Below are 72,089 nucleotides of genomic sequence, written 5' to 3' on the forward strand. Positions count from 1 at the left end.
ACTAGGATGCTCTCTGTGTTGTAAATAGGTCTCTAGGATGGTCTTAGTACTTTATATCAGTTGCTAGACAACTATATCTATTGTATATTATTCATTAGAATGCTCTCTGTTGTATATTAGTTAATTGTATGTCCACATTGTATATCTATCACTAGTACTGAGTAAATTAATATGCATAAATGTATAATACCTGCTTCGCATTTCTTGCAATACAACCGTATTATTTTTCAGGATAAAAGTGAAGCCTAAATATCTATATTGATATACTTCACTTCTCACTAATTTGATTGAGACCATTTATATGCAGTTTGTTTTGTTATCACGCATGGTCAGTAAGATAACATAAATTTTTTAGCTCTCAACTTTCCTGATTCCATCAGAATAGTACCAATTTTGGGTAACTTTATTGCTCAGCCATGAACTCGAGGAATAGTTGGGAGGTATTTGCCATTCTTCACTTTAATTAAATGGAAACCAGTTAGTGGGGAGTGAATCATGTTAGGGAAGAGGAAAAGGAGATGGAAGTGATTTAAGGGAGGCGCTACCCATTTTCTCCTTGATGCTGGCCACACCCCCTCCAGTGGCATGGTGTGGCTCACAATAGGCCCTTCATAATTTTCAGCTCCATGTCCTTGTGGCCCATAACCTGTCCATATTTATCAGGTATTTCTTTCAAATTTCTTGCTTACAAGTCCTAACAAAGTTTTAGGGGTGCATTCATGCGTGAAAATGAAACGCTTCACTGCAACATTATGTTATGATTAGGAGCTGTAGTGCTTGAAATATGTGAGCAGCTTGAGGCATGTGACACTAAGCTCATGAAAGTGTCTGGTGACTGTGGGTGTCTTCATTTTTGTATTTGCTATTTGTAATTTAATTTAACCCCTTGGCACATTTAAAATAACACCCTTGTATATTAGTCTTAATACTAAAACAAAATTATATTTATTTCTGTTAAACTTTTGAATCTATTACATATATATGCTATGTTTTTATTTTTTTTTATTTATATGTAATTTAATGCATTGTTCTGAATTAGCTTCTTTTTAAAGATTTGTAAGCCTTATACTTTTATTATACATTTGAATTATAAACAATAAAAATGTTTTATAAAAAGGTATTCTGATGTTTTTACATATGGTAAACATAAAAAAAAATAACAAATGGCATTCCAGAAACTGCTACACATCAAAAAAATGGCCATGGTAATCACTGGTAACATTGGTTAATAGCAGGCGTCGGCAACCCTTGGCACACTTGCCACTAGGTGACACTTGAGGCCATTTGCTGTAGCACCCATGCCCAGTACTTCTCCCCCTCCTCTATTGCTCCACATCCTTCCTTGGATCCTACATGTTGTAGTTAGCTAGCTCAGATGACACTGTAAACACATACTGCAAACTTGGCATACTTTTTAATATACTTAATAATATCATCATATTTAATTCCAACTATCACAATAAATGCTCTACTCAGCACCACACTCCACTATTGCAATGAATGCTCTACTCACCCCTCCTCTCCACTACCACAATGAATGCACTGCTCTTCCCCATCCCAATATATGCCCAATTAACTTACCTGCTGGTTACCCAATACATCAGCTCCCGGTCACTGATAGGGAAAGCGCAACGTGCAGTGATGATGTCACCGTACAACCGCTCCCCACCTACCAGTGACTGGGAGCCGACACATTGCGGAAGATCACAAGGGGAGGGTGGTATCAGCTGTGGGGGGCCCGGACAGATGAATGAACTGTCCAGTTCCCCCTATTCTGTACAGTCCCATCACAGTCGTTCCGCCCCTGATGGCGACCCTGATTGTACTTGGTGCTTTGGCACCCCCAAATTGTCAAATATTGTGACCATTTTGCATATCACAGCAAAATAAACTGTCTCCCTGCTAAACTTTCACCAAGTAAGCTTACTACCCATATAACAATTGCCAGCACAACAACTACTTTGTGCCTATTTGAGAATTATTTTAATTAAAACATCATGGCTTTCAAAAGAGACTTCCCCAAGTTCCCGAACATTTGTCACCTGATCTTTGGCATAAGCAATCATTGTTGCTTATGCAAAAGATCAGACATAATTGTGCTGTGCCTGTTCATTCAGTCAAAAATTAGAGTATCTGAACAACCATATGGCAATCACAGCAAGTGAAGAAGTGTTAAGGGCAATATGACATGTGGTCCACAACTACTAGAACTGCTTTGTGAGATGTTCAAATCTATCAGCCCCCTTTCCAATGAACTAAATGTGTTCCACAGTACTCATTTTCCCCAGAACTTAAGATAAGATAGCAGTAGTTGTTGATCTCAATATTGTCCAGTGGAGTGGGCACAACACGGTAGGAGGTAGTGAGCAACCTAGATGGTAACAGCACAGTAAACTGAGAATCAGACTGGAAAAGGTTAATGCAGAGTTGCAGACAAGCCAAGGTCAGGGGCAGAAGAAGACAGAACAATCCAGGTTAAACACTGAGAACAGAATAGATCAGGAAACAAGGCACACTAGGTCAAGCATAAACTATCACCAGCACTAGTATGGTAACAGGAATGGGCTTATGAAGCCAGCAGAACCAATGAGAAATTGAATGATGATTAGCTGCATGAGTGCAGCAAGTAATTGCACAGCTGACATTGCTAGACTGAGAGATGAAGAGGCATTGGTTGTTATTTTCATATCAACCAGCCAAGTGAATGTGGTGTCGCCTGCGTGGGAGGAGAGGACGCTACTCTTGCTGTTAGGCAACTAGTCCACAGTGTAGCGGCGGGCATCCTGCTCATATACGAGACTTAGTACAATACACTTCCATTTAATAAGTAGAAATACTGGTAACAGATCAGACATGTCGCAGAGACCATCGCATAACTAAACACATCAGGACACAATCTACCATTGAACGACAGGGAAAGGATGCCGGTTATAGATCTGAAATGTAGTAGTGATCATCAAATTCTTAAACACATGATTTTCTCTTCTTCAGACTCGACTTGTCCATCTACTAATACTGGCGGTGTCTGAACTTTGGTTCTGAGTTTTCAGTTTTAAACACAGATTTAAAAATAGTGCAAAATGGAAGGTTCTAGGGATCCTTAAAGAAGGAAGAAGATCCAATGGAAAACTTACTTTATTAATTCTTCTGGTAACTTTAAATGGACCAATGAATTTTGGCCCAAATTTATTAGAAGGCTGTTGCAGACGAATACTTTTTTGGAGAGTTATACTCTCCCACATTGAAATTACATTTCCTGTAATGTTATTGAAAAATAGTTTTGACTGATTTGCCACCTAACAAAAAAATGTTAACTTTTTTTCAGATATCTTTGAGTCTTTTCATGGTTATCTTTCAATTAACAATAAGCGTGGGATCAATGAGGGTGCATGCTTTGAGGTGATGACCATAGATACAGAAAAATGGATATGTGTCAGCTGATGAGTGGGGAGTATTATTATATATAAAATCTGCAAATGGTAATGCCTTGGCCCAGTTGTTGTGAAGGTGTAAAACATAACACCTAATATATTGTATAAGGACTTGATTGACCCTCTCGGTTTGTCCATTAGTCTGTGGGTGATAACTTAAAATCACACCTAAAGTTGAGCAAAATGATTTCTATAACTTTGCTATAAACTGTGAACCGAGAGATAATATTAATAGGAATATAATGTTTAATGTTGTTTTGGATAAAGAGAAGCCAACTCTTTGGGTGAGGGTAGACCAAGTAGTGGCACAAAATGGTAAATTTTGTTGAAGAGGTCGACTACCACCCATACAGTGGTGATCCCATTAGAGGGAATTAACTCAACAATGAAGTCCTTTGAAATGGATGACCATGCTTTATTCAGGAGGTGGCGTTAGACTCTTGCTTTGTGGAAAAAACTTGTCAGGCTTAAATAAATTCTTTAGTATCCTTTCTCATGGACGGTCACCATACAGAATGAGATGGAATTTGGCTATTTTTATTGAGATGTCCTACCAATTTTTTTTAATGCAATTCCCTGACAACCACTTCCCTCAAATATTTGGGAACAAACAAGACATTGGACAGAGTTTCAGATGAGGCTTGACCTTGAGATGCTTTTAATTACTTGGAGTGATCCCATGGACAATCTTCTTAGATAGGATGATTGAAGCAGGAGGTTCAATTTCAGGGTGTTGCTGAAGAAATCATCTAGAGAGGGCATTTGCTTTTAAGTTTTTAGACCCAGGTCTAAATGTGATGGTGATCTTCAACCTTGAAAAGAACATGGCTCATCAGGATTGCCTTGGGATCAGTCTCTTTGCAGATTCTATGTATTTCAGATTCTTAAGGTCAGTATACACTGTAATGACGTACTTTGCCCCTTCTAGCCAATGCTTATATTCTTCAAAAGCCCACTTGATGGCCAATAGCTATCTGTTTCCTATGTCATAATTCATCTCCACGGAGGACAAATTCCAAGAGAAAAATACACATGGATGTAGTTTGTTATCAAAAGAGTTGACTTAAGAAAGAATAGCCCCAGCTCCAAGAGGCATCCACCTCAATAATGAAAGATTGCTCCAGATTAGGGTGCTTATGCACAGGTGCTTTACAAAATGGCTCTTTTAGAGTATAAAAGGTTACTGAAGCTTCTTGTGACAAAATGGAAGGGTTTGCTCCTTTACGGGTCATGGCAGTGAGTGGAGCAACAATAATGGAGAAAGACTTTATACATTTCTGGTAATAATTTGCAAAGCCTAGAAACATCAGTAAGGTGTTCAGATTAGGGAGTTTGATGCAATCCTGTATTGCCTGTACTACTTGGGTCCATGGTAAACCCTTGTTGGGAAATCATATAAGCCAGTAAGTTTACTTGAGACTCCTCGAGTTCACATTCTTCCAATTTTGCGAATAATTTAAATTCTCATGGTCATGATGCTTTAACAATGAATGGAAATATATTAGGATGTTGTCAGATAGACCACGACGTACCTCCTGTGTCACTGGCACCCTTCTGGTGATGCACACACAAACAACTTCTTGCTTTTTACACTGTACTTTTATTGTTCCATCACAATAAAGCAGCATACACCTTCTTCAGGATAACACCAGGCAGCCTGACACTGACTTAATATAGTCCTTCTGCTTAGACATTGCCAATTGTCTGTCATCGGTCGCACTGTACAGGTTTATATACACGAATCCCCTTCTTTTGATATAATTACCTCATTAGACCACCTGTGTGTTTTCAGCCTAGGAGTTTTACTGTTCAAGGAGTTAACCCTGTATGCATCCTTCTCCTGCACACTGTCAGCTGAAAAGCCAATTTATCCCTTAGAGGCCTGTGGAAAACCACTCCCTTTGTCACACTGCCAAGAAACTTTCTCAGGGCATCATTGATCATTTCTTGAAATACAGCAGGGGCATTACTTAGCACAAAGGGCACAACCAGGTATTTGTAGTGCCTTGCATGAATACTGAATGCTGTCTTCCTCTAATTATTATGACGAGATCTAACTTGGTAAGATTGAAGCTCCCTTTAATTGATTAAATAACTCAGGAATGAGTGGCAGAGGATATCTGTTTTTATCCAATTCAGTCCCCTGTAAACAACACAGAATCTCAAACCCCATCTTTATTGTCCAGGAAGAATAATCCAGCAATTTGGATGGCCTAATAAAGTCTTTGGCTAAGTTTTAAGAAGCATAATCTTCTACAGCTTTGAGTTCTGGTGAAGCCAGGTTGAACAGTCCTTCTTTAGGCAGTTTAATCCCTTGCATGAGGTCAGTGACAAAGTCATGTGGCATATAGGGTGGAAGTGAGTCTGCTGCTTACTTACAAAAGATATCTGCAAATTACAGATATACAGCAGGAACAGAGACAGACTAAGATGAGGCCAGCCTCACTGTGAGTGAGAGACAGGATTACGAGCAAGATTCACCCGAACAGGTGATTTGTCTATGTAACTAGCCTGTGGATTATATTGAAACAGCCACAGGAACCCCAATATTATGGGATAATTATGAAACCTAACAATGTAAAAGGAGTTCACCTCAGAATGAAGGCATCCCACGTGTTAAGTGAGAGGGGTGGTTTTCAGTCCATCCACGCCTGAGATAAAGATTGGGATTTACAAAGGTATAGTGGATACCTTAAATTTCTGTGCAAATTCCTGGTCAAAGATTCCTGCTGACCCGTTGTCCACTGGAGAATCGCAGGAATGTGATCAATGTCAAAAGAAAATTTCCATAACCTTCTGAAGGGAGTTTGAAGCCAGAGAGTTGCTGTTGCCTAGGAAAAGCTCCACATCCTTCACTAGGCCCTGAAATGTCCCGACTTCTTCGGGCATTCTCGTACTGAATATTGGTCACTGCCACAATAAAGACATGGGGCCTGATTCATTAAGGATCTTAACTTGAGAAACTTCTTATTTCAGTCTCCTGGACAAAACCATGTTATAATGCAAGGGGTGCAAATTGGTATTCTGTTTTGCACATAAGTTAAATACTGCCTGTTTTTCATGCAGCACACAAATACTTGATAGCTTATTTGTACACTAAAATTTGAAGTTGATATTTGTGTGCTACATGAAAAAATAGGCAGTATTTAACATATGTGCAAAACAGAATACTAATTTGCACCCCTTGCATTGTAATGTGGTTTTGTCCAGGAGACTGAAATAAGACGCTTCTCAAGTTAAGATCCTTAATGAATCAGGCCCATAAATCTTGGGACCAACTCTTAAAACTCTCTTTTGATGAGATGTGGTAGGTATCAACTTGCATGGGTTCAGGGCTGTCCCTATTAGAGGATGGATAGAAAGAGCAAGTGATAAAAGCACATGACTCTTTGCCTTGGCAGTATTCCTTGTGTCTTCTGTCAATTTGAATAGACAAACTCATAAGAGATTCCAGAGTTTCTGGAACAGGAAATTGAACTAGGGAATCTTTAATGGTGTCAGAAAGTCTTACTCTGAGTTGGCTATGGTGAGCTGGGACTTTTTATCCAGAGTCCGCGGACCTCCGCCAAAATTCAGTGCAGTATTCCTCTGCCGATTTATGCCCTCAGCTAAGAGCACAAAAATGAGATCCTGTGCATCCACCCTATCAGGGTCATCATATAAAAGCCACAGGGCACGGAAGAAAGCATCACCAGATAATAATGAAGGGCTATCAGCATCAAGGCCAAAAGCCAAAGTCTGCCGGTCTTTTTGTAACAAAGATATCACGGTTCCAACACGCTGCTCCTATGAACCCAAGGAGGTTGGCCTGAGTCTTAAGTGCAGCTTGCTGTTATCTCTGAAATTCCGAAATAATTTCTGGTCACCAGCAAACCTGACTGGTAAATTCAACTTAGGCTCCTTCACCGAGGGAACACATAGATAGGTCCTAGACCACCTGTGATAAGGATTTTTGTTGATGGGCCAGAAACTGAGCAGGAGATGGTTTATGAACCTCCTTGTGTTGCATTAAAATATTTTTGGGCTGGTGAAAATGTTAAGGTCAATATGGCATAGGATCCTCAACTAATAGAACAGCTTTGCAAGATGTTAACCATTAGAAGCCCCCTTTCCGAGGAACTATATATGTTTCACAATATTCAGTCATCCCCAGGACTTAAGCTTGGGTAGTAGTATTTGCTGATCTCACTATTGCCCAGTGGAGTGGACAGAACATGGCAGGAGGTAGTGAGCAACCTATATTGCAACAGCAAAGTAACAGAATCAGACTGGAAAGGGTTAATGCAGAGTAATAGACAAGCCAAGGTCAGGAGCAGAAGAAGACACATGCAGCTTTTTCCAGACCTCTGATCATCAAAGCGCTGCCCATAACGTTTGATGATCAGAAGTCTGGAAAAAGCTGCGGTGACCGGACGTTTAACACCTCATCTGTACATATTCGTCAGTTCTTATACATGCCCTTGTTTCATCTATATCTGGTAAGCGTGCATTACTACTAATACTGGATTTCACACAGAGGAATTTGTTTGTTATGTTTTTATCTTAATAGGAACATGTTCCAGCATATGTCTGGTAATAAAAAATTATATTTTATTCAGGCAAATGAGCAGTAGATATTTATAAAACTATTTTTTCATTGGGGATTAATTCAGAGTGAAAAACGATTATCTATAATATAAATGTAAAACAATTATTTTTTGTGTTTGTTTATACATTGTTTTATATCATTCATGCAGTCAGATGTAATTTCACCTTAAGGATGTCCAGATATCATATTTAGTACTAACAGATCTTGTGGCTTAACATGTAGGTCTAAAGTTAGCATATATAAAGGGCTGAGTTTGAATCCTGGGAGATCTAGAAAACATTTACTTGTTTTTAATGATTTTTATTTTTCTCTAATGTTTTTTATACTACTATGATATCCACATAGATTTTCTCTTCAACCATAATAGCCTCTGAGATACATGCTTATAGTTATGACTGTGTATGTATAAATCTCTCCACATATTCTATTCAAGGACTATACTTTTGGACTCTGTTTGTTTTATTTGTACTGCTTCTGTGCACACTTTGCATTTTTTGTATATACTTTCCATGCTTTGTATTTTTACAAAAGTGTAGATATTTACCATTGTTTGTTTTTTGTATAAGTTAATGGCATACATTTGTCATTGGCAAGAGGATTTTTCACAAAGACTTCAAGATTTCAAAATTCATGGCCCAATGTTTTTATACATATTGAACCCTAAGAATGCAGCATAAAATACCCTGGAACTAATTTACTTAAAGATTCTTCAAATCGAATCTCTGGATATGGAATTATTAGATTTTCAGAGCTGTGATGTATGGTTTGAGAAATTTGCAGCTTTGAGGCATAACATTTCGAAAGAAGAAAATCGATTCCTGGACATAAATACTATGGGCCTAATTTTGAGTCAGGAGCTTTATTTTTACACTGAAATTAAAGTTGATCAATGACAAGCCGTATTCCCCACTATAAATCTGTCCCTACATTTTAAATTTACTTACCCCTCTAATGCAACATGGTTTTGCCAAGCTGCAAAGTTACTCTTTTTCTTTGCTCCTAACTCAAAATCAGGTCGTGTGTGTGTTCGCTTTCATTATCTGGTCTCCCTTCATACTAATTAGAAAGACCTCAAAACTATCTATGAGCTTATGATCTACTCCTCCAATTGTTGCTGAACTGCCGGTGGATTGTCTGCATCAGGTGAAAAGTAAGTGGTTTGAAAATCTTTGAGAAGCAGTTGTTTCTCTGTACTAATTTCATTTTCACATTCTGCTGAGATGCTTAGAAACCAAGTGTAGCATTTATTTTTCTATTTACCATATTTTTAGCAATAAACAACTGGCAGTCTGATAAATTTCAATTGTGATGTGCATAGCGATAATTATAATGATAAGGAGCATGCACAGGATTTTGGAGAAGAGAGGGAGTGATCCAAATGTATAACTTATACTAAAATGGTTAAAACATATTGGAAAATACAGGATTTAATGAATGTCATTCCATTTTAATTTTTCATCAAAAGTCTCATCACATTTATACATGCACAGTATACAAACAATATGCAAGGAAGTACAGATGTAGATAATGATAATTTGTCACCATGTGCATCACATTAATATTGCATTCCGCCATTCCTGAGTTAAACCTAACTGTCCATATCAACATTACTGTTTTACATGTAGTTCCAGTAGTGGCCAATTGGTGAACTTTTGCCACACATCGCAATAGAGATTAATTAAAAAATCCAATTTTAATTAGCATGATTCAGCAAAGTCTATTAATGCTGGTTCTAGTTTTAATTTTGGGGGATGTCTTTTTTTAATTATACATTTATTTTACATAGTTTTATAATCAAGTTGAGTATCAAGCATATCTCTATGTAGCCATATTCTTACACAGTACTTTGAGCTGCATGTATATGAAGTAGGGGTGTGCACCGGGCACTTTTAATGTTTTGGGTTTTGGGTTCTGATAAGCTTGATTTTGGGTTCTGATTTGTTGTGCCAAAACACCTGACGAAAGGTTTTGGTTCTGATTTAGGGTTTTGGGTTCCGATTTATTTTTAAAAAAGTATAAAAAGCACTAAAATCCGGTTTTTTGGTTTTTTTACACTCCTACTCTATTATTAACCTCAATAACATTCAAAAACAATCATTTCCACTAATTTCCAGTCTATTCTGAACACCTCACAATATTGTTTTTAGTCCAAAATGTTGCACCGAGGTAGCTTTCTGGACTGCGTAGTGGAGTGGCCCCGGTATCCAATTTGGTACCGGGGCCACAATACCTCCTCCAACTGGTCTCAATTCCACTGCACATATGGCTGCTCCTCCATCCTCTGCAGCATATAGAGGGTGGAGTTCCAGCACGTCACAACCTCTTGTTTGAGGTGATGGCAGGGCAGGTTCAGACTTTTTTGATGTTGCTCGAGTCTGCGGTAGGCACTGGCAGAATGCCGAAAGTGTCCAGCAATTTTGCGGGCCACCGCAAGCATCTCCTGCACACCCCTGTCACTCTTCAGGTAATGCTGCACCACCAAATTAACGGTGTGGGCAAAACATGGGACGTGCTGGAAATTGCCCATATGTAATGCCCGCACAATGTTACTGGCGTTGTCTGACACCACAAATCCCCAGGAGAGTCTAAGTGGGGTAAGCCACTGTGAGAGGATTTCCCTCAGTTTCTCTAAGAGGTTGTCAGCGTTGTGCCTCTTATTAAAACCTGTGATACACAATGTTGCCTGCCTTGGCACGAGCAGCCGTTGTGGAGATGCTGCTACTGATGCAGCTGCTGCTGCGGAAGGCGATGCATCTACCCAGTGGGCTGTCACAGTCATATAGTCCTTTGTTTGCCCTGAACCACATGTCCGTGGTTAAGTGGACAAGTGGGTACAACCGCATTTTTCAGAGCACTGAGGACACTTGTTCGTACTTCTCTGTACATCTTTGGTATCGCCTGCCTAAAGAAGTGGAATCTCGACGGGATTTGGTACCGGGGACACAATACCTCCATCAACCGTCTAAATCCCACTCCACTGATGGCGGACACCGGACGCACATCTAACACCAACATTGCTGTTATTGACGCAGTTATCCGCTTTGCCATAGGATGACTAGTGTCGTACTTGGTGCTCATGGCAAACGACTGTTGGACGGTCAATTGTTTGGTGAAAGACGTAGCGGTCTTACGACTTCCCCTCTGGGAAGATGACCGACTACCAGCAGCAACAGCAGCAGTGGCAGTAGTAGGCGTACCGCTGCAGGATTCCTCGGATGAATCCCGGATTGAAGAGGACTCAGTCTGGCTGGTGACATGGCCTGCAGGACTAAATCTGATGGAGATCGTGGAGGAAGTTGACGAGCAGGGTGTTGGTGGTGTGTATCCAACAGGACCAAGGGATTTAGGTGTCCCTGGACTGCTGATGGTCCTAGCCCCAGTTCCTGAACTAATCACTGAACTATGAAGGTTATTCAGGTGAAGTATAAGGGAGGTTGTCCCTAGGTGGCCAAGATCCTTACCCCTGCTTATTTGAGCTTTACATAAGCTACATATGGCCATACATTTGTTATCCGGATTGGGAAAAAAATAACTCCAGACAGAAGAGGTGCATTTCTTGGTCTTCTGACCAGGCATGACAATGGGCTTTTTCATCCCATGGACATCAACTTTCCCCCCCCCCCCGGTGCCTCATTTAAAATAACCACATCAGCATCCTCCTCGTCAAGTTCCTCCTCAGCGTCAGCTACATCAATAGCCTCCTTGACACCTTGATTATCCAAATCTGGATCTACACTGTGGGTGATCCTTCCAGCATATGTAGAGGGTGGGCTGCAAATGGTGGATGGAGTCACCTCTTCCCGTACAGTGATGGGAAGGTCAGGCTTCGCAACCACCAACACCCTTGGACTCGCCTTGGGGATTTGTGATGTCATCTGTTTAGAAGGCAGAGTTGTTTGCTGTGTTGTTGCTGACAGCATAACTCTTTTAAATTTTTTGGAGGGGGGGAGGAGGAGGGCTTAGATCCTTGGGTGAAGCTGAACCACTAGTCCTGAACACGGGCCAGGGCCTAAGCCGTTCCTTGCCACTCCGTGTCGTAAATGGCATATTGGTAAGTTTACGTTTCTCCTCAGATGTTTTCAATTTTCTTTTTTTGCTAATTTTAGTGAACCTTGGGTTTTTGGATTTTACATGCCCTCTAGGAGATTGGGCATCGCCCTTGCCAGACGACGTTGATGGCATTTCATCGTCTATGTCATGACTAGTGGCAGCAGCTTCAGCATTAGGAGGAAGTGGGTGTTGATCTTTCCCTACTTTATCCTCCAAATTTTTGGACTCCATTATATGCAGCACAAGAGAGCGTACCCCTAAACCGCACACATTCGGCAAAGCCTTTACAAATTATCTGCGGCACAGGAGAGTACCACTGGACTGGAGTTATACAGCAGTACCTAGTATTTTTAAAATAATTTTTTTACATTTTTTTTCAATTATTTTTGGATCATTTTTTTAAATTATTTTTTTATAAGTTTTTTTATAATTTTTTATTTATTTTTTAAGAACTTTTGGATAATTTGGAAATAACAATGCCCTTAGCAGAACAGAGCACAGGACACAGACAGCACCACTGGACTCAGCAGGACAGAGCACAGGACACAGCACCACTGAACTCAGTAGGACAGAGCACTGGACAAAGCATCACTGGACTCAGCAGAACAGAGCACTGGACAAAGCACAAAGCTACACTAAACTGAAAACCAGGACAGGAGTTCCCTAACTACAACCTCTCTCACGAGTGATCGCAGCCAGAATGAAGGTGGCGGCCGCTAGCGCTGAATTTATGACATCCGAGTCTCGCGAGATCCGACGCGAGACTTGGATGTCATAGCCTCGGTTTGGCTTCATTTCCCGCCCGGAAGTTCCCGAACAGTGCTCGGATCCTGTCGGATCCGTACTGTTCGGGTGGGCTCGGATTTCGGAAATCCGAGCCCGCTCATCTCTAATATGAAGATATGTGCTACTCAAAATATACATTAGGCTTCAATTGTTTTTACAATTTCATATTTTTATGCTATGGAGCATAGTATGTCTGGAAATAATCTAAGGGGTTAAATTCATCAATGTAAAATTGTGGTGTGCTGAAAGTGGTCTCCATATTCTCTTCTCTGTGTAAGACAAGATACATCTGATTAGGCACTGATGGATTGCTATTAAATTGATTTTCTGCTAAGTAAAAAAAAAAAAAATAACACGTAATTACATGTAAATTGGGCTATAATTAATATGATTAATTGTTCTTCCTAGTTTCACAAATATAAATTCTCAAGGCAGTCAATACAGTTTGGTTACACTTTTTGGCAGACATTCAAGACACATAGGCAGGAAAAGGTAAATGACTTTGCAGGCATGGAAAGAAACATTAAACATTAATATTCTTATCAATGAACTCATCTGACTGGTTGCAATAACTGCTCTCTCCCATGTTATCAATAATATGGAAGCCCCCTCCTGCAACTGGTATATTATTTTCTCCCAGAAATATATTCGGTTCTTCAAAAATAATACGATTTAGAAAGAAGAACAAATCATTTTACCGGCAGATAATTAATGTTTTTGTTTACATTTTTTAAGAAATATAAATATCAAAAAGAGTTTTCAAATATTTACTGTATGGTTCTGCCTGGGATTGTAAACAGGACGTTAGCGCCTGTTCCTTAGCTTCTAGGGCATTTGCACATGTGTTGTAATTAATCTGTCTCAGTGTTCTTTTGCTGTATATTTTGGCTCTCAATTATTTGCCTGTGGTATAAGGTGAGTGGTACTAAGCACCCAGAAACCTTTAGAAACATTTAAGGTCTGTTAGTACACTGGAACTAGTAGGAGCATTTTGTGGTCTGTCTCAAGTTTAATTTTGTATCTTTAGATCTAAGTTTGCTGTGTTATTTTTAGTCAGTATTGTGTATCCTGCTTTCCTTGTAACATTGTTTAGCCTATGTCTTGTTATCTTATTTTTGTTACCTTACTCTCCTTGTCTCTCTGTCCTGGACAAGTTACCCCAGCTTCCACTGCTGTAGTTGTAATGTTCCTTGTGCTATTCAAGTCCTGAGGCTATCTATATAACTGAAGGTGGTCTTGAGGAAAAACTCAGCTGCAGTATGCCTAAGCACAGGCTGAAACTGAAATCATCTCTCTACTATTGGTTTGGGTGTGACGGGTCTTTTTCCTTACTCATCCTTTTGTAATTCCTGCTTCAGACCTGTCTGATTAACTATGCAGTGTCTAAGTCCTGTATCTATTTGCATTCACTCCTGACACAGACCCCTGCCTAACTGACTACACATTCTGTGGTTTCACAATATAGTTCTCCCTCAGTTACTGAACAGCGATCCAAACATGAGCCGGCCAATCTTTGAAAGATGTGAGCAAAAAGTCCAAAGTGAGTTCTAAGTATATAAAAAGAAGGCACTCCAGTCCAATAGTTAGTAATTAACAACTAGAGATTCTTATTCATAAAAAACATTGGTTTTCTCAATAATTTGACAAAATACGCCTTTATTCCAGAGACCAAATGTTGGCGAAATATTAAAAACAATAGAAGAAATGTGTAAGTAGAGAGAGAGGTGAATTAAAAAACAAACCAGACCCTTCAATGTTTAAACGAATAGGAATGAGTTATATCAGGTGATGGGATTCCAGTATCACTCAATGTCAAAAATAAGTTATAATGTAATTCTATTCGCTGGTGCCCACCCAATAATAGACATCTCATCTGTACCTCAAAATACATGAGTATAAATTATACCCAAATCGAAAAAACAAAACTAGCCTCATATGTGTTTGATACTTTTATACAACTTAATAATTTATTTGACATGAGGGACGAATGACCCTTAATAATTTGTTCTCATTTGAATATCTTAAGTGTTGTGGGAGAAGATAATACCTAAGGAATATCTATGATTGATGTAATCGAAGGTAACTAATAGTGCTATTGATGTGAATAAAATACCACTACAGCAGGAGATCCTGGAGCTAGTTATCTACAATATAATCTCATGCTGATGCTGTGTTGAAGTACACTCTCAAATAACAGATCTCTAATAAGATCCTATGGCTCCCATACTAACAATGGTAATATTATACTGCACGGATAATTTATAGTATATATATATATATATATATTTTAATCTATATAAAGTTTCTTGATTTTTAGAGTGGATCATTATCAGTGTGGGGGAGCAGTGGGGGAGCAGGTACAAATAACTGGAGCATGGAACAGCTGGTGACCCTGTGACAACACAAAGTAGTGTAAGGTGTTAATTTCAGGAGGGGTTAACGGTTATCTGATATTTTAAGGTGGGAAAGACCCATTAGAACCCATTGTCCTCCAATGTTTAAAGAGGGAGAGAGAGCCAGGGATTTGCCCAGGGAGGAGAAAACACTTAGGGCTAGATTTACTAAGCTGTGGGTTTGAAAAAGTAGGGATGTTGCCTATAGCAACCAATCAGATTCTAGCTCTTATTTATTTAGTACCTTCTACAAAATGACAGCTAGACTCTGATTGGTTGCTATAGGCAACATCCCCACTTTTTCAAACCCGCAGCTTAGTAAATCTAGCCATTAGAGTTAGAGTAATGGCAGAAACACACATCAGTGCCAGGAAAGATTAATGGTGCAAGATGGAATTGTCCTTGGGCCCTCCCACCCACCCATATGTTGAATCTTACAAAGGACATACACACTTTAACAAACCAAGCACTTCAGAGACAAGGCCTGCCACTTTTGTGGCTGAAATGCTTGGTTTGTTTGGGCCCCCACTAAACCAGCTATTAATGCCCTAAAGGCATGTTAGACCAACAGTGCTGTCAAATGAATTCTACACTGTCAAGATGTCGTCATCATCTTCAGCATCATCCTCACTCTCATCAGTGTGTACATCATCATCGCAGACTATTAATTCATCTCCGCTGGAATCTGCCATTAGAGAAGTGTCAGTACTTTGATGTATTTGCCGGTAAAGGCCTTCCTCGTGGAAGATCTTTTCCACATTTTTAGGAAGTAACCTCCTACGTCAATCACTGACAAGGTTCCCAGTTGTGCTAACAACTTTTTCTGAGTACACATTGGAGGGTGGGCAGTTTAGGTATTGCAAAGCGAGTTTGTACATGGGTTTCCAAATTGCTTGTTTTTCCTCCCAGTATGGAAAGGGACTGTCCGACATTTCGATTTCAATAAACTCTTGAAAATAATCCTCCACCATCCTTTGCATGTTCATTGTCACGGGCACTAGGAGTCTTTACCCAGGGATCACCAGGTGATAGGCTTACCAGAGCAGTATAGGTGGTAATATGGTACTCTGGTAGCAGGGTGATCACAGAACAGGGAATAGCAGATGATGAGATGCTCAGGAAAGTCTATGACTAGCAGCACTGGCAATATGGAAGTAGTAATACACGAGGAACTGTATGGACAAAGGACACGTGAAGGTAGTCAGTGGTCTGCGGTAGCAAGTTGTACCACTGCTATAGTGAGGAGGAATGTCCAACAGAAACGAGGAGGTGATGAGAGTCAGCGGTCTGCGGATAGCAAGTTGTACCGCTGTCTGAGTGAAGGAATGGAATCCAAGTGGAGGTATCCGGGGAGTCAGTGGTCTGCGTTAGCAAGTTGTACCACTGCAATGTGAGAGGATACTGGAACGGGTAAAACTGTAAACAGGAGTCAGTGGTCTGCCACTAGCAAGTTGTACCACTGAATATATATGTGAGGAGGTGCACGGGGAGAGACTGCAACACAATATATACACGGGCACCTTGACTTTGATCCACAGTAATATGCACAATATAAATGTATAAATGACTGAACAACACTGTCAATATCGAAAGTCTCTTGAAGTAATCCAGCATGAGATAACACAGTCAATGATGGCAATAGACTCAGCGGATAGCACACTCCAGAGGAGAACCAACACAGTCCAGCAAGGTATGCAATACACAGCACAGTCAATGGGAAGTATGCATACCGTGGTTCAGGAGAAGGCAGTCAGACAGGAGTGCAGAGATACCTGAAGGGCAGGAGGCCGGCAGGATCCAAAGTCCCTGGATGGGTGAAGCGGTGGTCTAGCAGGTGCAGCGCACAGGTAGGTAGACCAGCAGGGAACACAGGAAGGCGTGGAGAGCGGATCAGTAGTAGATGGATGAGTAGCGCTGAGAAGTAACAGCAGCGGGTCTCTGCGGGAACACGGAGGTAGCCAATAGCAACCAGCAGGTGCAGTAACGATGGGACACCGGAGCAGAGTTGAACTGGAACAGTTGGTCACGGAGAGTAGCGGGTAGCAATAGTGGCAGCAGACTCAAGGAAACACGGGAGAGTTGACAAGGGCTGAAGACTGAAGCGCACAGGGGCAGCGGATAGGAATCAGCCAAACAGTCACGATGAAACACAGACGGGTTGCAGGTTGAAGACTGTAGTGCACGGAGGCAGCGGATAGGAATCAGCTAGCAGTCACGATGATGAAACACAGACGAGTTGCAGGTTGAAGACTGTAGTGCACGGAGGCAGCGGATAGGAATCAGCCAAACAGTCACGATGATGAAACACAGACGAGTTGCAGGTTGAAGTCTGTAGTGCACGGAGGCAGCGGATAGGAATCAGCTGGCAGTCACAATCATGAACAGGTGAGTGGATGTGAATGAAAGACTGTAGTGCACGGAGGCAGCGGATAGGCATCAGCTAACAGTCCCAATGATGCATGGTAGAGTTGAAGTGATTAGAAGACTGTAGTGCACGGAGGCAGCGGATAGGAATCAGCTCACAGTCACGATGATACAGTAGATGGTAGAAGTGGTATGGGAACCACAGTAGTAGAAGTGGTTTGGAAACCACAGAGGTAGAAGTGGCTTGGAAACCACAGGAATCAGCTGGGCTGAATAAACGAGGAAACACAGGAACACCTTCAGAGACTCATGGGGAATGAGACTCCAAGATCAGGCAACGTGGTGTTGACCACAGGTGCTTAATATAGGGAGGTTGCCTGATCTGCCAATTTAGTTAAAGGAACATACACTGGAGGTATGGAAAGGGCTGCGCATGCGCAGTCCCTCAGGATGGAGGATGGCCACGGTTCCTAAATGTCCGGGAAGAAGCACTCACAGTCCGGTGAGTGACAGTACCCCCCCTTTTAAAGGTGGGCACAGAACGCCTGGAACCGGGCTTGTCCGGATTTTTGGCATAAAACTTCTTCAGAAGGGCAGGAGCATTAAGATCTTCAGCTTTGATCCATGAACGCTCTTCAGGACCAAAGCCCTTCCAATGAACGAGGAAACGGAGGACTCCTCGCGAGATTTTTGCATCCAATACCTCAGTAATCTCGAAATCCTCCTCCTGATGAACTTGAACTGGCTGCGGTGCTGAGGGAGGAGTCGAGAAACGGTTGATGATGAGAGGTTTGAGCAAGGACACATGGAAGGCATTGGAGATCCGAAGATTCTTAGGAAGAAGAAGTTTAACACATACTGGATTGATAACTTGAATGATCCTATATGGACCAATAAAACGAGGGACGAATTTCATAGATGGAACCTTCAAACGAATATTTTTGGTAGATAACCAGACACGATCTCCAATTTTTAGTGGTGGAATAGCCCGCCTCTTCTTATCTGCGAAAGACTTATATTTGTTAGATGTCTTCTTTAAACAGGTTTTGACCTGAGACCAGATATTTTTGAAGGTCTGACAAGCAGTCTCCACAGCAGGAACTTGGGTGGGCGGGAGGGCAGGAAATTCCGGAAAAGACGGATGGTGACCGTAGACCACAAAGAATGGAGTTTTGGATGATGACTCATGGTACATGTTGTTATGGGCGAATTCAGCCCAAGGGAGCAATTCTACCCAGTTGTCTTGGTTGGCTGAAGAGAACATCCTAATAAAGGTCTCAAGATCTTGATTGACTCGTTCCGTTTGTCCGTTAGATTGCGGATAGTAAGAAGATGAGAGTGCTAATCGTATGCCCAAGGTTTTACAAAGGGCCCGCCAGAATCTGGAAACGAATTGTACTCCTCTATCCGACACAATCTCAGACGGACATCCATGGATGCGGAAGATTTCTTTAATGAAATGTTCAGCCAGAGTAGACGAGGAAGGTAAACCGGACAGAGGGACGAAATGGGCCATCTTCGAAAATCTGTCTACCACTACCCAAATAGTATTGTGATTCTTACTTGGTGGCAAATCAGTAACGAAATCCATACTAATATGGGTCCAAGGCTTGGACGGAATGGGTAGTGGTCGCAGCAACCCTGCTGGAGTTCTGCGGGAGGATTTGAACTGAGAACATAAATCACAGGAAGCAACAAACTCTTTGACGTCTCTCCTCATTGAAGGCCACCAGTAACTACGAGAGAGAATCTCAAAGGTCTTGTGTTCACCGGCGTGTCCAGAAAAACGAGAGGCATGGAACCACGAAAGGATTTTCCTCCTCAGAGTAGGAGGCACAAGGGTCTTCCCAAATGGTAGCATTTTGGTGGATGAAGCAGCCAGAGAAATACATTTGGGGTCTAGAATAGCATGGTTGGGAACCTCTTCTACATCAGAGGACGTCACAAAAGCTCGAGATAGAGCGTCAGCTTTCTTGTTCTTAGCGGCTGGTTTGAAGGTTATAATTAATTCAAAACGAGAAAAGAAAAGAGACCATCTTGCTTGACGAGGGTTCAAGCATTGAGCAGATTGCAAATATGACAAGTTCTTATGATCCGTGAAGATCGTCACCGGATGGCGAGCTCCTTCCAACAAGTATCTCCATTCCTCTAATGCAGCTTTGATGGCCAGCAACTCCTTGTCCCCGATAGTATAATTTTTTTCTGCGGGCAGAAGACCCCGAGAGTAGAAGGCACAAGGATGTAATTTTTGTTGCTCCGAGCGTTGGGAGAGAATAGCTCCTAAGCCCACATTAGAGGCATCTACTTCTAGGAAGAAGGGGAGTGTCACATTAGGCTGTCGCAGAATGGGAGCAGACGAGAAGGACTCTTTGAGGATTTGAAAGGCTTGGAGAGCCTCAGATGACCATTGCTTAGTATTAGCCCCTTTCCGAGTTAGGGCCACAATGGGAGATGCAATGGATGAAAAGTCTTGAATGAAGCGTCTATAGTAATTGGCAAAACCTAAAAAACGCTGGATGGCACGAAGAGTAGTTGGCTGAGGCCAATGTAGTACAGCATTTACTTTGTCTGGATCCATCTTCAGGCCAACTCCGGAAACTATATACCCCAAGAATGGAATCTGGGGTAACTCGAATGAACATTTTTCCAATTTACAGAACAACGAGTTTTTCCGTAGTCTGGAGAGGACCTCTGCCACATGTTGGTGATGAGAAGGCAGGTCCTGTGAGAAGATCAATATGTCGTCCAGGTAGACAACGACACATACATATAATAAGTCCCGAAAGATCTCATTGATGAAACCCTGGAAAACAGCGGGGGCATTACACAGCCCGAAGGGCATTACTAAATATTCGTAATGCCCATCTCTGGTGGTAAACGCGGTCTTCCATTCGTCACCGGAACGGATTCTAATTAAATTGTAGGCACCACGAAGATCCAACTTAGTAAATATCCGAGCTCCCTTGATGCGATCAAATAGCTCAGTGATCAGCGGAATGGGATACCGATTCTTGATAGTAATGGCGTTGAGTCCACGAAAATCTATACAAGGGCGTAATGATCCATCCTTCTTTTTGACGAAGAAGAACCCAGCTCCAGCGGGAGAGGTGGAAGGTCGAATGAACCCACGCTGGAGATTCTCCTGTATGTACTCAGATGTGGCTTGAGTTTCAGGTAACGAGAGAGGATAGACCCGACCCCTGGGAGGAGTCTTGCCAGGTAGAAGGTCGATCGGACAATCCCAAGAACGATGAGGAGGAAGACGTTCAGACTGAGCTTTATCAAACACATCGGCATATGAAGCATACTGAGGAGGGAGTCCCGGGGAGGAAGATGAGATGGAAGATTGCTGTACTTTAAGAGGAATAACTTGAGAGAGGCAACGATGGTGACATTCAGACCCCCAAGACGTAACTTGAGGGGTGCGCCAGTCAATCTGGGGAGAGTGACACTGAAGCCATGGAAGGCCTAAGACAATCGGACTTGTCGTAACTGGAAGAATTAAAAACGAAATTTCTTCATGGTGTAGTACACCAATCTGAAGGGTTACTGGAGACGTACTCTGGGTGATGAGACCATTGATGAGGCGTGATCCATCTATAGCCGTCACAGTAATGGGTGTTTTTAAAGTGATCACTGGTAGGGACCATTGATTCACTAGTGATTTAGAAATGAAGTTTCCTGCTGCTCCGGAATCAATCAATGCCTGTGACTCAAAGGATTTGGTAGCAAAGGAAATCGTAACATCGAAAGCGCAGACTTTAGATTTCATAGACAATGGAGAGGACTCCAGGGACCCTAACTTCACCTCTCCAGAACTAGTTAGGGCCTGGCATTTCCCGATCTCTTAGGGCAAGAGCTGAGCATATGCGTGGAATCAGCACAATAGATGCAGAGTCTATTCTTTACTCTTCGTTTCCTCTCCTCTGAAGATAATTTGGAACGTCCTATCTCCATGGGAACCACAGAGGATGGAGCTGGACGAAATTGAGGGTTAGAACGAAGAGGTGCTTTGACAGCCGTTGTTTTCTCAGACTCTCTTTCACGAAATCTCATATCTACACGATGGCAAAGAGAGATCAAATCTTCTAGTGACGAAGGAAGTTCTTGGGTAGTCAGTACATCCTTAATTTTATCGGAAAGCCCCTGCCAGAAGGCGGCAACTAATGCTTCAGAGTTCCACTGAAGTTCAGAGGCTAAGATCCTAAATTGAATGACATACTGTCCTACTGTATGGGAGCCTTGTCGCAAACGAAGAATGCTGGAAGCAGCGGAGGTCACACGACCTGGTTCATCGAACACACTTCGGAACGTGGAAATGAATTTGGCACTATCTTGTAGAATTGGATCGTTTCTCTCCCACAGAGGGGAGGCCCAAGCCAGGGCTTGTCCAGAAAACAATGAGATAAGATAGGCCACTCTGGAACGATGGGTAGAAAAATTTTGAGGTTGAAGTTCAAAATGGACTGAACATTGGTTAAGGAAACCTCTACAAGTTTTGGGGTCCCCGTCATATTTTGACGGAGTAGGCAGGTGTAGCGTAGGAACTGTAGACACCTGGGATGGCACTGGGGAAACGGAGGAAAGCACAGGAGCTTCAACATTAGCTGTAACAGTCTGTCCAGATGTTCCTTGGGAGGTTAAAGATTGGTAACATTGAAGTAACAGCTGTTGGCGAGCATCCTGTTGCTCCACACGGTTGACCAGATGCTGCAGCATCTCTTTAGCGGTAGGTTCCGTATCTGGGTCTGTCATGGCCTGATCTTACTGTCACGGGCACTAGGAGTCTTTACCCAGGGATCACCAGGTGATAGGCTTACCAGAGCAGTATAGGTGGTAATATGGTACTCTGGTAGCAGGGTGATCACAGAACAGGGAATAGCAGATGATGAGATGCTCAGGAAAGTCTATGACTAGCAGCACTGGCAATATGGAAGTAGTAATACACGAGGAACTGTATGGACAAAGGACACGTGAAGGTAGTCAGTGGTCTGCGGTAGCAAGTTGTACCACTGCTATAGTGAGGAGGAATGTCCAACAGAAACGAGGAGGTGATGAGAGTCAGCGGTCTGCGGATAGCAAGTTGTACCGCTGTCTGAGTGAAGGAATGGAATCCAAGTGGAGGTATCCGGGGAGTCAGTGGTCTGCGTTAGCAAGTTGTACCACTGCAATGTGAGAGGATACTGGAACGGGTAAAACTGTAAACAGGAGTCAGTGGTCTGCCACTAGCAAGTTGTACCACTGAATATATATGTGAGGAGGTGCACGGGGAGAGACTGCAACACAATATATACACGGGCACCTTGACTTTGATCCACAGTAATATGCACAATATAAATGTATAAATGACTGAACAACACTGTCAATATCGAAAGTCTCTTGAAGTAATCCAGCATGAGATAACACAGTCAATGATGGCAATAGACTCAGCGGATAGCACACTCCAGAGGAGAACCAACACAGTCCAGCAAGGTATGCAATACACAGCACAGTCAATGGGAAGTATGCATACCGTGGTTCAGGAGAAGGCAGTCAGACAGGAGTGCAGAGATACCTGAAGGGCAGGAGGCCGGCAGGATCCAAAGTCCCTGGATGGGTGAAGCGGTGGTCTAGCAGGTGCAGCGCACAGGTAGGTAGACCAGCAGGGAACACAGGAAGGCGTGGAGAGCGGATCAGTAGTAGATGGATGAGTAGCGCTGAGAAGTAACAGCAGCGGGTCTCTGCGGGAACACGGAGGTAGCCAATAGCAACCAGCAGGTGCAGTAACGATGGGACACCGGAGCAGAGTTGAACTGGAACAGTTGGTCACGGAGAGTAGCGGGTAGCAATAGTGGCAGCAGACTCAAGGAAACACGGGAGAGTTGACAAGGGCTGAAGACTGAAGCGCACAGGGGCAGCGGATAGGAATCAGCCAAACAGTCACGATGAAACACAGACGGGTTGCAGGTTGAAGACTGTAGTGCACGGAGGCAGCGGATAGGAATCAGCTAGCAGTCACGATGATGAAACACAGACGAGTTGCAGGTTGAAGACTGTAGTGCACGGAGGCAGCGGATAGGAATCAGCTGGCAGTCACAATCATGAACAGGTGAGTGGATGTGAATGAAAGACTGTAGTGCACGGAGGCAGCGGATAGGCATCAGCTAACAGTCCCAATGATGCATGGTAGAGTTGAAGTGATTAGAAGACTGTAGTGCACGGAGGCAGCGGATAGGAATCAGCTCACAGTCACGATAATACAGTAGATGGTAGAAGTGGTATGGGAACCACAGTAGTAGAAGTGGTTTGGAAACCACAGAGGTAGAAGTGGCTTGGAAACCACAGGAATCAGCTGGGCTGAATAAACGAGGAAACACAGGAACACCTTCAGAGACTCATGGGGAATGAGACTCCAAGATCAGGCAACGTGGTGTTGACCACAGGTGCTTAATATAGGGAGGTTGCCTGATCTGCCAATTTAGTTAAAGGAACATACACTGGAGGTATGGAAAGGGCTGCGCATGCGCAGTCCCTCAGGATGGAGGACGGCCACGGTTCCTAAATGTCCGGGAAGAAGCACTCACAGTCCGGTGAGTGACATTCATAGTAGGATCGGATGGAGTTATGGCCGAGGTCACCCTTTTTTTGGTAAAATCTTTCAAACCAGACCAGATGTCAAACTGTCATGGTCTGCCACCTGCGTCATCCATGTTTCTCTTTGGAAATACAGTGCAATGACTGCTATATTAGGATTTAAGCACTCAGAAAAATCAGCTCTTTTATAAGGGTGTATATGAGACCCCAAACACTTTGTAGTGCAAATTCAGACAAATTACTGCTCTATACTGCTCTTTTTCTGCTCTATACTGTCACCTAACCCTTCTCTGTCCCTCTCTCAAATGGCGCTAGATTGCCGTGAAGGCGGGTATTTATTGATTCTAAAACTCGCGAGATCCGACGATGTCACAATGATGGTTTGCCTCGTTTTGGACACCAAATAGGTGCGAGAGTACCGAGACGACTCGGCTCGGTACTCAGATACCCGAAGTTCGGGTGGGTTCGGTTTCAAGGAAACCGAGCCCGCCCATCTCTAGTGTGGATATAGCTTTATAAAACATTGCATGTAGAGTAAACACAATCCCAAACAGGAAACAGAGTGGTGGCAGATAAATAGCATTATATTCATTTTCTTGCAATCTTTCCCTGGAAACTATAATGCTATATTACCAAAGTCTGCAACTATTGAAATAATCACAATTAAAGTATTTTGGTGTGATATGTATAAATTTACTTCATGATTTATTTCTTATAATTTATTGAGGGATAGAATATATTGTTACAGTTATTAGCATAAAATCCCTTAGGTTACAATGGGCATGCATAAAGAAACATAATCACTATTACTAAGCTAAAGCCAAAGACTAGTTTGCAAATTACAATGAAACTGTATCAGTATAAGGCCCAACAATGAAAACTTTACATGCTGACTATTGCTGAATACATATACACACATTATATATATATATATATATATATATATATATATATATATATATATATATATATACATACATACATACATATATATACACACACACACACACACACACACTGACAGTTATTTATACATTGTTTGTTTCAGAATGCTGAACTATGTCTTGTTTTCACATACACAGTGGTCTTAATTGTCCTGGCAGCACTTTCTCAAATGATTTGATTCACTATATTTCATTAATTTAAAGAAGAGCATTTTGGTTTCACTGTGTTTATATTATTAGCAACTACCATTTATATTTAACAAATTGTTGGGGGGAAATATAGGGGTGTCCTGCTGGTCTTTTATGACAGTGGATCTCAGCATTTACCTAGAAGAGTTGAATAACAAAAGCCATGAAAGCAAACTATTTGCATTTTGAGCCACAGATACCATTGATAATGTTTCGGAGATCTGATGGGTGACCATTTTATAGTTACTGTGGCTTGCGAGCATGGACATAATAGTGACTGTCATGGCTACAGACATCCATCCTCGATTTATCATTCCGAGGAGTAATTGTCATTTTTTCAATTTCATAACCAGCCTCTTTAAAAGCCATCTCCAGGTCCTTTTTTGTTAAGGGAAGGGCAGAAAAACGTTTCATACCAACATCGTAATAGGTAGAATTTAGTACACTTAAAACCAATAAGTGACCTCCAGGTTTAATCAAGTTTTTAAAGTTTTTCAGGACATTGCAAAATGATTCTATGTCTTTACAAGCGACTTCAAGACAGAGACAAGTGAGGAGACAATCAGCGGGTGGCAGAACAAGAGGCTCATACGGGTTACTTTTCAGTGCATCACATTTCAGGACCCGTTTCACCTTACTGCGGAGCTTCTCAGCTTTTTCCTCATAATTCTTCCTATAAAAGAAACACATAACACACTGTTGTTACTTGTCATGTATTCCTATGTGTAGCTTTTGTGCACTTACACACAAAAATTAAAAAAATATGTTCCTGCACAATGTAAATGAATAGAAACAGCACAAATATCAAGCAGCTGTATGAAAATAGATAGCAAACCCTGCACATTAATTACAAAATAAAATAAAAAACCACACAAATTAGCACTTATGGAGAAAGTCTCTGCAAAAGAATATTAATAGCATTTTTATTAATAAAAACTCAAGAAATAAAAATCTCACCAATCATTCTATCAGTTTGACTTCATAATGCACCAAAGCATGTAAATGAGCGTATATCTCTAAAAAGCATTTATTTCCAAATAGCAGTGATACATAATACCGTACTGCTGCAACTTACTATGACTCCTCTTCCTAAGCAAATTGTTTTTAAGGTTCTCTGGCAGCCTAGGGCTGTTGCTGAATGCAGACAGTGAAATATATGCCTAAAGTTGGTGCATACATATAGTATTTGGCCTGGTAGGGAATAAAACAAAGCCTTTCCAGCTTCACTGGACCTCATAGGAAAATATATACTAAAGCCATCCTGAGATGGCATTAGCTTGCAGACAAGTAGATTCACCATAATAATTCATTATATCCTTTATGTCTTAATGATGCTTTAGAGCTGAATAACCTTATATATTTTAATTGAGTAAATCCTCTTTTTGTTATACAATTTCATTACTTTTTTCCATTAGGTGAGTCATAATATCAATATGTTAATTTTGATATGCAGAATTATATATGACTCCATGCTGTTATATGCATTAAAGAGAAGCATGATTTTTTTGTAGGTGACTGGAAACTTAATTCTAATTATCATGATATAGGATTAAAACTTAGGTAACATGTTCTTTGAGTTTAGCAATTTTTTTTATTTGTTGAGTTCCACTCTTTCATGTTAATTTGTATTTGGTAGTAGAGTGTATAGGAGTTTAGTGCTCTCAGTGGTCAGGGAACAGGGGTAAATTACCCCAAATGGGGTAAAAATGAAATTCCTGGAGGTAATGCTGCCGATTCACATGCTGTCAGTTGGATTGTAGACCCCTTTAAATGTGAAATTGATGTTGTACCAGAAGAGTCTCAAGGGTTGGCTGAGGCACTTCTTGAGCCTCGATGAAATAATGAAGCATGTATTACATTTGAAAACAAAGCAGATCTGTCATATTTTTGGATCTCAACAGCTGCAAAAGCATTCAAAATTGCACATGAGGAGGCAGTCAAAAAGTTGCTGCCTTTTGCAACAACCTACCTTTGCGAACAAGGATTTTGCACTCTAACGAACATAAAAACAAAGCAGAGAAATCGATTGGATGCTGAAGACTGTATCCAAATTGTTCTGACATCAAAATGCCCCAATATTGATGCTCTCGTATCAAAAATGAAGCAACATCATTTCTCCAAAACCTGAAGTTTTGAAGTTGAAGCTTTCAAAGAAATTTTGAATAGATTCAATAAAATTTTGAATTCCAATAATTAATATTATATGATTACCTTCCTTTCAAATCAAAGGGGTAACGTCGGCGTATCTAAATATATTTTGGGGTAAAAGGTAAAAAAGTTGCCTGACTCCTGCTCTAGAGATACATTTGAATATTTATCCAAATGGGTTAGCTACAATTCAACTATTCTGACCACTTAATTTTAACCAATTCTAAGAAATATATTTTTTTTATTGATTTGATCATTTATAATGTGTTAAGTACTCGATTTATAAATATGTTATTTGAGCTGGTGTTAGCTATATATATAATTAATATGACTGTCTCACAAGTAAAAATTTATCAGTACTGCTGTTTGCATTGAAGTGATATTAATTTGAGCAGATTTAGTATATAAGCACAATCACAGAGTGATGTCTTTAGTTACTGTATATTAATGAAAATGACATACATAAATATTCACAAAAATACTATTACAATTGTTATAGTTTTATAAAAAAAAAACACACATTATTTACATATATGCAATTTTTTTATTTAATGCTCATTTATATTTATTGTTACATGTATAGATAATATGGTTGGAGTGAATATTGACATCCGTATTTCACTATCACGTCAATTTTGGGTTAATTTAATGGTTAACTTTTAAAATTGTATAATATACTAATTAAATTTTCAAATTAAAAATTAGAACAGCACATAAATATATATTTTACACTACAAAAAAAGAACTTTAGGACATAAGTTGCCAAACAGTCACTTTATAACTGTAGTACAAACTTTATAGGCTACATAGTAATACAATTTAAACTGTAGAAATCCTATAGTGTGCCCTATATAACAGTATGATTAAAAATGATTGAGAGTATAATACTAAAAAATAATTGTATTTATTCTTTAAAATATATACATTACAAGGTATACATCAATTTGCTTTAATTTACATCTGAATTAATATAAACAGACAATTTGACATCATAAACGGCAGCAGTTAAAAGAAAATATTGGTTAATAATAACAGTTCCTCCAAGAACAAAAGATTAAGGTCTAATTAAATACAAATTATGAACACAACAAAACATCTGACCTATTATTGGTATTAAAAACATGCTAACTGGCGTAATGCTTTGTGACTGTGACAGAAAAGGCTAGTAGCAAACACTGCTACAGAATACATGACAACATGTAGTAATAACAAGCATGGTCAGGAAAAGTATATATGTTTATCTAAGTTCAAAGTTATGTTAAACTATTATGGCCCTAACACCTTTAATTGTCAATAATAAACTGAATATGATAAAAAAGATACAGAGACTGTAATGTTTGATAAAGCTAATATATAATGTAGTAATTGTGTACATATGGAATTACATAACTATTAATGATATTGATTGCACTCTGACCGTTTTCATACACCTTTTTCTTGCGTGAGTAAATTAACTTTTTTTTTTTTTTTTATGTAGACATTAATGTTTTGTCATTAATATAGGATGTAGGAATATAATTAGTAGTAATTTCGTTTTTGTAGTTATTATTTCAGAGTCATCTTTATTTTGGTAGGCATTTATGTAGAGTAGGTACAGGGGCGCACGCAGGGGGGTTCCCTAGTCTTTGGAAACCCCTGTCCTGCCTGGTGTGCCTGACTCTTTTTTTTTTCTCCACACCTAGCGTGGGTGGAGGTAGGGGGGGACAAGCGCACGGAGGGGGGGTGACGATAAAATCAGTGGTGGTCAGTGGCAGCAACAGGCAGCCAATCGTGAGGCTGCCTGTTGCTGATTGGCCTCAGACAGGAAGTGCTCAATTCACTTCCTATCTGAGCAGTGAGGAGCGATGCAGCAGAATTGCACTTAAATGTAACTGAGAGGTGTCGATGTCAGTGTTGTGTGTGTGTGTTGACAAGAGGGCTTGTGGCAGTGTGATGGCACAGGGGGCTTGTGGAAATATAGTGTGTTTGTGATGTCACAGGGGGCTTGTGGCAATGTAGTGTTTGTGTGTGTGTGTGATGCAGGGGCGGGCTGGGCTGGGGGGCAGGGGGGCATCGCCCCCCCCACCGGGCCACTCAGAATTACCGATGTTAGGTCCATTCCCCAGATTCAAAATTGGCAATTTTTACCCGCGACACCTAACAGTAGTACACGCAACACTGCTCGTGTATTTAAAGGGGGATTGGAAGAGTTGGAGAGCTACCTAGCACTGTCTAAAATTAAAGCCATGCCCCCATGCAGGCTGGTCACCCCCACTGGTGGTGTGCCGTGGAAACCCCCCTCCTCAAATCCTGCATTTGCCCCAGAGGTCATATTTATTGTTGGATATTTTTTTGTAGTTAATATTTCTCAGCAGGCATTTCTTGTGTAGACATTTAACACTGTCGTTTACCTTTATTATCGTCATTTATGCTATCTTTATTTAAAATTAGAAGGAATTTTATGTTTGCCATTATATTATGTGGAGGCATAGCTCGCGTCTGTTTAATATCGCGCCTACTATGTAACTGTCGCTATAATGCACTTGGAGGCATTCTCGTGTAGCTCTATTGGTTCATTGGCAGCACGGTGGCTAAGTGGTTCTGCCTTACAGCACTGGGGTCATAAGTTCAATTCCCGACCATGGCCTTATCTGTGAGGAGTTTTTATGTTCTCCCCGTGTATGCGTGAGTTTCCTCCGGGTGCTCTGGTTTCCTCCCACACTTCAAAAACATACTAGTAGGTTAATTGGCTGCTAACAAATTGACCCTAGTCTGTGTGTCTGTGTGTCTCTGTCTGTGTGTGTGTGTGTGTTAGGGAATTTAGACTGTAAGCCCCAATGGGGCAGGGACTGATGTGAGTGAGTTCACTGTAAAGCGCTGAGGAATTAGTGGTGCTATATAAATAAATGGTAATAATAATAATAGTAATAATAATAATTGGTTGTCGTTATTTTCAGTGCTATTAATTCGTACCCAACCTGATAAGAGAAGCTGAGGGCCCTGAGGTAATTACATTTCTGCTAGAGCAAGAGAGAACGAGGGGAGATGGATAGAACTGGGGGACTGTAAAGAACATGGGAAGAGAGGCTGTAAAAATGGGGGAGAGGGAGCTGGAGAGAACAGGGGGGAAAAGGGGTTGTAAAGAATAGAGGGGAGGCGGCAGTTAAGTACAGGGGGGTTAGAGAGCTGTAAAGAACAGAGGGGTTTGGGGTTGGAAAGAAGGGGGGGTTCCTTGGAATATATTACATTAACACAATAAAAACAAAGTAATTCATTAGTAAAATAAATAAGTACTATATTCAAAAAGGCGGTGATGATAATAATCTCTATGAAATGAGGTGGAAATTTAGCCCTTAATTTGATTGTGGGACTGGTGGGGGAAATATAGGCCTTTGTATTAAATGGGAATGCTATTAATGCTGGGGCTGGTGAGGGGTTAAATTGGTTGGTTAATTGAATGGGAAAGTTATTAATTTAATGTCAGGGTTTGTGAAGGGTGAAATAAGTCTGTTAATTAAATGAGAATGCAGCTAATTTAATGTCAGGGTTGATGGGATAGGGGTATGTTTGTTTTCTAAATGGAACTTTAATGATGTGGCTGATGATGGGTAAAATAGATCTGTTAATTCAGTTGTAATGCTATTCTTTCAATGTTATGTCTGATTGGGGGAGATATTGGTTGCTTTTTTAAATGTGAATGGTATTAATTTAATTTTGGTTTCGGTGAGGGGGGATATGTCTGTTTAATAAATGGAAATTATATTAAGTTAACATTAATGCTAATGAGGGACAAAATAAATATGTTAAATAAATGGGAATGCAACTAATTTAATGTGAGGCTGAGGTGGTGGGGGTATCCAACAGGTGTGGCAATTATCTGTCATAGGAAAAATGGTTGACTGTAAAGTAGCTAAAGAGAGCTTTAGCAATCCTGGACTAAGGTCGAAAACTGCACTAGGATATCAGACTTCAGGTCCCCATTTCTAACACTGTACATATAAGTTAAAACACTGTAGGCTGGACTGCACTATTATTTTAAAGATAATCCCAGTGCAAAGCAACCTTGATTGATTATAATAATGAACAGATGTGGTTATAAATATAGATCCCTAAACGGTTAAAATGATATTCCCTAAAATTGTACATAAAATTGTCTCTAGTGCAGTGCCTTATACGTTAATCCTCCAATGTAGACACATCAGTATACTGTCTTGTTGGTGCAGGCAATAGATCTACAAAACAAAGCCAAGGGATATTGCGGTTTGTATGTATCTGACAATTGCAGCTTCTACTGGGAACTAGCTAATTACTAACATCTACACACCTATTCCGAGGGCTGATGGATGTAGCCCTACTCCCGAGGTACCTAATGAGTAATCAGCAGTGTGTCACCTGTCTCCGTGTATATAGCTGTTAAGCAAAAAGGATATAATATTGGACCAATTGGTTGTGGCCATGCGAAATAAAATAAAAAGACTCAGATACCTCCAATACATGTATTGTGATCAATATCCTGTATTGTGATCAATATCCTGAACTCCATCAGATACTCAAGCAGAAGGCTTCGTTTCTACTTCCTTTTATCATAATGGTCATATGACTGCAACTTGGGTATGTCATATGACATAGTATGAAAAAACTCCAATCGCTGTGGCGACAGCGGCAATTCAAAAACCAATAGATAAAAATACTATCCAATGGATGAAACGCACTCCAACGCGTTTCGTCTTATCATTATAATTTTCTCAAGGAGATGAGATGTGCTGGGTTTCTGTATCCTTTATAGTCTGATTTTCAACCACATAACTCCACCCACTTTCATTAACTCTTTAGGTCTCTATCTTGACACAGTGTCCCAACAATGTCTACTCAATTGAGATATATGCTTGTTTACATCAATAGAGGTCGCAACTTATTTAACTGTGAACATCACTCCTCCCAAGGGTAACTGGATCCAACATTTCAAGTATGACTGCATGTAAATGGCACTCAATTAATGGCATGGTATCTATAAAACATGCAAACCATTCTCTTCTCATATATTCCTCCTTTCTGAATCACTGGATCCTTATGTGTTATCAGTCCATGGAGTATATAACCTATATAACCAAGTGTATGCACACGACTTGGGCATAATAGTAATTAATAGGCAATGCCATATATACTGAAGTTGCATAAAGTTACTTGCCTATAGACGGCTTCACATCAAAATCTATATTTAACCCCTTAGGGTATATTGATTTTATTCTATAGATCAAGGCCGTCCCCGTTCTTCAAAAAATCTCCCCCCTCCAGCTCTATTATGATATTAGCATACCTGGGATTTAGTTAGCACAAAAAATTACAAAATCCAAAATTTAAATTTAACTTACTAAAATTTATTTTTAAAGCAAAGCAAAGTAGCAAAATACAGAGATTAGGAGTCTGTCTTGAATTTACATCAATTTGCATAAATTATGAAAATGTGCACTGCACATACCCACAAAGACAGTGCCCATATATGCGTGCATGAAGAGTTTCTTTCATCTGACACTTGTCCTGTCTTACAACTGGAGAGGCGAAACAGGGTTGGTACGAGACTGTCTAAAGTAGGCTGAGTACAATGAGGGCATTCATGCAAATGTGAGGGAGGCAGACCAGCATGGAAATGCATATAAATGTGTCAGGAGTCATATCATTATCATCATCATTTATTTATACAACTCTTTACAATTGGGAACAAACAGTAATAAAACAATACTGGGTAATAAATACAGAAAGAGAGTTAAGAGGGCCCTGCTCGCAAGCTAGCAATCTATGGGACAATTGTTTGATACACAAGGGTAAGCGCTACATCATATTGAATATTTGTCCAGCTGGAATGCAAAGATTATAAAGTATTTAGTGGGCTGTTTGCTCAGTCACACAACTATGTTGTTCAGAGGGTTGTTGTCTTGTGTTAGCTGTGTGGAGGGTGGTAATAGGGTAACCTAGGGGATTATTGTCTGAAGAGGAGAATTTACTTACTTACTGTGCGAGGGAGGGAATTCCATAAAGCAGGTGCAATCCTGTAACCGATAATTGGAGGAAGTGTTGAGAGTGGAAGAGAGATGCACATCTTGTGCAGAACGGCGGTATCGAGTTGGGAGATATTTTGAGACAAGTGAGGAGTTGCCTATTGGTACAATTTTGTTCATGACCTTGTATGTTAGTAGAAGAATTTTATATTGGATTCGTTAAAAAACAGGCAACCGACGTAGAGACTGACAGTGACTCAGCAGACGAAAAACGATGTGCAAGGAAAATCAATCTAACTGCCTCGTGCAAAATTTATTGTAGGGACTCGAGTCTGATTTTGGGAAGACCAGTAAGGAGGGAATTACAATAGTTGATGCGGGAAATGATGAGTGCATGAATTAAAGTTTTTGCAGTGTCTTGTGTGAGATATGTACGTATTCTGGAAACGTTTTTAGATGTATGCTGCATGATGTAAATATATAGTTGATGTGGGGAACAAAGGATAGTTGTGAGATAAGGATTACTCCTTGGCAGTGAGCTAACAGGGTGGGATTTATGGTCATGTTGTCAACAGAAATAGAAATGTCAGGCAGGAAGCTTCTATTGTTGGGTGGAAATATTATTAGTTCTGTTTTTGAAAGATTTAAGTTGAGTTGGCGAGAGAACATACAAAATGAAATAGCAGAAAGGCAGTCAGTAATTTGAGACAACACAGATGGTGGGAGATGAGTAGAGGATAGATAAATTTGTGTATCATCCGCATAGAGATGATACTGAAATCCAAAGGAGCTCATTAGTTTTCCAAGAGAAGGGGTGTGGATAGAGAATAGCAGAGGACCTAGGACTGAGCCTTGTGGTGCTACAACTGATAAAGAAAGTGAAGTGAGGGTGTTCCAGTGAAATGAACACTGAAAGAGCGATTAGATAGGTAGGATGAGAACCAGTATAGAACAGTGTCTTAAAGACCTAGTGATTGTAGTGTCTGTATGAGAAGATAGTGGTCAACAGTGTCAAATGAAGCAGAGAGATCCAGGAGAATTTGAAGAGGGTAATCACCTTTAGTTTTAGCTGTGATCAAATAATTGACAACCTTGGTCAGCGCAGTCTCTGTGTAGTGTTGAGAGCAAAAGCCTGATTGAAGAGGATCCAATAGGCTGTTTGCGGAAAGGAAACGTGTGAGGCGAGTGTAGGTAATTCTCTCGAGAAGTTTGTAGGGGCATGGAAGCTGAGAGGTGAGGTCAGTAATTTGAGAATGAGTTTGGGTCAGAATTTTGTTTTTCAGAATAGGAGTAATCACTGTGTGCTTGAATAGTGATGGAAAGATACCTGTAGAGATAGATAGATTACGGATTTTAGTTAGAGTTGGAATGAGCACACGAAATTGTGAGGGTATGGGTTCAAGAGGACAGGTGGTAGAGTAGGAATATAAGAAGCGAATAGAAACTTCTTCATTTGTGGGATCAAATGAAGAGAGGGTGTCAAACGATACTGGGAAGGAATTGAGCTGAATGATATTTGAGGGAGATGATAACATTGCAAGTCAGATCTCATCTATCTTGTTCTTGAAATAGGAATCAAGGTCCTGGGCACTGATGGTAGTCAGAGGATTTGGGGTGGGAGGATTGAGAAGAGATTTAAATGTGTTAAAAAGGCATTTGAAGTTAGAAGCCTGAGCATAGATGAGAGATTGGAAGTATGCTTCTTTAGCATTTCGATAGGAGTGGTAGATATCAGTCTATGCACTGAAATCATTAGAGGTACAAGATTTACGAAAGTAAAGTTCAGCTTTACAAGAAAGTTTTTATAGATTTTGTGTTACTTTGTTGTGCCACGGGTGACAACAAAGTCTACGCGGACTATGAACAGTCGCTGGAGCCACTTGATCCAGGGAAGTTGCTAGGGTATGCTGAAAGTAAGGAACTACCATATCAGGGGAGGAGAATGTAGAAATTGTAGAGACCAGGTGTTGGAGAGAAGTGAAAAACTTGAAAATCAATAGAGTCAATATACCTGCTGGTGTGAGGAGGCTTGGAAGAGTTTGACAGCAGGGAGTTTGAAGAACTGGGAGTGAATGAGTAACTAATAAGATGATGATCCAAGAGGAGGAAAGGAGTTTTAAGGAAATTAGGGTTCTAGCCCTTTAGAAAGTCTCAATCGGGATGAAACGCGCTGTGAACACGCCCCCTACACGTCATCAGCTGACTATTACCAGCCAGAAGCGCTCACTCAGCACCCGGATATTCCAATGTGCGTGTCACTTCCGTTATCGCCGCGCGGCGTCTACATCTCCATCTATACAGGACTGAAACAACAACAGCAAGTATAACCGGTTTACTGTTTTATAGTATTGAATACAAGTTTTAAACACAAGTGAGAGACAATCTGGATTGTGGTCCCATACTCCGGATTATAATGTAAAGAGTGTTAGATGGATTGAATAAGGAACCATTGCTGTAAATTACTCTGAGAGTCTAAGAACTGCATTCAATTGGATGCACACTTTTATATCGTTGTACAGTGATTCATGCTAATAACTATATTAGGTGGCTGGAGGTTATTGCCATATTATAGAAATCATCTTTGGAATATTGTTTGACATTGTTTTATTAGCCATGTGCACTATTCTCATTTATGAGTTCTGTAACACCAATATGTGTTTTATGCTATAGTATGTACCTGTTTTATATTATTTATTGATATTGATACTGTTGCATTTTTTTAGAGAGGTATTGATTTTAGTAATAAATACTTTTTCCTTATTTGGGCATCTATGTTTATACACACCAATCAACACGTAAGATAAATACATTAATTCATAGAATTCAATGATCGCCTAACTATTATATTGTTAAGGAAATTAGAACCTGAGCATAGTCTATAGAAAACAAGATCAACAAAGTGGCCATCCTGATAAGTTGCAGATTCAATCCACTGGGAGAGGTCAAGTGAAGAGGTTAGAGAGACACATATCTTTGGTACCTGCTAGGGTCAGGTACAAATTCACGCTGATATTGATGATGGTCACCAGCACTAGCAAATCACTTATGATGGGCTGATTGCAAATTCACCTCTGAAGCTGATAGGAAATTTCTGCATTGATAGTGCAAATGTTACAGGTTTTGTGGATGTATTTTAAAGATAATTTTTTGTTACTTTATTCCTTCACGAGAAGGAGTATTATATCTGCTGTATTGTATCAAGCCTAACAACACATGTGTTTGCACTACCAACACAAATGTTAACAAACTTCTCTTGTGCTTATGACCTGGTTATGTGTATGCTTATGTCTGACATAAACCTGGGACATACGCTACAGGTGCAGAGCGGGACAGATTTTGAGATGCCTTCAACTCAATATATGGATGTAAATATGCTACTTTTACAGGCAACTTTTTTAGGTGGATATTATGCATCCAACTCAACATCAGTCCTAAATGTATACAAAGCTTAGAAAATCCAAATATTACAAGAACCTAAATTGTTATCTCTTGTCAGACATGTGATTACACATATCAGTATATCTAATGGCTGATTTACAAGGTATTTCAATTCAACTAACTGCATATGGCTCTGTGATGCCTGCAGCAGTACAAAAGTAATAACAATCTATGTGGTAGCCACTTTATATAAATTCCTTTGCATTTACTAGACCTTAATGTGATGAGAAGGACAAAGAAATATTTTCACCAGCTTTGTAAAAATACTTGATAATTTCACCATAGAGTCGGATTTGCATCCTAGGTAGCACTGCTTAATTTAACAATTTTGTTTTATGATTTGATAATTCTGAGAATGGGAATTCCAGGCATTTTACAGCAGTAGTGCCAATAATCCTACTTACTGTCACTAGCCAAGGTTCCAAGACAAGTGTATTAAATTAGACCTCCATGGCCATATCTCTGTAGCCTCAATAATTTGACTCAGGGTATTCATAACTGTATCATTAAAAAATTGTGAAGTTCTGTTTTGAGATTTTAGCACTAACAGTACAAAATTGTCTAATATCGTTAGTCAGGTGTAACTCTTTACAAATATTTTCTGTGCTGTGCTCATGGATCTTGGGAATTCTATCCATAGTTCTTCAGTAGAAACGTGCTGATGAGCGATGGATAACTTTTGGCACCTTTGTTCAGAAAAATTTAGCAAAATTCATTGCGATCCAGCGCCAAAGCTTCAGGTGAGGGAATGTGGAAGCTTTGTTGAGCAGGACATGTTCATGAGTAAACAATCCCTTTATAGTGGCTCCCTATGTCTTGGTGATGTAACTGGTAGCTATTTAGGGCAGCTGTCCTATTTGAGGTATCAGGAGTTATTCAAGTAACTTGCAGTACCAAGAATAAGGATTGTAATTAGGATTGAGACACTTCACATACCTGTTACCTTCCAGCTCACACACACATTTGATAAATTGTGTCCAGTCTAACGCATTGGGATCCTTCCTCAGCCATTTCTGCAGTTCAACATGGTTTTGTTCAAGAAAATCCGAGGCGATTATGTTGTTAAATACTTCACAAGCAGAAAGGAGATGATAGATGCTGGGTCCCGTACCAAAATCAATCAATGTGTCTCCTTTAACACCACCTTACAAGATAAAATATATAGAAAAAATATAATTTAGTCAGAATTATATTACTTTTCTACATTTAGAGGAATTCCAGACAGGACTGCTTTTAGGCACATGGCATTTTTCACCACTTACATTTCCCCCTCCCACAACCCTCTGAGAAACGTTAAGCCAAATGCTGTCAACATAGACCAAAATATTAATTCCTGGCAAAAAAAATTAGGATACATGATATAAATCTATAATATAATATATTTTAAATATACAGTAGGGTGGGGTATGAGTGTGTGTCAACGAGAATCCCGACATCACTTACAGAGGCACTGAAATTGCGAATGCTGTAATTGATGTCGGGATTCTCTTCGTCACAAAGGTGACTACCACCGATACAGTATACGGCAATGAAATAAAGTAAATCAGGTCCACGTTTGTATTCAATAAGAGTACATATTTTAAACACTTGCCCACACACATTTATAATTTACACCTGCTGACACAAAGGAAACTCCAAAAGGAATTCATAATTACCATTATAATTTCAATAAAATCAATTCTGGTTCTGCATGCAGTCTAAGGATCGCTGTACATTGCATAGCGATGTTTGAGTTTCGTCTCGATTATACGTTTGCAGATATTTGACATTGTATTTACATTTTCTATGTAGCTGAGTACAAACTATTGTTCTAGTTACCAAAAACTTCAGCCAGAGAGAGATCCACTATCTGCATCCTTCAATACACTTGTAAGGGCTCATACAGACAGACATAAAAAATAGCCTGCTAATAGAGTAGTAAAGACCCTGTATTTGTTTTTAAGTGATGTGCATTAATATCAGTTATTGATAAACTCACTTTAACTCTGACAGTCAAAAAATAATGGAAGTGAATGAATCTGTTTATACAAATGCTACCCAGGGACCAGATGACAAGATGACTAATTTGTTCCATCTGCCCAGCTCCTCTGGCTATGCTTGCTGAGCTCATCCAATCAGGGCTCAGCACACACTCCTCTAATCGGAGTTCAGCACGCTGATGCTCGGCCTCATGTGACTACACAAATACTTGGTAGCTTATTTGTACACTGAAATTTAAAGTTGATATGTGTGTGCTACATGAAAAAACAGGCAGTATTTAACTTATGTGCAAAACAGAACACTCATTTGCACCCCTTGCAGTGTAACATGGTTTTGTCCAGGAGACTGAAATAAGAATCCTCTTCATTTAAGATCCTTAATGAATCAGGCCCAATCTCTTTTCCAAACAGAACCCCAATATTGTATATAATTAATACAGATGAAGTTCCTGAATGTAAGTTCTGTTTCGATATCCTTAAATGATGGTAAATATTTGTTCAGTATTGTAAAGATCAACAGAGTATTCGTGATACCTGTTTATTTCTGAAATCAGCTTATTTGTTATTATTATTATTTATTTGTAAGAAATTATACGAAGATTGTGTGGATGGTAAGTATATTAGCTTATATTGATGTTTCTCATAGAGAGCAAAGAGAAATGTATGCGTGACCGTGCATACACATGTCCAGGGACACGATCGCGATCAAGGTAAGTATATCAGTTTCACAGATCCTCAATGAACAGTAGAAAAAGTATATATCTATATCTGTATATTTTCAGGTGTGATCTGGGTTTAGTAATTATCAACCCCACATATACTAAATATTCCTTCTATTCTCACTTGAAAAGTGGCCGCATATAATTTTCCGGCTAGCTGGTCACCCTTTGTAAACTGTGTTATATAGGGTTATTATTCACTGACCAGCTATGACAAAACGGATGCTTAGGAAAAATATATATGTCTCAAATTACTTTGTGTATATTCACATTATTTCATTGAGGGACTATGATTAAAGAGTATTGAGCATATACATTTAGCATTCACCTCAGAGAACTGCTTGGTTCTATAAATAGCAGCTTTAGTATTATTATTGAGAACAAAATAAAGTTGTGTTCTAGTATTTCAAATAGCTACATTTATAATAATCTAGGATTTTGCTCACATGAGAGGGCTGTGTTGATGTGCATAGCTCAAGTCTGATTACTAAGAGCATTAACATACAAAGAAAAGGTATTTTTCAACTTCTGTTGTATTGTATCAATTAATTGCATCTGTGGCAAGCTAGGGTTAATGCCATATAAATTGCTAATGTTCTTTTCACATCATTTCATAGTTAAAGTATATTGAGCATATACATGGGACATTCACCCAACAGATACATAGCAGTTTCAATATTGTTGTTAAGAAGAGAATGAGGTTTGTATGCTGAAAAACGAAAGCAAATACATTTTTCTGTTAAATACTATACATCTTATGACCTAAATGAAAATGTTAATTTCACAGCCTTTTTATAATCTAATAAATTCACCTTTTGGAAGAATTTTCTTCCAGATTTGCGTTATTCAAAACAATAATTATCTGTAATGGCTAAGGATCTTTCACAAGATCTCTGGTAGATATCTTATGTGATATGTTCATATATCTTTAAATAGGTTTATATTTTATTTGAATAATCACATTTCACTGCTCAATCAGCTCCCTTTATGGCTCATGATCCAATAATATGTGGATCTCGTATTCACTTCACGGTCACTTTTGGGTCAAACATTTTCTGTCCCTCTTAATATTTATACGACACATTCCCTTGTTTTCACCCTCACTGTTTTATTCATAATCTGCCATCACCTTTTTATTTCACATATTTTTTCACTTTTTTGTCCTATGTAGTTATCTTATTTTCTCCCTTATATCACTTATTACAACTCTGTACATCAATTAAAATGCACTAGCACACATAAACACATACAGATATTTCCGATCTGCACTGTTTTATTTACAATTGTTATTTCCATTTAATTTTATTCACCATTGGAATTTCTTAGTGACTTATAATATTGGATAAACACTATTTGCACATCATAACACAACATATATATCATAATTTCCAATTTATATAGGAAAACCATTATATATACCCTTTGTCACTCACCGGACTGTGAGTGCCATTTCCCGTGTGTTTAGGAACCGTGGCCGTCCGCCATCCTGAGGGTCTGCGCATGTGCAGCCCTTATCAAACCTTCAGTACCTGTTGCTTTTAATTGATTGGATGATCAGGCAACCCTCCCTATTTAAACCACCTGTGATCATTACCTGGTTGCCTGATCTTGGAGTCTCATTCCTCATGAGCCTCTGAAGGTGTTCCTGTGTTTCCTCGTGTATTCAACTCCTGCTGATTCCTGTTTACTGCTATTGTGGTTTCCAGACCACTTCAACTCCCCTGTGTTCATCGTGCCTGCACTCAGCTGATTCCTATCTGTTACTACGACCGGACTCCAGTTCGTTTCAACTCCCCTGTGTTCATCATGCCTGCACTCAGCTGATTCCTATCTGCTACTACTACCGGACTCCAGTTCGTCTCAACTCTCCTGGGTTTATCGTGTCAGCTCTCCACTGCCTCTACTCTCCCGTGTTCAGCGTGCCTTCTCTCCGCTGCCTCCACCACTACCACTGGATACCAGACAGCCTCAACTCTCCCGTGTTCATCATGTTTCCAGTTTCACTTACTACTGCTTCCTGAGTATTGCTTCGTTGATTCTGGATTACCTGCCGTGCGCTGCACCAACCTGATTACCGCTTCCACCCTCCAGTGGTCGCTCCTCCTGCCGGCCTCCAGCCGTTCAGGTATCCCTGCACGTCTCTCTGACAGCCTGCTTTCCTGAACCACGGTATGCATACTTTCCATTGACTTTGCTTTTGTATTGCATATCCATCTGGACTGAGTTGTGTTCTTCTCCGGAGCCTCCTATCCACTGAAGCTATTATTACCATTGACTTTGTTTCCTATTGCCTGGATAGCTATTGTGACTTTGTATACTTCAAGCAGCGCTTGTCAGTTATTGTTATATTGTGGATATCATCGTGGGATCAAGTACTGAGTGCCCCGTGTATACTCTGCTTTACATTCATCTCCTCGTGCCCCTCCTCACATATATATAGCAGTGGTACAACTTGCTGATGCAGACCACTGACTCCTGATCCCTGTGACACCAGTTTCAAGTATCCTCTCACATAAGCAGTGGTACAACTTGCTATACGCAGACCACTGACTCTCACTACCTCCTCACTACTCCTGGACATTCCTCCTCACTATAGCAGTGGTACAACTTGCTATACGCAGACCACTGACTTTCCTCACGTTTACTTGTCCATCTGGTTCCTCGTGTACATACATCTACTCATTACCAGTTGCTGCTAGTCATAGACTTTCCTTGAGCATTCTCTCACCATCTGCTGATTCTCCTGTTCCGTTGTCACCCTGCTACCAGAGAACCATAGTACCAGCTATATTACTCTGGTAAGTCCATCATCTGGTGATATCCTGGGCAAAGACTCCTAGTGCCCGTGACACCCTTCTCATATATATTTTTTCACGGGTGATATAGGTATATTTTTATTTTTATTTACATTTATTATTATTTTTATTTATATTTATATTTATTTTTATTTATATTTATTTATTATTTATTTTTATTATTATTATTTTTATTTTTATTTATTTATTTTTATCCTCAGTCACCAATCAACACACATTTATTAACATTAAAATTCAAGAAAATAATGTGTATTATCTTGAAGGATCAATAATACCAATCTCCAAATTCCCTTTTATAACATATAAATAAAGGATCTTCACAGCGCATGACATCAAAATTAATATGTTGAACCTATCCTGGTATGTTATTAGATGTATTTTATAGTGATTTAAACAATAACTTCTAGGTACAGATGACAATCTCGGGATAGCATTATGTAGATATCTATAGATAATCAACAACATACATATTCTAAATGTACCTTACATAATATGTATACTTTATATATTCTCTTTATCTAGATGTTTATAAGTTTGGACTCTCTCCCAAAAAAAATTGAATAATTAATTATCAAAAAACAGTCTTTTATATATTTGTTCCTGTGACCTTATAGTAAACACATTAAAAAAATCTTAATTGATAGGTTGAAAAATGTGTCAATCAAATTATATCAAGCTCATTGGTGGATATTAGTTTAAATACCCAACCCGAATGACATATGGGTTGCCTTCTAGTAGAAGCTAATAGTGAAATGTATGTCAGGTGTATGTGTAGTTTTTAGAAGGAGTCTGTTTCAGGGAGTTCTAAGTGTAGCTGGCTATTACAGCCCTTTTTGATCAATAATATGAATGCTGTTTAAAAGGATTAGCTCTTTCTACATGGCATTAATCCTAGATCATCACAGATATAAGTAATTAACATAATATAACAATAGTAGCTGATAAACTCAGTCTTTGTATTCTTGAATGCTTCCAGTAATTAGACCAGAGCTGCAGTTCACCAGCACAGCCCTTTTACATGAGCTGAACCTCAGATTAGAATATCACAAATGCAGTTTTTTGTTATGGTACTAATATATTAGATACAAACCTCATTCTGTTCTTAACAACAATATTGAAACTGCTATGTATCTGTTGGGTGAATGTCACATGTATATGCTCAATATACTTTAACTATGAAATGATGTGAAAAGAACATTAGCAATTTACATGGCATTAACCCTAGCTTGCCACAGATGCAATTAATTGATACAATATAACTACAGAAGTTGAAAAATACCTTTTTTTTGTATGTTAATGCTCTTAGTAATCAGACTTGAGCTATGCACATCAACACAGCCCTCTCATGTGAGCAGAATCCTAGATTATTATAAATGTAGCTATTTGAAATACTAGAACACAACTTTATTATGTTCTCAATAATAATACTAAAGCTGCTATTTATAGAGCCAAGCAGTTCTCTGGGGTGAATGCTAAATGTAAATGCTCAATACTCTTTAATCAAAGCCCCTCGATAAAATAATGTGAATATACACAAAGTAATTTGAGACATATATATTTTTCCTAAGCATCCATTTTGCCATAGCTGGTCAGTGAATAATAACCCTATATAACACCGTTTACAAAGGGTGACCAGCTAGCCGGAAAATTATATGCAGCCACTTTTCAAGTGAGAATAGAAGGAATATTTAGTATATGTGGGGTTGATAATTACTAAACCCAGATCACACCTGAAAATATACAGATATAGATATATACTTTTTCTACTGTTCATTGAGGATCTGTGAAACTGATATACTTACCTTGAACGCGATCGTGTCCCTGGATATGTGTATGCGCGGTCACGCATACATTTCTCTCTGCTCACTATGAGAAACATCATTATAAGCTAACATACTTACCATCCACACAATCTTCGTATAATTTCTTACAAATAAAAAATAATAATAACAAATAAGCTCATTTCAGAAATAAACTGGTATCACGAATACTCTGTTGATCTTTACAATACTGAACAGATATGTACCATCATTTAAGGACATAGAAACAGAACTTACATTCAGGAACTTCATCTGTATTAATTATATACATTAGATATTTGTGTTATTAACACAATATAAAGATTTATTCATTTAGATGATCTGTGCAGTTTTTGATCATGTTTGATGGTTAATTAGGCATTCTCATTGTGAATATCTTGGATAAGGAGATACATAAATATAGGTGATTCTACCACCACTACACTCTCATGTGTACTCCCATCTCATTTACCTGTCCCAGACTCCAACATTTTAATATTTTGCTTTTTAATTATTAAATTCATTTTTAATGCATATCAGTAAAAAATTTTGGTTTTATGAGTTTTGTTTATGTATTATCCATCTTCAACAATCCCCTCAATGCTATGGAATAATTTCCCAGTATTGGACTAAATATTTGCATCTTTAGTGTGCTTTCATTGGAAGTAATACTGCTTTTCTTTCTTTTTTATTCTATTGTCTGTAGAATTTGCAGGCAAATTGTGCTGCATTATATAGGTAACACCCAAAGAGAAGAGCTCTATTGTTCCATTGCTAATTGTAATTGCTGAAATAGAAATAATAGGGCTGACAGTCTTGGTCTAAATCTTCAGTTACATTTTATTGTACCATAGCTCACAGAAACAGGAGAGGTGGCAGGGTTTAGTGATAATCTTCCTCAAACAATACTAATTCATCCCACCATCATAGAAGTCTGTGTAGTATGATGTAATTGCCGATAATGGCCTTCCAAATGGAATGACTAGTTGATTTTAGGGCAGAGCTGTCACGATTTTTGGCCAATTCTTTTACAGCAGAGCAAATATCAAAATGTTGTGCGGACTTATCTGCATCACCACTGGGTGTATTGGGAAAGCAATTTTTTATACAACAAGCAGTTGCCAGAGAAACTGAAGGAGAAGCCGTCCAAACGAGATGTTGATAAGTCTGGGATCCTTGCAAAGAAAATTAAGTATTTAGTCTACAATTAAAATATAGTTAGCACATTTACTTTGTTTTATTTCACACTATAATGTTCTGTAGCACATTTTCAAAATGTATTAAGGCAATGACGTGACTCGCGCTAACCGTCTCTGCACTTTCTTCACAGGTAACTACTTCGCTGGACTAAAGTATATTCCCCTCAAATGCTAGTCTTCTTGCAGCTGCTGCATTCTCCTACGTGCTGTTGCAGAAACTAGATATTGACCCTCAATGTTTCTGGACACAAACAGCATCTCCTGCATGTCATTTTTAAAAAGTTCTGTAACACCAAGTTGATAGTGTGTGCAAAACATGAAATGTGATTGAATTCAACCCCGCTGTAATGCATGACCAATATTGGGGTCGTAATCAGAAATGACATATGCTCAGGAGAGTCCAAGCAGGATTAACCATCTTTCAATGACATCCCTTAGTTTTTGGAACAGTTTGTCAGCTGTATGCCTCTTACTGAAGCCGTTGATACACAGAGTAGCCTACTTCTCAAAAATGTGACGTACTTGGGTACATGCTGCTGCTGTCCATGCTGGGGAAGGCGAATGACCAACCACGTGGCCTGTGGCCTGTCACAGTCATATAATCTTTAGTTTGCTCAGTTCCGCTTGTCCACATATCTGTGGTTAAGTGTACAGTGGGTAGAATGCCATTTTGTCGCCCAATAATTACATTTTTAGGAACTTTCCGGTACAGGAGAGAATTAGCTTTTCTAGTAAAATGGTAAAGTGATGACATTTGCTAACAGGGACAGAACACCTCAATTAAATGTCTCAAACCAACTGTATTAATAGTGGACATTGGACGCAGATCTAACACTAGCATAGTACCCAGGGCGTCTGTGATCCGCTTGTTGTTATTTTTTTTAAGTTTCTGATTTTCCCAACAGTTTTCCAAGAACTCGCTGAAAAATGACGAAACATGGATGAGGATCCTAGATGGTTAAGGTCCCTACCTCTACTGAGTGTGGCTTTAATAACGCTACAAATGGCTAGACAACTCTTGCCAGGATTTGTGTAAAAATAACTCCACACTAAAGAGGTGGATTTTTGGTCTTATGCCCAGGCATGACAATGGCCTTTTTGTTATCATTGGCAAGAACTGCAGCAATTTTTCTTTTCAAGTGTATGAAAATCATATTGTGACATAGGAGGTCGTCAAAATTAAATAGAAAATGACTGGAAATTAGTGTTACTGAGGTTAATAATAATGTAGCTACAAAATAATACCTAAATTATGTTATTTTAGCACCAATAAATGTAATTTTTTTTAACAAATTGCAAAACAAAACCAAAACACAACGGTAATCCAGATCCAAAACCGAATACAAAACCAAAACACGGGGATCAGTGACCATCTCTACTTTACATATCTCTTACATGTCACTAACAGATTATATAAATATTATTTATATACATTCCATATTTTTATTCATGGGTCTTGGGGACCACCTCTGCTGCAAGTCTCGGGCAGTTCCCTTTCCCTTGGGGTTGAAGTTTCCACCTGGGGAAATTATTTTTCAGCCCTCTCTCCCCTTAAATATATACAAATCTATGAAAGGCTATGAAAGCTCCTGTCAAATGATTAACACTCTGGCAATACTCTACCTTCATCTGTCTGCATCCTCATTTATTTATAGATAGATTTATAATAGAAAAGATTAGAATATCTAGCGCTTTTTTGGGGTGTGCAACTGGGTGCTGACCCTCACTATAAAAATAGATATTGCTGAATGACCCTTCTAAAATAGACATGTATTGAAAATAGAAAATATTAGAATAGCCTAGTGGCTAGCACTACTGCCTCATAGCAATGGAGTCATGAATGAGATTCCTGACCATGGCCTTATTTGTGTGGAGTTTGTATGTTCTCCCTGTGTTTGCGTGAGTTTCCTTCGGGTGCTCCGGTTTCCTCCCACTCTCCAAAAACATACTAGTAGGTTAATTGGCTGCTGTCAAAATTTACCCTAGTCTCTCTATATGTCTGTGTGTGTGTGTATGTGTATGTTAGGAAATTTAGACTGTAAGCTCCAATGGGGCAGGGACTGATGTGAATGAGTTCTCTGTACAGCGCTGCGGAATTAGTATATAAATAAATGATGATATAGCTTTTGGGGTGTGCAGCTACTTCTGACCCTCACAAACACCCTTTTTTAAATATAGATTTCACTGAATGACCCTTCCAAAATGTACAAGTATTGAAAAATAGAAAATATTAGAATATAATAATATATAGGCTTTTTTGACGGTGTTCAATTGCTGCTGAATCTCACACGCAAACACACAGTTTTTTTCAAAAAAATTCCAGTTGTCACTACCCCACACAAAATTACTTTCACTAGAGAACTCTTAGTTTTAAAATAAAGATATTTATTTGTTTTTTTTGATCAGCAAACATTTATAACTGACTAGTATCTATAGAACTGCTTTAAAATAATGACAGCATTCTATTACTTTCTTATGTCCCTGGTGCTATATTATGAGCAGGGCACTGCAGCTAACCTCCTCCCTACATTTCACGTAATCCGAACCGCTTGTCTCTACTCAAAATACACATTAGGCTGCAATTGTTTTGCAATTTCATATTTTTATGTGTATGCTCAGGATTCAGAAATGCGTACAACACAAAATGAGGTCCATTGAGTTTAGGTGGATCACTGGCTGTGTGATATTTGGAAAGAATGCACTGTTTTTTCCAACAAGTCCTTTGGTGCAATATTAGATATTTCAAATGCTGAATAAAAACTAACATTAAGAATAGATAATGTATGTGAGCCTGATGCTATTACTTTTATGTATTTTAGATTATGTATGGCCCTCAAATGCGATGAGAGCATATTATATTCGCAGAGTGACATTGACTTGCAAACCCCACATTCCTCCTATAGACCTTTCACATTATTCTCAGAGTTATTACAATGGAAAATACGATGGTCAATGAACTGCAATTTGCTGGATAAAAAACATGAATTACGATGGAAGGTAATATTGTCTTCTTACTTCATACAGTTAACATTAGGTGACCTTTGCATTCATATCTTCCCTAAGGTCTGGCACATTTTAATCGATAGCAAACATCTGCTTTATTTATTTCTCAATGCATCAGTCATTCAGCAGTGGAATAATTTGGCATTAGTAGTGCCCATGTTCTTCTGTACATTGGTAAGCCACTTGGCAATGCAGGTAGTTTGTGTAGTGACATTGCAAAATAATGTGTGTTTACTGCAGATATAGTAATGTGTAGCGGCTTTATATGTGTAATCATGTAAGAGAATGCATTGATTGTATAATTATGTAGACTAAGATAGTACTCATAGGGGCATATTCAATTAGGTCCTGGGATCGCGGTAACCCACCGAAACGGGGTGCAAAGGTGGCACCGTAATAAGGCTGATTTTTCTTCGCACCACATAGGGTTATGAAGGAAAATCCACGTTATTGCAGTACCGTATTACCTTCGGTAATGCGCACACCGTGCGTTACCTCAGTCATGGAACCTAATTAATTATGCCCCATATAGTCTTGTGGGGCACTGCTGGTATAATCATGTTAGGTGACACTGCTAGTGTATAATGTGTATGAAAACTGTCAAAATACTATATGAGCACAGTGGAAGCCAAAATATTCCCCCCCACCCCCAAAAATATTATCACCCAGTTTGTGGTGTTTTTGGTCTTTATCAGGCTCCTTACATTGCAAAAGGTGCGGGGAATAATGTATTTGCGCATACAAACATTAATAAATTACTGCCCCTAGTAACCAAATTGCCGTGGGACAAATTATCAGATTTTTTCAAACAATAAACTTTGAAAAAAGCATTGCTCAAATGTGTTGAGTAAACTGTTAACAAGACAATAACTTCATATATAACTAAAATAAAAGATGTTCTAGTAGTTCAAAATATCTGGGTTATAATATAAATTGACATGACAGAGCACTAGTTAAATGACCAGTTCCATGTATGTGTAAGGCTTGTTGAACAACGACAGCTTAACTAACTTAAGTGTTGTTTAAGGTATAACTAAAATATGTTACATGGAGCAGCTAATCTGCATAGGGAACAGCTACATGCATAACCTTTTTTAATATCTGTGGTTTATAATATAGAGTGTTGCACCTTAATTGTGTTGTCAGTTTAAATTCTTAAATAGTAACAAATCCTTAAATATCTATTTAAGAATAATTTATTCCTGACATGTTAATGAACCTGAACAGACTAATAAAATCATCAGATTTTTTGGACTTGCAGCTCACACCTATTTTATACATTCAATCAATCTCTTTAAAGTACAATTTTATTTGTATTGAAACAGTAAGCAATATATATTGTTTCTTCATTAAATACACATAACCTAGATCACACTCTTTTAATAATTATTACATTATAAATGCAACACTTGATCTAGTTATTTATTGATCAATACTCTACCTGGAGCGAATGTTTCATGAAGGTTCTGTAAAGCAAAGTTTGTCCATTCTCCAAGGAGAGCTCCTTCCCCTGGAGCATAGTATGTCTGGAAATAATCTAAGGGATCAAATTCATCAATGTAAAATTGTGGTGGGGTGAAAGTGGTCTCCATATTCTCTTCTCTGTGTAAGACAAGATACAACTGATTAGGCACTGATGGATTGCTATTAAATTGAGTTTTTGTTATGTAAGAAAAATGCACGTGATTACATATAGGATGGTTTATAATTAATATGGTCAATTGTTCTTCCCAGTTCCACAAATAGAAATTCTCAATGAAGTCAATAAAGTTTGCTTACACTTTTTGGCAGATAGTCAAGAAACATAGGCACAAGAAGGTGAATGACTTTGCAGGCATGGAAAGAAACATTAAACATTATTATTCTTACATATGAACTCATCTAACAGGTTGCAATAACTGCTCTCTCCCATGTTTTCAATGATATGCAAGCCCCCTCCTGAAACTGTTATGCTATTTTCCCTTAGAAATGTATTCAGTTCTCCAAAAATAATACATTTAGACAAAAGAGTGACTCATTTTATAGAGAGATAGTTTGTTTTTGTTTACATTTTTTTTAAGAAACACAAATATCAAAAATAAAAGATTTTACACGTATTCACTGTATAGTTCTGCCTGGGATTGTATACCAGACTTTAGTGCCTTTTCCTCAGCTTCTAGGGTTTTTGCGCAGGTGTATCTGTATCCGTGTTCACTTCTTGTGTTTATTGGCTCTCAATTTTGTGTCTGTCTTCCCCACACTAATAAGGTCACTGGTTCTAAGCTCCTAGCAACCTCTAGGAGTATTTAAGGCCTGTTAGTACATTGGAGGTTGTGGGAGCATTTTGTGATCTATCTGAAGCTCCACTTTGTATCTTTTGATCTAAGTTTGCTGTGTTGTTTTCGGTCTGTATCTTATGTAGCCTGCTTTCCTTGTAACATTGTTTAGCCTACCTTGTTCTCTTATTGCTGATACCTCACCTTCCTTGTCTCTCTGTCCTGGACATGTCACTCCAGCTTCCACTGCTGTAGTTGTAAAGTTCTTTGTGCTATTCAAGTCCTGAAGGTATCTATGTACCTGTGGGTGGTCTCAAGGAGACACTCAGCTGCACCATGCCTAAGCACAGGCTGTAAGTGAAATCAGCTCACCAGTAGTGGTTTGGTGGGACTGTTTCTTTCCTTCTACATCCTTTTGGTATTCCTGCTTCATACCTGTCTGATAAACTAGTGTATGTTCCCCGTTTCTATTTTCATTCACTCCAGGCACAGACCACTGCCTAGCTTACTACACTTTTGTGGTTTTACATATAGTTCTCCCTCAGTTACTGAGCAGCGATCCTAACATGAGCCGGACAATCTTTGAAAGATGCCTATAGTTGCAGTGAAAATAGACCATTTGTTAATTGAACAATTGACAAGTTTTTAACAATATAATCAGTCATGACCTCTTTAATAGATTGTACTAGTCTCTCTGGATTTAATTGAATGATATCAATATGATTTTGTAATTTATGAGGGTATTGCAAAATATATTGTTCACCAGATCCGGAGCTAATGCAAACAGACATATGTATTTTTTTTAATATGGAATTATGCAAGTTTTATTATATTAGTTTTAGATCTTCTTTGGTGATACAAAAAGTCACCTGCTATTGTTTAAAGTAAGTAATTCAATAACTGCATTGTAAAACTTGTTGTTTAATTCAATTAAACCAGTAAAAACAAAATTGTACCCATTGTTTGCACTTTGCAACTAATTAAATACACAGCATTATGTATTAAAATGGTGTTACTTTCACCTACCTGCTATTGCAGCTTTCACAACCTGGTACTGGATTCTTGCGTGGATCCTGGAATGTTGGGACCTGTTGGAAAATGTAAATATGGAACACCAAGCAATATGTGAACACCATACATAACACAGATTAAACAGTATATAATGCATACATCATAATAAGATATTATATTTATCACACCCTCCCCAGGTGCATCACGCCACCCCTCAATTACATCATGCATCACATCACCCCCTACCACATCCCACATCACACTACCCCCTTCCACATCATGCCACCCCCAGACACACCACATCATTCCCCAGGCACATAACACTACCCCCTAGACACATCACACCACCCCTCAGACATATCATGAAAACCTCCAGTTATAATATCATGCCACCCCCAAGACACAATATAATCCCCCAAGGCACTTTATGACACCTCCTAGCCCACTGTACTTACCTATGCTACTGACAGAAAACTTCCTGCAGAGTGAGCAGGGAAGGTGTTATTTTTGCGAGATTTCATAATCTTTTGATTACGAGCTCCTGGCTTGCTCTGAAGCCTGCTGGACAGTGTGTGATGACACTCTCCCCCCTACACACTCGCAGGACTGTGCGCCACCCGTGGATGCAAAAAATAAATAAATAACAAGAGTGCTACAGTGGGGCCCAGGGACCCCCAGGCAGGTCTGGGTAATTTGTAATTAAACCCCCTCTCGGCACCCTTGCTCCCAAGTCTTGGTGTCAAAATTAACTCTGGCTTTTGCTTTATTCCTCACATCCAATCTCTCTACAAGTCCAGTCACCTTCTTCATAGCAATATTGGCAGAAAATGTTTTCTTCTTACCCAAGATGCTCTTATCTATTCTCTCAACATTTCTGCCTTGACTACTGCAAACTGCTCGTAGCTGTCATTCCTCTAACCCTTCTATCCTCACTTCAATCTATCTTAAATGCTGCATCAAGACTGATCTTCCTCTTTTGCTGCTCCACATCTGCTGCACCAGTTTGCAAATCCCTTCTCACTCTCGACTGCAAAACTTTTCATGTGCCACTCCCCACTTATGGTGTTAAATTTATCAAGCTGCAGGTTTTAAAAAGTTTTGAAAGAGAGTTTGAAAGAGATGTTGCCTATAGCAGCCAATCAGATTCTAGCTGCCATTTTGTATAATGTATTAAATAAATGATAACTAGAATCTAATTGTTTGCTATAAGCAACATCTCCGCTTTTCAAACCTGCAGTTTGATAAATTTAGCCCTTGGATTTTCCAACCCTTGCCTGATCAGACTCTCCCACATCCTTCACATTTTTGAATGCTCTCTGAAAACCAATCTCTTTATAAGAGCTCACTCTACTCCTATCTGTGCTACAGACACTAAAGCACCCTCACAACTGTTCAAAATCTCTACTCTGAACCACAATCATTCCTCTTGTTTCAGCTGTGCCCTCTACCAATTAGAATGGAAGTTGTCTCATGAGTAGGGCACCACCTCTTTGTTTACATATCTACATTTATATTGTCTGTCTTGCATGTCTCTGTCTTATGTATGTTCTGTTTACCATATGGTCCGGCGCTATCGAGCACTGTGGCGCCTTACAAATAAATAATAATAACAATCACTTCATTTGTAATTCATCAAAATAAGGGGTCATAATACATTGAAAGCTTTCAATGGTTTCCTAACAGTTGTTAATGGTATTACTTTTTTTTACTACAGTTTTTAGTTAATTTCAGAAGTGGTTTTCCATCACATATTGCATGACTAAATGTCCTATTTATTACTATTTGTTGAAAAGCCAAAAAACAAAAGAAATAAACTCTAAAGCATAAATGCTGCTGACGCGTTCAAAAGATGCTTTAAAAAAGTTCAATGTGAACGAAATGCGTCAGAATTATGGTGATGAGTGGGAGCTTTTATCTTCAGTGAAAGAGAGTTGTGTTGGATATTATATCTTTCAACCTGTAAAGTGGAATGCTGATTGCCTATGTTGAGAGGATTACACTGTGTTGCTTGGAGGAGACGTGCCTTGGAGTAGACGTGGAGCGAGAGACTAGGAGGAAAAATCAGGTGTGTCTGGGTTTGTGACAACGGAGAGGACGGATTTATAAAGACTGTTTCAAATTACTAAGATATGAGAAAAATAAAATAAGAGAATTGAAAACAAGGCAAAACGTCATTGTAACGTCGTAGGATCTCGGAGCTCGTAGTTTCAAATACAAAAATATCCGCCTCCACAGCAATCCAGCACCATTTGACAGAGGGAGAGAGAAGGGTTAGGTCTCAGCATTATGCTAAGAGCCGCGGTGGCTCCGGGCACCGCCGCGACTCGCTGCCCCAGCGTCCCGGCCGTCGTCATGACGACCAGGACGTCACTTCCGCTTTGTCCTGGCCATTGCCAAGGCAACGGTCGGGACGCTCTAACTCTGCAGCGCCGCGTCCTGGCATCTAGAGCAGCCGGGCGCGTGCGCAAATTAGTCCTATCCTAGCCTCAGGTGGCTAAATTATACCACTGTGCCAGAACATTTCCTATTGGCCCCATGTAGTATTTAAGGCAGGAAGGGGCAAGCATTCCTGCCGGTTATAGTCCCTGCATCCTGCATACTTTCCCTGCTGTGCTTTATGCTCCTGTTTATTTGATAATTGTTGCTGACCTTTGCCTGGATACTGACTATGTTCTTTACCTGTAACCCCTGACCTTCTCCTGGATTCTGACGTTCCTCCATTGCCTGTGTCCCTGACCCACTGCTCGGATTCAGATGCTGCCATATTGCCTGTGACCTATTCGACCCCTGGCCTGGACTTAGACGCCACTGTATTGCTGGCGACTCGCAAGACCTGGCCGGAATCTTGACTCCACCTCTAGGTGAACTCCAGTGCTACGTTCCTAGCATATCAACTCATATTACTAGAGAACAAGACCTGGGGACATCAGAGTACCTGTGAGCGCATCTAGCTCTACGGGAAAAGCGGTTCCTATAGGCGAAGACCTCTGAAGCAGTTCTAGTAGTTGATACCTGGGGCGTGAGCCGTAACACATCAGAGCAGGGAGATAACTGTTATTACAGCACTTATTACAGCAGGAAGAAAGCAGTTATTAGAGCAGGAAGAGAGGAGGAGAGAGGAGGCATTTTTGCAAACATTACAAACTGTTTGGGGTGTCATATTTCCTCCTAAAGAAACTATTTTCTGCCTACAGAAATAGTAATATACCATCACAATTTCTTTCTGAATTTGCACTACAAGTGCTTGGGGTGTGACATATTGCCCTGTGTTCAAGAGAAAAAGAGGTGTAACTGATGAAAAGTTAACTGCGGAGAATTTTTTTTTTGCAAACATGCCATTCTACATACGCAGTTGCAAGAAAGAATGAGGCCTTCGCCTTTCTCTATTACTGCGAGATCTAAAAATATTACTGAGCCTTCTTCTTGTAAGGTCACTCATAACCAAGCAAGACCAAGTAATTTGGTTTCCAAAAGTGGTGCACAACTACTGTTACGTGTGAAAGCCAAGATGCAAGAAAACAGTAAGGCATTAGAGGAAAATGTATGCTCAGAATCAGAAATGACATTGCGGATGCCACTTTTGATTTAGAAGAGGATGAGGTGGAGATTTGTGTAGGCGACGAGAGCACTAATGAGGATGTTGATGAGGATGAGCTTGTTTATGTAAGTCCTGCACCAGTGGCAGCAGTTCTGGCACGTGACAAGAAAAAGACCTGTGTCATACCTGGGCTTAAAACAAAAAAAAAACACTTCTTATGTGTGGAGTTATTTCTACCCAAATCCTGACAACAGTTGTATAGCCATTTGTAGGGTATGTCAAGCCACAGTCAGTCGAGGGAGGAACCTTAACCATCTTGGAACCTCATCCATGTTATGCAATTTGACAAGAGATCATGGCAAGGTGTTGGGAAAAGCTGAAAGTTATGGCAACAAGATAACAAGCACTCCATCATCAGCTAGGACCCTACTCTCACCTACATCCCGATGGCTGCAATCTACACCCACAACACCGTCCTCATCAATATCCTCAGTAGCGATCAGAGTTAGCCCTGCATCCCACTTTGTAAGGCTTTTGACTCCTGCATATAATTGATTCCTCTGAAGAATGTTTAAGCGTTAGTCCCAATGTTACTGCTGTTGCTGCTGCTGGAGGTGAATCTTCCCCCATAAGAAGGTCAAGAAAAAGAGCACTACTACTTTACAACAATTAACTGTGAAACAATCTTTTGCTAGAGGAAGCAAATATGACAGCAGCCACCCAGTGGCCAAGCGGATCACAGACGCCATGGCTACTATGCTAGTGTTAGATCTGCGTCCAATATCCACAATTAACGCAGCTGGTTTTTCACAGTTAATTGATGTTTTGTGTCCCCGTTACAAAATTCCATCGCAACACCATTTTTCCCATAAAGCTATTCCGCAACTATAGAAAAAGTTTGTAAAAATGTAGTAATTGTGCTCAAAAATGACATTCTTCCCAGCTTACACTTAACCACAGATATGTGGACAAGTGGAAGTGGATACACCAAAGACTATATGACTGTGACAGCCCACTGGGTTGGTCATTCGCCTTCAAGAGCAGGAACAGCAGCAGCATGTACTCCACTATGTAACATTTGTCACAGGCAGGCTACTCTTTGTATCACTGGCTTCACTAACAGGCATACATCTGATAATTTGTTACGGAAACTAAGGGATGTCATTGATACATGGCTTATACCACTTGGACTCTCCCCAGGACATGTCATTTTTGATAACGGCAACAATATTGTTCGAGCATTACAGCTGAGTGAATTCTATCACATTTCCTGTTTTGCTCACACAATAAACTTGGTGGTCCAGAGCTTCCTAAGAACTAACCGTGAGGCGCAGGAGATGTTTTCGGTGGCCCGAAAAATTTCGGGACATTTCCAGCATTCTGCCACAGCATGTAGGAGATTGCAGCAGCTCCAAAAGCAATTTAACTTGCCCTGCCACCAACTTAAGCAAGAGGTGTTAACAAGGTAGAATTCCACCCTGTACATGCTTCAGAGGATGAAGGAACAGCGCAAAGCCATCCAAGCGTATTGCACAAACCATGACATTGGGAAATGGGGGGGGGCTGTATTTCACTCTTGCACAATGGGGAATCTTTCAGTGCTGTGCAAGGTGCTGAAACCATTTGAAGTTGTGACGTGTGAAGTGAGTTCAGACTCTGATAGCTTGAGCCAAGTCATTCCCTTAATTCCACTATTGGAAAATCAGCTTGACAAACTGAAGGAGGAGATGAAAGAAAGCAATTCCGCAAAGTATGTTGGCCTTGTAGCTCAAGTAATTAATTTGCTTCGCAATGATCCAAGAGTCATTAAAATCTTGAGCTTGGATCAGTACGTTTTGGCCACTGTGCTTGATCCTAGGTTTAAGACCTACATTGATTCTTTGCTTCAAAATGACCGAGATGTGAACCTTTGCAAGGAGCTATTGGTCAGCAAGTTGTCCGCTGAACTGGGCCTTGGCTTTACGACGTCTCCTCCTTCAGTTTCTCAAGCAGGTGCTGCTCGGAAAAAATGTAGCTTTCCAAAGCGAAGCAGGGATAATGCAGTGGGCAGACCACAACAGTTTGACATCTGGGCTGGTTTGAAAGATTTTACCAAAAAAATGTGTGACCTTGCCCATAACTCCATCCAATCCTACTGTTAACATGCAAAGGATGGTGGAGGATTATTTTCAAAAGGTAATTGATATGGAAATGTCAGAGACTCCCTTTCCTTACTGGGAAGAAAAGCAAGCCATTTGGAAACCCATGTACAAACTTGCTTTGCAATACCTAAGCTGCCCACCCTCCAGTGTGTATTCTGAAAGAGTATTCCGCACAGCTAGGAACCTTGTCAGTGATCGACGTAGGAGGTTACTTCCTAAAAATGTGGAAAAGATGATGTTCATCAAAATGAACTACATCTTCCACGAGGAAGGCCTTTACCATCAAAGACATCCAAGTACTGACAGTTCTCTAATGGCGGATTCCAGCGGAGATAAATTAATAGTCTGTGATGATGATGTACACACTGATGAGGGTGAGGATGATGCTGAAGATGATGACAACATCTTTTTAAAATTTTCACTATAAGTGTAGGGTGTAATCTACCCCCAAACAGAAAAGGGAATTGGGGCATTTCTATTTAACGTACAGTCTTTAAAGGCTGCTGTTTTGTCAATTTCACTATAAGTGTAGGGTGTCATACACAGACAGACACCAAACCGCCTTTGCCCTTTTCTATTTTATTTTACAGTCTAGGCAGGCTGGGTTTTTTTCTATTTAACTACAAGTGTAGGGTGTCATACACAGACAGACACCAAACTGCCTTTGCCCTTTTCTATTTTATTGTACAGTCTATGTAGGCTGTTTTTTTTTTTCTAACTACATTTTGCGAGAGTCTTCCGGACTCCCGGGAGAGTGTGGCAATCCCCTGCATCTGCATAATTCTGCCCACTTCATAGTGAAATGGGCAGAATTAGGTCCAAAATGATGCGATTTACGGGGAAATCTCAGCATTTGGCTATGCCCCCTACTGTTAAATGACGCGTTTGCGCCATTCCGTCGTGAAGGCGGGGCCAAAATGACCCGAATTTTGGAGCCCCGTCCCCATCACACCCACCTCCCCCGGAAGGCTCCCGGAGCAAGTCTTCAAGAAATTGGTAAGTATGGACTAAACATATGCATATAATATGATTTTTTAAGGTATTAAGTGAATTCAGGCCCAAAATTCGTCTACTTCTATATGAGTCACTTGTAATTTTCACTGATTTTTTTACTGACTGCACAGAGGATGCTGATTGCCATTTTGCAAGTGGACTCCATGCTCTTTGAACCATTGCACTAGCAGTAAACAGCTCAGACTATAGCATTGGCACTATTTAATCACTGTGGGCACATGCTGTATGTTTAATTTACTTATTTCACAAAGTTTCATCATTGGGAAATCCAGCATTATGACAAATGGTAGAAGAAAACTATTTGTAAAGAAATGAAATGGAGACTTTGAAAGCTGTAAAAGGAACTGAAAGCTAAAATATAAGTGCAGTGAACAGTGTGATATCCTATCAGATTGTAAGCTTGGTTGGGCAGAGCCCAGTTTACTTACATATATGTAAATGATATTTTATATAACTTGTTTGTAACTTGATTCCCTGTACAGCACTGTATAAATACAATGTTAGCAATTTATAAATAAAGTATAATGATAATAATAAAATAATACATTTTGTTAATACTCTGGTAAAATATATTTTAAACATTTAGGCTATTCTCTGTAAAACTGAATAAAGCTAATAGAAAAAAGAAGGTTGAACTCTATAATGGAGGAGGCAGAAGCATAACATGCAATTGCCAGGCCTCATAGCAATATTTAGGAAGGGAGAGAAATTGTATTTGCTTTTAAATGCAAATTCAGCATAATCATTCAACAACAAAATAATCTTTGACAAAGTTGCGAAATTTGTTTCACAATGAGTTCATTTAAGGACCCAAGTATTGTTTAGTTTGGAATCAATTACTGTACTTTGCTTCAACAAACTGTGTTGTGCAATATTGCTTATTCCATAAGCTGATTTAGATTTCTGTGCCAATAGATAGATGTTATCACCCGGTTTACATCTTATGCTATGGGACAACCTGTTGATGGCTAATAAACTGCTGTGCAACATACTGCTGAATAAAACTGTTCATATGGAAGACCAGATTCTGGCAATACTGAGTTACACTGACAACATGAAAATTAGTTAACTGCTCACTGATTGCGGCTAGTGTAGAAGGCAGTGAAGGGGTAGAGACTATGGAAATCATGGTTTTGACACACGTAGCTGGGCTACAGTTAGTAGAAGGTGTAGCAGAAAGGGGGTAGATCAAATAGGACACAGCTCAATAAATATGACAACCGATATTGGGTATGTCAATTCAGGAGTAGCACTGCATTATCATTATACTTACACTAGTAGCCAGGAGATATACAGTATCTGTATGAAACCTCCTGCCACTATGTGCGGTCTGAGTGTTTTAAAGTAACACCTCTCCAGCGCTTTTCTTTGCCCTAGCGATTTTGTGGGTGTGGACATGAGTAACTAGAAGTCCCCCTCACACAGCAGGTGTTAGGACAATGTAGAGGGTGAACACAGGTGTAGTAAGGTAGTGGTGCAATGTAACAGTTCTCACAAATTTGGGAGCCAGACCAGCTCTTAATCAGAAAATAAACTCTTTATTTACAATCTTTCACTCCAGCACATTCTTAAATGTTTGCAATACTAAATAAAATATATAGAACTCCCATTCTCCTCCAGTATGGATCTCAATGATTAAAGCATTTTGGTGGTGGTGGTGATCAATACCAGAGCACTGACACTCTTTACTCCTCCTCCACATTACTTCCACTCAGTGGTCAAAGTGGAAAATTAGGAGAAGCAGTATGGAAATTTAGAAGTGGTGCTATGGAAAATGCAAGTGAATAGGATTTGATAGTTTGCTCATTTGGCCTCCAGTACCATCTCTACGGTGACACCCAAATCTACCTTGCCTCTCCTGAGCTCTTGCCTTCTGTACTATCTCATATAACCTACTACCCAACTGTTTCTCTGCTATCTCCACATGGATGTTCCAATTCAACCTAAAGCTCAATAAGTCCTAAACAGATCTTAGCATCTTACCTCCTGCCAGAGTCACCAACTCCCCTCAAATGTCCATCACCGTCAATAATACCAGTATTCTCAGTCTCCCAAGACAGGGGCAAACGCAGGATTTGTAGAGGGGTGTTTCCACATCACAACACCAGTGGGCGTGACCAGCTTGCATGGGGACATGGCTAAAATATTAGACTGTCTAATAATATTAGACAGTGCTCGGCTGCTCTCCAACTCTTCCTGTCCCTATAATATACATAGGCAATGCTGTGTGCCTACTAATAGGTGCACGCAGCTTTCCCTTTTCAAACCGACCAGTGTGAAGCAGGGGCAGGGTCCAGCCACCTCAAGTATACAGTGCTCCAGGCTTGGAGGGGGGTTTCCAGGTGCTAGGAAACCCCGCCCCCCTCGGTTTGCCTATGCAAGTCCTTGTGTCACACTTGACTCCGACCTCTGCTTTATTCCTCACATCCAAGTCCTGTCCTGTCACCTCCATCTTCCTTTCCCTATAATATACATGGGCAATGCTGCGTGCCTACTGATAGGTGCACGCAGCTCTCCCTTTTCAAACAGACCAGTGTGAAGCGGGGGCAGGGTCCAGCCACCTCAAGTGTACAGTGCTCCAGGCTTGGAGGGGGGTTTCCAGGCACTATGACCCCCCTCCCCTTCGGTTTGCCTATGCAAGTCCTGGTGTCACACTTGACTCCGACCTCTGCTTTATTCCTCACATCCAAGTCCTGTCACCTCCTCAATTGAAATATTTCCAGAAAATGCTTTTTCTTACCCAAAATGCTCTTATCTACTTTCTCACCATTTCCTGCATTTACTATTACAAACTCCTCTTATCTGACATTCCCCTCACCTTCTATGCTCTCTTTAATCTATTTTAAATGCTTCTTCAAGACTTATCTTTCTCTCTTGCTGCATAACATCTGATGCACCACTTTGCAAATCCCTGCATTGACTTCCTGTGTCCACCAGAATACAATCCAAACTACTCTCCAAATCTACTTTCCTATTAAGCCTTAAACAATGCAACATCTTCACAAATCAGAAATCTCATAAAAATATACTATCCCTCTTAGCTTCACCTCTGTCTTCCTTGTTTTGTCTCTGGTAACCACTTCTCACCCCCGAATACAATTTCTTTCACATGCGACTACCCACTTATGGAATTTCCTACTGTGACTGATCAGACTCTCTCACAGCCTTCACATCTTTAAATGCTCTTGGACAATCAGCATCTTTATTAGAGCTTACCCTACTCCTATCTATGTTACCCAAAATAAAGTAATAATAAATAAATAAGTAATCACACCTGGTTAGATAATATACCATTTAATCAAATGAAGAGGTTAAGATGGAATTGTACAAAAGATCATGTGTTTATTGATCAAGTCAAGAATTTGAAATCATCTTTCATTACGAAAGGTTATAGGAGTGAGCTGTTGGCTAGTGAAGAAGATAAAGTAATACAGACTAATAGAGAAGTTCTGTTGATTCCAAAGGATAAACAAAAAACTGAGTAATCTACGAAATATGATTGGGCATTCATAGCCCAATATAGCAAAGATTTCAAACATATAGAGAAAATCTTCAACAGACATTGGGAGTTTTTAAGAAAGGACAATATAATAGGGGACCTTATTCTGGAGAAATCAGTCTTCTTGTATATTAAAGCCCCCAATTTGAAAGACAGGTTAGTGAGGAGCATTTTACCTGAAGATTTGAGGAAGTCTATGAGGACTGTGGGCTTTCATAGATGTGGAATCTATATGGCCTGCAGGACCTGTAAGTCTAACATGAGTAAGACCATGAATCTCGAGATTATTGGACATAAGTTCAAGATTGAACAATTTATAACTTGTCATACGAGTAATGTAGTATATATAATAGAATGTGGGTGTGAAAAGTTCTACATTGGGAGGACAACACATCCTTTAAAAATCAGGCTATGGCAGCACATATATAATATACGCAAGGGACTGGAGACACACACTCATTGTCCAACCATTTCAAAGTCACTTATTCATGTAAACCAGAAAATATCAAACACTTCTGGGGAATACAGATGATTGAGAGTAGTTGGAGTAATAAAGAAATCGTAGGTTCCTTGTCCGGAGCTGAAATTAAGTGGATTTTTACATTAAAGACTTTGGATCCTATGGGACTCACCATGGACTTTGAATTAAAGTGGTTCATGTGAGGAGCTTAGGACAATAAGGACCAATTCAAGATGCACATACCCTATATGAACATGTATGGCATTGATATTTTATTTATGTATGATTCAACTAAATCCCTCATTGAGACAAAGCTGATGAGAGGATGCAGATTCACAATACGTAGTATGAGTGCGTTTTAGAAGAGGAAGGGTGTTATCTCTAAGTGTGATCTACACCATACATGCCGTATATGTATATATATGACATAGATATTGTATTATGTGTGACTCAACTAATTCCCTCACCAAGTAGGAGTTGATGATAGGATGTAGATTCATAATATGGAATATGATTGCGCTTTAAAAGAGGAAGAGTATTATCTCCAAGTGGGAGTCATACATATCATTAGATTTTTCTCAAGACTTTATTGTTAAAGGGGAATAATGTATTATATATAATAAAAAAGTGCAATACAAAATAAAAGTGCAATAATCTGAAAACAGATGTTTATTGATATATTGTACATTTCTTTACCTTTTCTATGCATCGGAGAATTAATGAAGATGGACCTCCATAGGGGATTCATGAACGTTTATTGAAAATTATGTCCAGCAATGTTAAATGATGTGTGCATTATAAATAGGATCATGATTGTTAGATTGTATGGGTTTTGTTGTAATATCCATGCAGCCTTTCTATTTGATACCATACAAAGTACACTGTTTGGACACTATTTTTGTGCAAGTTGGGCAACAGGATATGCAAATTACACAATTACCAAGCCTCGTCTGGACATTGAAGTGAATGCGGTAGAACAACTTTATTGACACTTCCGTGATTGACAGAAGAGGAAGTGTAGAGCGGACTCAAGCCTTGTTTTCATCTGAAGAACTACTATAAATACCGGCAAGTTAAATTGTGTGTTATAGAGTGGAAATGCGTTGGGTATTTAAACTTGGCCCGATTTCTTGGCACTTTGAGAATATTGGAAGGATTGACGATCCATGGGACTATGAGATTGTTCTCTGATCATTCTGAACGCCATTTCATCTTTAGAAGTCCGGAACGAGTCCATTCATCATTATTATCACTGGCTGCTTGTTTTCATGTTTTTATGTTTTTATTAATTATGAGTTTTTTATAAGTGTGTTTTGGGCACAATAAAAAAATAATGCATTAGATCCCCTTTTCTTTTCTGTTCATCATTGGTGGAGTCTCCAGCTTCAGCAGACTGATGAAGTCATGTGATGTGTTTGACTGAATGCTCTTTATCATCGGATACATTGTAAGCACAGGTCCTTTGGGGACATCCTGTTTGAAGAGCACGGGGTATCTTTCTGTTTTATATATTAGTCTACTACTACTACGGGCTTTTGGACTTTGTACATGACATTAGTGACATACTACACTATGTATGTGTTTGTGCTGTGAGTTTTAACTTCAGATTAAAAGACTGAACTATATAGGAGAGGAATGTTCCATGCACACAGCTAATGTTAAGTGTAATTGGAGGTCTGATCATTCCTTTTTGTGCTACAGAGTGAGCCCTGGATGTACGTATATACCTATTTTTTAATCTTATGTTAGAGGTATAGTGGATCCTCTTTATATGTACTAGGCTGCACATTCAGTGGAGCACCATACCGATCGGTTCCATCTTTTTTGATGTGCTGTTTCTGACTTCTCCAACCTACCCATTGCACTCTCTGACTACCATCTCCTCTCCTTCGCTATTTCCCACAAACACATCTACCCTTTCTAGAAGCTATCTGGATGCTCTTGATCTTACTATTTTTTCCTCTTCACTTTAAACTCTCCTCTCCCCTCTATCCAGCTTGACATGTACCAACCAAGAAGCCTCCCTCTACAAACAGACCCTTGCCACCACTGTTAGCTCTGATACTCTCACTTCTCCTGCTCAACTTCACCACTCTAAACCCCAACCTTGGCACTCCAAACTCCAGGTTCCTCTAAAAATGCACATCACAGTCAAACGCCACTATCAACATACCCCTCCCCCCCTCCTCCCTTCCATCCTCTTTTACTATCACTGACTTTAACTTCTTTTTCACTTCCTCCATCAACCATCTCTTGTGATCCTTCCGTCCCACTATGGGTGCCGAAGTCCATTCTCTTATATTATCCTCTGCACTTTCAACCTGCCCCTGGATCCCATCCCCTCTCACATTCTTCGCTTCCTCTCCCCCACTGCTTGCTCCCACCATGCTCACTTCTTCAATCTGTCCCTCTCCACTGGAATCTTCCATCATCCTTAAAACATGCCCTGGTTTCACTCTTTCTTAAAAACCTCAAATCACTCTCTAATTACCATCCCATTTCTCTTCTCCTTTTGACTCCAAAATACTTGTGCACTTGTCTGTGAATAGCTACCTCCCCAACAGCTCTATCCTTGATCCTCTCCAATCTGGCTTATGCCCCTTCAACTCCACAGAGACTGCTTTGACCAAAGTCATCAATGATCTTCTCTCAGCCAAATACAGGTGCTATTTCTCCCTGCTTATCCTCCTAGACCTCTCTGCAGCCATGGACACCGTGTATCAACCTATCCTACTCCACACCCTTCATACCATTGGCCTTTCTGACAGTGTCCTTTCAGGGTTCACCTTCTACCTCACCAACTGCTCCTTCTCTGTTTCTATGTCTGACTCCTTATCCTCCCCATCCACCCTCCCCGTAGGAATCCTACATGGGTTCTGTCCTAGGCCATCTGCTTTTCTCTTTTTACACCTGCTCCCTGGGTCAATTCATCAGTTCCCTTGGCCTACAGAACTACCTCTATGCAGACAACACTCAACTCTATCTCTCATTTCTTGATCTCTCCCCTTCCCTCCTCTCCCAATTGTCCAGCTGCCTCTCTGTCATCTCCTCCTGGATGTCCTTACGCTTTCTCAAACTTAACATGACCAAAACTGAATTCATTGCCTTGCCTCCATAAAATGTCTCCTCCCCTCCTGACCTCTCTATCACTGTTGACAACACCACTATTTTCTTCGTTCCCCAACTCTGCTGCCTGGGTGTCATTCATGACAACTCCCTCTCCTTCTCCCCTCACATTTAATCTCTTGCCCAATCCTGTCGCTTCCAACTCTGCAACATTGCACATATCAGACCCTTCCTCTCCAAGAATGCCACCAAAATTTGTATCCGCTCACTGATCATTTCTCATCTCAATTACTGCAACCTTCTCCTTACTAGCCTCCCCTGCTCCGATCTTGCTCCTCTTCGATCTATACTTAAAGCTGCAGTTAGATTTAGCTTCCTCTCTTGCCACTCCACATCTGCCTCCTTTCACCGTCATCTTTCCTTCCCCTCTGTGTAACCACATCTCTCTCCCTTATCCAAGATTTCTCCTGTGCTGCCCCCCACAAATGGAACAATCTCCCTCGTTCTATCTCACTATCTTCAAGTGTTTATAGCTTCAAACGGTCATTGAAAACCCACCTGTTTAGAAAAGCATACTAGTCCTCCACTTAACCATTTCATCATGTAGTATACCTTATAAAATAAATAGAAAAAGAGTGCATAAATTACCCGTCCTAAACTAGGTTTTAACCATCCAAATTACCATCAACACTCACATAAATTAATAAAATTATTTATTTGCCAGATAAAATGGGCAAAAATGTAAAAATTATATCAATGTAACTAATACAATAATCACAATAGAAATAATCACCAAAACATGTGAATAAAATAAGATTAAATAAAATTGAATAATATAAAGAATAATGTTATAACGATGGTGCACACCTCGAAAACCAATATCTCTTATTGTGAAATTGCATTTTATTCAAGGGTCATTTGAAATTGCATTTTATTCAAGGGTCATTGTGTATACAATCATTTCCAAAAAATGTCCTTAAGTTTACATAGCTTTATGGAGTTTGTAAATGTCCATTTCAGAGATTCATCACTAGGTGGAGATATGTCCTTTTGACTGTGAAGGATTAAAGCTTTTGTGTCATAATTGTCAATTCTCATAATGTCTTAGTAGAAATGCAGTGTATTGAAACATACAGATCTGCCAAGTTAGTCACTACATCCCTTGTGTTGGCAGTCGTTGGTGTTTTCCACTGAAGACTTGAATCCTTGTATGGCAAAAATGTATGGTGATCAAATTCCTATTACATACAATAGATTTCTCCTTACGTGATTCTCCACTTAGTTGTATTAGGGTTTTATCAGAGATTAGAAATCATTTGACAATACTGTTTTTTTAAAACAGAGGCTATCCAATCTGATTTTATATAATTAATTGCCTATAAATATCAGCTGGACCTGTTAATTAAAGCAGCTTAAACTTCATGTGCATTTCATAAAGTGAATGTGGCAATTTGAATGGTGCAATTCTTTTCACTTAATTACCTAGTCAATTTAATCCTTATTAAAAATAATATTAGTAATAAAATATAAGTTAAATAAAGCAAAATAAAAATAAAGTTGGATTGGTGTCTGGGTAGCGCTTCCTACGACAGTGGAAGGGAGATGCTGACACATACTCTAAAGTGGTTGTCTCTTTAGCTAAACAATTTGATAAATATAATGTTCTGGTGGGAAATTGGTGCACAGGGAGAGAATAGAATTAAAAGATCTTGTTAATAATTTTTAGGCCAAGTACAGCCCTTCATGGCAACGGCATTCCCTTATGACAGTGACCTCTTTCAGCAGGATAATGTGCTGTGACTGGATCACTTATAAATAACTTATGGTATAAATTTATTTAAAGGAAATAGCGCAGGGCGCTTATTTATATAATTGCAAATGCACTTAATTTTTGATATTGTGTAGATTTTGGTAAGGGAAATGTTTATTTCTGAGACCAGGGAAGAAACTCATTTGGTTTAACCTTGCTAGAAGAAATGCATTTTTTCTGATGTATATATCCGATACAATAAGCCTTTGTTAGGAAGTCTTTTGTGTATCTTGGTGTAAGGAAATGCCTTGTGTGGGGTTTTGCAACTTTTCTTAGGGAATTCTTTTCTTTGGAGGAAATGTGTATTCTGCAACTGTTGGAAGAAAGCATCTATGCTAATCTCATGTTAATTAGACCTTTTGATGTGAGTGTCCAATACCCATTAATGGAAAGGATGGGGTAATTAGACTCGCTGTCAAATGTCCACTGTGTCCAAAATAATATGCAGGGAATCACAGCAAGGTTTTAGGATATCACAGATAAGCATAAATATTGTTAGCTTTGCATTTGTCACTCACCGGACTGTGAGTGCTTCTTCCCGGACTATTAGGAACCGTGGACGTCCTCCATCCTGAGGGACTGCGCATGCGCAGCCCTTTCCTATACTTCAATGTATGTCCCTTTAACTCAATTGGCAGATCAGGCAACCTCCCTATATTAAGCACCTGTGGTCAACACCACGTTGCCTGATCTTGGAGTCTCATTCCCCATGAGTCTCTGAAGGTGTTCCTGTGTTTCCTCGTTTATTCAGCCCAGCTGATTCCTGTGGTTTCCAAACCACTTCTACCTCTGTGGTTTCCAAACCACTTCTACTACTGTGGTTCCCATACCACTTCTACCATCTACTGTATCATCATGACTGTGAGCTGATTCCTATCCGCTGCCTCCGTGCACTACAGTCTTCTAACCACTTCAACTCTACCTTGTATCATTGGGACTGTTAGCTGATGCCTATCCGCTGCCTCCGTGCACTACAGTCTTCAACCTGCAACTCGTCTGTGTTTCATCATCGTGACTGCTAGCTGATTCCTATCCGCTGCCTCCGTGCACTACAGTCTTCAACCTGCAACCCGTCTGTGTTTCATCGTGACTGTTTGGCTGATTCCTATCCGCTGCCTCTGTGCGCTTCAGTCTTCAGTCCTTGTCAACGCTCCCGTGTTTCCTTGAGTCTGCTGCCACTATTGCTACCCGCTACTCTCCGTGATCATCTGTTCCAGTTCAACTCTGCTCCGGTGTCCCATCGTTACTGCACCTGCTGGTTGCTATTGGTTACCTCCGTGTTCCCGCAGAGACCCGCTGCTGTTACTTCTCAGCGCTACTCATCCATCTACTGCTGATCCGCTCTCTACGCCTTCCTGTGTTCCCTGCTGGTCTACCTACCTGTGCGCTGCACCTGCTAGACCCCTGCTTCACCCATCCAGGGACTTGTATCCTGCTGGCTTCCTGCCCTTCAGGTATCTCTGCACTCCTGTCTGACTGCCTTCTCCTGAACCACGGTATGCATACTTCCCATTGACTGTGCTGTGTATTGCATACCTTGCTGGACTGTGTTGGTTCTCCTCTGGAGTGTACTATCCGCTGAGTCTATTGCCATCATTGACTGTGTTGGTTCTCCTCTGGAGTGTACTATCTGCTGACTCTACTGCCATCATTGACTGTGTTATCTCATGCCGGATTACTTCAAGAGACTTTCTATATTGGCAGTGTTGTTCAGTCATTTATACATTTATATTGTGCATATTACTGTGGATCAAAGTCAAGGTGCCCGTGTATATATTGTGTTGCAGTCTCTCCCCGTGCACCTCCTCACATATATATTCAGTAGTACAACTTGCTAGTGGCAGACCACTGACTCCTGTTTACAGTTTCACCTGTTCCAGTATCCTCTCACATAGCAGTGGTACAACTTGCTAACGCAGACCACTGACTCCCCGGATACCTCCACTTGGATTCCATTCCTTCACTCAGACAGCGGTACAACTTGCTATCCGCAGACCGCTGACTCTCATCACCTCCTCGTTTCTGTTGGACATTCCTCCTCACTATAGCAGTGGTACAACTTGCTACCGCAGACCACTGACTACCTTCACGTGTCCTTTGTCCATACAGTTCCTCGTGTATTACTACCTCCATATTGCCAGTGCTGCTAGTCATAGACTTTCCTGAGCATCTCATCATCTGCTATTTCCTGTTCCGTGATCACCCTGCTACCAGAGTACCATATTACCACCTATACTGCTCTGGTAAGCCTATCACCTGGTGATCCCTGGGTAAAGACTCCTAGTGCCCGTGACAGTAAGATCAGGCCATGACAGACCCAGATACGGAACCTACTGCTAAAGAGATGCTGCAGCATCTGGTCAGCCGTGTGGAGCAACAGGATGCTCGCCAACAGCTGTTACTTCAATGTTACCAGTCGTTAACCTCCCAAGGAACATCTGGACAGACTGTTACAGCTAGTATTGAAGCTCCTGTGCTTTCCTCCGTTTCCCCAGTGCCATCCCAGGTGTCTACAGCTCCCACGCTTCACCTGCCTACTCCGTCAAAATATGACGGGGACCCCAAAACTTGTAGAGGTTTCCTTAACCAATGTTCAGTCCATTTTGAACTCCAACCTCAAAATTTTTCTACCCATCGTTCCAGAGTGGCCTATCTTATCTCATTGTTTTCTGGACAAGCCCTGGCTTGGGCCTCCCCTCTGTGGGAAAGAAACGATCCAATTCTACAAGATAGTGCCAAATTCATTTCCACGTTTCGAAGTGTGTTCGATGAACCAGGTCGTGTGACCTCCGCTGCTTCCAGCATTCTTCGTTTGCGACAAGGCTCCCATACAGTAGGACAGTATGTCATTCAATTTAGGATCTTAGCCTCTGAACTTCAGTGGAACACTGAAGCATTAGTTGCCGCCTTCTGGCAGGGGCTCTCCGATAAAATTAAAGAAGCACTGACTACCCAAGAGCTTCCTTCGTCACTAGAAGATTTGATCTCTCTTTGCCATCGTGTAGACATGAGATTTCGTGAAAGAGAATCTGAGAAAACAACTTCTGCTAAAGCACCTCTTCGTTTAAACCCTCAATTTCGTCCAGTTTCACCTTCTGTGATTCCCATGGAGATAGGACGTTCCAAATTATCTTTAGAAGAGAGGAAACGAAGAGTAAAGAATAGACTCTGTATCTATTGTGCTGATTCCACACATATGCTCAGTTCTTGCCCTAAGAAATCGGGAAATGCCAGACCCTAACTAGTTCTGGAGAGGTGAAGTTAGGGTCCCTGGAGTCCTCTCCATTGTCTATGAAATCTAAAGTCTGCGCTTTCGATGTTACGATTTCCTTTGCTACCAAATCCTTTGAGTCACAGGCATTGATTGATTCCGGAGCAGCAGGAAATTTCATTTCTAAATCACTAGTGAATCAATGGTCCCTACCAGTGATCACTTTAAAAACACCCATTACTGTGACGGCTATAGATGGATCACGTCTCATCAATGGTCTCATCACCCAGAGTACGTCTCCAGTAACCCTTCAGATTGGTGTACTACACCATGAAGAAATTTCGTTTTTAATTCTTCCTGTTACGACAAGTCCGATTGTCTTAGGCCTTCCATGGCTTCAATGTCACTCTCCCCAGATTGACTGGCGCACCCCTCAAGTTACGTCTTGGGGGCCTGAATGTCACCATCGTTGTCTCTCTCAAGTTATTCCTCTTAAAGTACAGCAATCTTCCATCTCATCTTCCTCCCCGGGACTCCCTCCTCAGTATGCTTCATTTGCCGATGTGTTTGATAAAGCTCAGTCTGAACGTCTTCCTCCTCATCGTTCTTGGGATTGTCCGATCGACCTTCTACCTGGCAAGACTCCTCCCAGGGGTCGGGTCTATCCTCTCTCGTTACCTGAAACTCAAGCCACATCTGAGTACATACAGGAGAATCTCCAGCGTGGGTTCATTCGACCTTCCACCTCTCCCGCTGGAGCTGGGTTCTTCTTCGTCAAAAAGAAGGATGGATCATTACGCCCTTGTATAGATTTTCGTGGACTCAACGCCATTACTATCAAGAATCGGTATCCCATTCCGCTGATCACTGAGCTATTTGATCGCATCAAGGGAGCTCGGATATTTACTAAGTTGGATCTTCGTGGTGCCTACAATTTAATTAGAATCCGTTCCGGTGACGAATGGAAGACCGCGTTTAACACCAGAGATGGGCATTACGAATATTTAGTAATGCCCTTCGGGCTGTGTAATGCCCCCGCGGTTTTCCAGGGTTTCATCAATGAGATCTTTCGGGACTTATTATATGTATGTGTCGTTGTCTACCTGGACGACATATTGATCTTCTCACAGGACCTGCCTTCTCATCACCAACATGTGGCAGAGGTCCTCTCCAGACTACGGAAAAACTCGTTGTTCTGTAAGTTGGAAAAATGTTCATTCGAGTTACCCCAGATTCCATTCTTGGGGTATATAGTTTCCGGAGTTGGCCTGAAGATGGATCCAGACAAAGTAAATGCTGTACTACATTGGCCTCAGCCAACTACTCTTCGTGCCATCCAGCGTTTTTTAGGTTTTGCCAATTACTATAGACGCTTCATTCAAGACTTCTCATCCATTGCATCTCCCATTGTGGCCTTAACTCGGAAAGGGGCTAATACTAAGCAATGGTCATCTGAGGCTCTCCAAGCCTTTCAAATCCTCAAAGAGTCCTTCTCGTCTGCTCCCATTCTGCGACAACCTGATGTGACACTCCCCTTCTTCCTAGAAGTAGATGCCTCTAATGTGGGCTTAGGAGCTATTCTCTCCCAACGCTCGGAGCAACAAAAATTACATCCTTGTGCCTTCTACTCTCGGGGTCTTCTGCCCGCAGAGAAAAACTATACTATCGGGGACAAGGAGTTGCTGGCCAT

At 40.1% G+C, this 72,089-nt stretch overlaps 1 protein-coding gene across 2 annotated transcripts; it reads right to left on the reverse strand.

Moving 5' to 3' along the window:
• Nucleotides 1-25,173: 25,173 nt before the first annotated feature.
• Nucleotides 25,174-52,184, reverse strand: LOC142107617 (indolethylamine N-methyltransferase-like). Of its 2 annotated transcripts, XM_075191148.1 has the most exons (5): nt 52,116-52,184; nt 51,676-51,737; nt 49,836-49,996; nt 37,816-38,023; nt 25,174-25,991 (listed from the first exon to the last, which is right to left on the reverse strand). In XM_075191148.1, the coding sequence occupies exons 3-5, from the start codon at nt 49,984-49,986 to the stop codon at nt 25,562-25,564; spliced, it is 789 nt and encodes a 262-aa protein (XP_075047249.1). In that variant the 5' UTR covers nt 49,987-49,996; nt 51,676-51,737; nt 52,116-52,184; the 3' UTR covers nt 25,174-25,561. The 2 variants fall into 2 exon arrangements, with proteins under 2 accessions (XP_075047249.1, XP_075047248.1); XM_075191147.1 differs by lacking the exons at nt 51,676-51,737; nt 52,116-52,184 and adding an exon at nt 50,854-51,205.
• Nucleotides 52,185-72,089: the final 19,905 nt, after the last annotated feature.

This window comes from Mixophyes fleayi, chromosome 11 (genome assembly GCF_038048845.1).
Source record: "Mixophyes fleayi isolate aMixFle1 chromosome 11, aMixFle1.hap1, whole genome shotgun sequence".
Taxonomy (NCBI): Eukaryota; Metazoa; Chordata; class Amphibia; order Anura; family Limnodynastidae; genus Mixophyes; species Mixophyes fleayi.

Excerpts from the sequence above, each read along its gene's own strand:
- LOC142107617 (XM_075191147.1), bottom strand. The coding sequence starts at position 50,879 with ATGTCCAGGACAGAGAGACAAGGAAG. Across the intron at positions 49,997-50,853 it reads AGGACAGAGAGACAAGGAAG|AGAAGAGAATATGGAGACCA; the intron begins GTGAGGTATCAG and ends TGTCTTACACAG. Across the intron at positions 38,024-49,835 it reads TCATGAAACATTCGCTCCAG|GTGGTGTTAAAGGAGACACA; the intron begins GTAGAGTATTGA and ends TTATCTTGTAAG.